Consider the following 70,869-nt stretch of genomic DNA (forward strand, 5'->3'; position numbering starts at 1 on the left):
GCCTCGTGGGAAAGACTCGAGGGAAAACCATAGATCCTTTGATCCACGCGGCGGACTGCGTGACACTGCTTCTACCGCTCTGGAGGAAAGCGCAAGTGCATGCACGCATTCGAGACGAGGACTGACTCCCCTGGGGAGACTCCAGAAGTACCCCAAGATCCATGTCAGCACTGGAGAGGAATCCTCAGGTTCCGGCCCCGACTCCACACAAGGTCTTAGGCCCCGGCATCGACGGGAGAGGAATCCCGAGAGGCCCCCGAGGAACTCGCATGGGGACTGGCCTTTCCTGAGGCCACCAGAGCGGGTCCCTGAGGTCCCCGTCGTAAGTCGAGAGCACCTGCCGCAACTCGAGAAAATCCAGGCGGTTTTGCCCTCCAGGCGAGATGAGGCCCATTTCCGCTGGGGCTTCTCGAGGCTAATCACATCTAACCACTGGAACTTCCAACGGGTCCTTCACACCCTTTCTGCAACTCAAGAAGTTCCCCGACATACCCGTCTCCACTCGAGAGGAAGCACGTGGGTCCCGCACACATCCAGGGGAGCCACGTTTCCGCCTCCTAGCTCGAGATGAGGGATCCTTTCCCTGTTTCGTAGGGAAAGAATTCCCGGCCTTCCCGTCGCATCTCAAGAGCAGGCGCTCTCCACAGGAAAGGCGAGAGGAACTCCAGGGTCGTGCCACCATTCCAAGAGTCCCCCAGATGTGTCAGTCCATTCCAGAGGAACCTGTTTTCCCTGCACTGCCTTGACGTTCAAGCCGAGGATCGACTCCCACCACGTGTGCACGTGGGACAGACCTGTGGGAAAGCCTCGTGGGAAAACCTCGTGGGAAAGACTCGAGGGAAAACCATAGATCCTTTGATCCACGCGGCGGACTGCGTGACACTGCTGCTACCGCTCTGGAGGAAAGCGCAAGTGCATGCCCGCATTCGAGACGAGGACTGACTCTCCTGGGGAGACTCCAGACGTAGCCCAAGATCCATGTCAGCACTGGAGAGGAATCCTCAGGTTCCGGCCCCGACTCCACACAAGGTCTTAGGCCCCGGCATCGACGGGAGAGGAATCCCGAGACGCCCCCGAGGAACTCGCATGGGGACTGGCCTTTCCTGAGGCCACCAGAGCGGGTCCCTGAGGGCCCCGTCGTAAGTCGAGAGCACCTGCCGCAACTCGAGAAAATCCAGGAGGTTTTGCCCTCCAGGCGAGATGAGGCCCATTTCCGCTGAGGCTTCTCGAGGCTAATCACGTCTAACCACTGGAACTTTCAAAGGGTCCTTCACACCCTTGCTGCAACTGAAGAAGTTCCCCGACATACCCGTCTCCACTCGAGAGGAAGAACGTGGGGTCCCGCACACATCCAGGGGAGCCCCGTTTCCGCCTCCTAACTCGATATGAGGGGTCCTTTCCCTGTTTGGTAGGGAAAGAATTCCCGGCGTTCCCGTCGCATCTCAAGAGGAGGCGCTCTCCACAGGAAAGGCGAGAGGAACTCCAGGGTCGTGACACCATTCCAAGAGTCCCCCAGATGTGTCAGTCCATTCCAGAGGAACCTGTTTTCCCTGCACTGCCTTGACGTTCAAGCCGAGGATCGACTCCCACCACGTGTGCACGTGGGACAGCCCTGTGGGAAAGCCTCGTGGGAAAGCCTCGTGGGAAAGACTCGAGGGAAAACCATAGATCCTTTGATCCATTGGGCGGACTGCGTGACACTGCTGCTACCGCTCTGGAGGAAAGCGCAAGTGCATGCCCGTATTCGAGACGAGGACTGACTCCCCTGGGGTGACTCCAGAAGTACCCCAAGATCCATGTCAGCACTGGAGAGGAATACTCAGGTTCCGGCCCCGACTCCACACAAGGTCTTAGGCCCCGGCATCGACGGGAGAGGAATCCCGAGAGGCCCCCGAGGACCTCGCATGGGGACTGGCCTTTCCTGAGGCCACCAGAGCGGGTCCCTGAGGTCCCCGTCGTAAGTCGAGAGCACCTGCCGCAACTCGAGAAAATCCAGGAGGTTTTGCCCTCCAGGCGAGATGAGGCCCATTTCCGCTGAGGCATCTCGAGGCCAATCACATCTAACCACTGGAACTTCCAAAGGGTCCTTCACACCATTGCTGCAACTCAAGAAGTTCCCCGACATACCCGTCTGCACTCGAGAGGAAGCACGAGGTGTCCCGCACACATCCAGGGGAGCCCCGTTTCCGCCTCCTAGCTCGAGATGAGGGATCCTTTCCCTGTTTCGTAGGGAAAGAATTCCCGGCGTTCCCGTCGCATCTCAAGAGGAGGCGCTCTCCACAGGAAAGGCGAGAGGAACTCCAGGGTCGTGACACCATTCCAAGAGTCCCCCAGATGTGTCAGTCCATTCCAGAGGAACCTGTTTTCCCTGCACTGCCTTGACGTTCAAGCCGAGGATCGACTCCCACCACGTGTGCACGTGGGACAGCCCTGTGGGAAAGCCTCGTGGGAAAGCCTCGTGGGAAAGACTCGAGGGAAAACCATAGATCCTTTGATCCACGCGGCGGACTGTGTGACACTGCTGCTACCGCTCTGGAGGAAAGCGCAAGTGCATGCCCGCATTCGAGACGAGGACTGACTCCCCTGGGGAGACTCCAGAAGTACCCCAAGATCCATGTCAGCACTGGAGAGGAATCCTCAGGTTCCGGCCACGACTCCACACAAGGTCTTAGGCCCCGGCATCGACGGGAGAGGAATCCCGAGAGGACCCCGAGGAACTCGCATGGGGACTGGCCTTTCCTGAGGCCACCAGAGAGGGTCCGTGAGGTCCCCGTCGTAAGTCGAGAGCACCTGCCGCAACTCGAGAAAATCCAGGAGGTTTTGCCCTCCAGGCGAGATGAGGCCCATTTCCGCTGAGGCTTCTCGAGGCCAATCACATCTAACCACTGGAACTTCCAAAGGGTCCTTCACACCCTTGCTGCAACTTAACAACTTCCCCGACATACCAGTCTGCACTCGAGAGGAAGCACGTGGTGTCCTGCACACATCCAAAGGAGCCCCGTTTCCGCCTCCTAGCTCGAGATGAGGGATCCTTTCCCTGTTTCTTAGGGAAAGAATTCCTGGCGTTCCCGTCGCATCTCAAGAGGAGGCGCTCTCCACAGGAAAGGCGAGAGGAACTCCAGGGTCGTGCCACCATTCCAAGAGTCCCCCAGATGTGTCAGTCCATTCCAGAGGAACCTGTTTTCCCTGCACTGCCTTGACGTTCAAGCCGAGGATCGACTCCCACCACGTGTGCACGTGGGACAGCCCTGTGGGAAAGCCTCGTGGGAAAGCCTCGTGGAAAAGACTCGAGGGAAAACCATAGGTCCTTTGATCCACGCGGCGGACTGCGTGACACTGCTGCTACCGCTCTGGAGGAAAGCGCAAGTGCATGCCCGCATTCGAGACGAAGACTGACTCCCCTGGGGAGACTCCAGAAGTACCCCAAGATCCATGTCAGCACTGGAGAGGAATCCTCAGGTTCCGACCCCGACTCCACACAAGGACTTATGCCCCGGCATCCACGGGAGAGGAATCCCCAGAGGCCCCCGAGGAACTCGCATGGGGACTGGCCTTTCCTGAGGCCACCAGAGCGGGTCCCTGAGGTCCCCGTCGTAAGTCGAGAGCACCTGCCGCAACTCGAGAAAATCCAGGCGATTTTGCCCTCCAGGCGAGATGAGGCCCATTTCCGCTGAGGCTTCTCGAGGCCAATCACATCTAACCACTGGAACTTCCAAAGGGTCCTTCACACCCTTGCTGCAACTTAAGAACTTCCCCGACATACCCGTTTGCACTCGAGAAGAAGCACGTGGTGTCCCGCACACATCCAGGGGAGCCCCGTTTCCGCCTCCTAGCTCGAGATGAGGGATCCTTTCCCTGTTTCGTAGGGAAAGAATTCCCGGCGTTCCCGTCGCATCTAAAAAGGAGGCGCTCTCCACAGGAAAGGCGAGAGGAACTCCAGGGTCATGCCACCATTCCAAGAGTCCCCCAGATGTGTCAGTCCATTCCAGAGGAACCTGTTTTCCCTGCACTGCCTTGACGTTCAAGCCGAGGATCGACTCCCACCACGTGTGCACGTGGGACAGCCCTGTGGGAAAGCCTCGTGGGAAAGCCTCGTGGGAAAGACTCGAGGGAAAACCATAGATCCTTTGATCCACGCGGCGGACTGCGTTACACTGCTTCTACCGCTCTGGAGGAAAGCGCAAGTGCATGCACGCATTCGAGACGAGGACTGACTCCCCTGGGGAGACTCCAGAAGTACCCCAAGATCCATGTCAGCACTGGAGAGGAATCCTCAGGTTCCGGCCCCGACTCCACACAAGGTCTTAGGCCCCGGCATCGACGGGAGAGGAATCCCGAGAGGCCCCCGAGGAACTCGCATGGGGACTGGCCTTTCCTGAGGCCACCAGAGCGGGTCCCTGAGGTCCCCGTCGTAAGTCGAGAGCACCTGCCGCAACTCGAGAAAATCCAGGCGGTTTTGCCCTCCAGGCGAGATGAGGCCCATTTCCGCTGGGGCTTCTCGAGGCTAATCACATCTAACCCCTGGAACTTCCAACGGGTCCTTCACACCCTTTCTGCAACTCAAGAAGTTCCCCGACACACCCGTCTCCACTCGAGAGGAAGCACGAGGGTCCCGAACACATCCAGGGGAGCCACGTTTCCGCCTCCGAGCTCGAGATGAGGGATCCTTTCCCTGTTTCGTAGGGAAAGAATTCCCGGCCTTCCCGTCGCATCTCAAGAGGAGGCGCTCTCCACAGGAAAGGCGAGAGGAACTCCAGGGTCGTGCCACCATTCCAAGAGTCCCCCAGATGTGTCAGTCCATTCCAGAGGAACCTGTTTTCCCTGCACTGCCTTGACGTTCAAGCCGAGGATCGACTCCCACCACGTGTGCACGTGGGACAGACCTGTGGGAAAGCCTCGTGGGAAAACCTCGTGGGAAAGACTCGAGGGAAAACCATAGATCCTTTGATCCACGCGGCGGACTGCGTGACACTGCTGCTACCGCTCTGGAGGAAAGCGCAAGTGCATGCCCGCATTCGAGACGAGGACTGACTCTCCTGGGGAGACTCCAGACGTAGCCCAAGATCCATGTCAGCACTGGAGAGGAATCCTCAGGTTCCGGCCCCGACTCCACACAAGGTCTTAGGCCCCGGCATCGACGGGAGAGGAATCCCGAGACGCCCCCGAGGAACTCGCATGGGGACTGGCCTTTCCTGAGGCCACCAGAGCGGGTCCCTGAGGGCCCCGTCGTAAGTCGAGAGCACCTGCCGCAACTCGAGAAAATCCAGGAGGTTTTGCCCTCCAGGCGAGATGAGGCCCATTTCCGCTGAGGCTTCTCGAGGCTAATCACGTCTAACCACTGGAACTTTCAAAGGGTCCTTCACACCCTTGCTGCAACTGAAGAAGTTCCCCGACATACCCGTCTCCACTCGAGAGGAAGAACGTGGGGTCCCGCACACATCCAGGGGAGCCCCGTTTCCGCCTCCTAACTCGATATGAGGGATCCTTTCCCTGTTTGGTAGGGAAAGAATTCCCGGCGTTCCCGTCGCATCTCAAGAGGAGGCGCTCTCCACAGGAAAGGCGAGAGGAACTCCAGGGTCGTGACACCATTCCAAGAGTCCCCCAGATGTGTCAGTCCATTCCAGAGGAACCTGTTTTCCCTGCACTGCCTTGACGTTCAAGCCGAGGATCGACTCCCACCACGTGTGCACGTGGGACAGCCCTGTGGGAAAGCCTCGTGGGAAAGCCTCGTGGGAAAGACTCGAGGGAAAACCATAGATCCTTTGATCCATTGGGCGGACTGCGTGACACTGCTGCTACCGCTCTGGAGGAAAGCGCAAGTGCATGCCCGTATTCGAGACGAGGACTGACTCCCCTGGGGTGACTCCAGAAGTACCCCAAGATCCATGTCAGCACTGGAGAGGAATACTCAGGTTCCGGCCCCGACTCCACACAAGGTCTTAGGCCCCGGCATCGACGGGAGAGGAATCCCGAGAGGCCCCCGAAGACCTCGCATGGGGACTGGCCTTTCCTGAGGCCACCAGAGCGGGTCCCTGAGGTCCCCGTCGTAAGTCGAGAGCACCTGCCGCAACTCGAGAAAATCCAGGAGGTTTTGCCCTCCAGGCGAGATGAGGCCCATTTCCGCTGAGGCATCTCGAGGCCAATCACATCTAACCACTGGAACTTCCAAAGGGTCCTTCACACCATTGCTGCAACTCAAGAAGTTCCCCGACATACCCGTCTGCACTCGAGAGGAAGCACGAGGTGTCCCGCACACATCCAGGGGAGCCCCGTTTCCGCCTCCTAGCTCGAGATGAGGGATCCTTTCCCTGTTTCGTAGGGAAAGAATTCCCGGCGTTCCCGTCGCATCTCAAGAGGAGGCGCTCTCCACAGGAAAGGCGAGAGGAACTCCAGGGTCGTGCCACCATTCCAAGAGTCCCCCAGATGTGTCAGTCCATTCCAGAGGAACCTATTTTCCCTGCACTGCCTCGACGTTAAAGCCGAGGATCGAATCCCACCACGTGTGCACGTGGGACAGCCCTGTGGGAAAGCCTCGTGGGAAAGACTCGAGGGAAAACCATAGATCCTTTGATCCACGCGGCGGACTGCGTGACACTGCTGCTACCGCTCTGGAGGAAAGCGCAAGTGCATGCCCGCATTCGAGACGAGGACTGACTCCCCTGGGGAGACTCCAGAAGTACCCCAAGGTCCATGTCAGCACTGGAGAGGAATCCTCAGGTTCCGGCCCCGACTCCACACAAGGTCTTAGGCCCCGGCATCGACGGGAGAGGAATCCCGAGAGGCCCCCGAGGAACTCGCATGGGGACTGGCCTTTCCTGAGGCCACCAGAGCGGGTCCCTGAGGTCCCCGTCGTAAGTCGAGAGCACCTGCCGCAACTCGAGAAAATCCAGGCGGTTTTGCCCTCCAGGCGAGATGAGGCCCATTTCCGCTGAGGCTTCTCGAGGCTAATCACGTCTAACCACTGGAACTTCCAACGGGTCCTTCACACCCTTGCTGCAACTCAAGAAGTTCCCCGACATACCCGTCTCCACTCGAGAGGAAGCACGTGGGTACCGCACACATCCAGGGGAGCCCCGTTTCGCCTCCTAGCTCGAGATGAGGGATCCATTCCCTGTTTCGTAGGGAAAGAATTCCCGGCGTTCCCGTCGCATCTCAAGAGGAGGCGCTCTCCACAGGAAAGGCGAGAGGAACTCAAGGGTCGTGCCACCATTCCAAGAGTCCCCCAGATGTGTCAGTCCATTCCAGAGGAACCTGTTTTCCCTGCACTGCCTTGACGTTCAAGCCGAGGATCGACTCCCACCACGTGTGCACGTGGGACAGCCCTGTGGGAAAGCCTCGTGGGAAAGCCTCGTGGGAAAGACTCGAGGGAAAACCATAGATCCTTTGATCCACGCGGCGGACTGCGTGACACTGCTGCTACCGCTCTGGAGGAAAGCGCAAGTGCATTCCCGCATTCGAGACGAGGACTGACTCTCCTGGGGAGACTCCAGACGTACCCCAAGATCCATGTCAGCACTGGAGAGGAATCCTCAGGTTCCGGCCCCGACTCCACGCAAGGTCTTAGGCCCCGGCATCGACGGGAGAGGAATCCCGAGAGGACCCAGAGGAACTCGCATGGGGACTGGCCTTTCCTGAGGCCACCAGAGCGGGTCCCTGAGGTCCCCGTCGTAAGTCGAGAGCACCTGCCGCAACTCGAGAAAATCCAGGAGGTTTTGCCCTCCAGGCGAGATGAGGCGCATTTCCGCTGAGGCTTCTCGAGGCCAATCACATCTAACCACTGGAACTTCCAAAGGGTCCTTCACACCCTTGCTGCAACTCAAGAAGTTCCCCGACATACCCGTCTGCACTCGAGAGGAAGCACGTGGTGTCCCGCACACATCCAGGGGAGCCCCGTTTCCGCCTCCTAGCTCGAGATGAGGGATCCTTTCCCTGTTTCGTAGGGAAAGAATTCCCGGCGTTCCCGTCGCATCTCAAGAGGAGGCGCTCTCCACAGGGAAGGCGAGAGGAACTCCAGGGTCATGCCACCATTCCAAGAGTCCCCCAGATGTGTCAGTCCATTCCAGAGGAAACTGTTTTCCCTGCACTGCCTTGACGTTCAAGCCGAGGATCGACTCCCACCACGTGTGCACGTGGGACAGCCCTGTGGGAAAGCCTCGTGGGAAAGCCTCGTGGGAAAGACTCGAGGGAAAACCATAGATCCTTTGATCCACGCGGCGGACTGCGTGACACTGCCGCTACCGCTCTGGAGGAAAGCGCAAGTGCATGCCCGCATTCGAGACGAGGACTGACTCCCCTGGGGAGACTCCAGAAGTACCCCAAGATCCATGTCAGCACTGGAGAGGAATCCTCAGGTTCCGGCCCCGACTCCACACAAGGTCTTAGGCCCCGGCATCGACGGGAGAGGAATCCCGAGAGGCCCCCGAGGAACTCGCATGGGGACTGGCCTTTCCTGAGGCCACCAGAGCGGTTCCCTGAGGTCCCCGTCGTAAGTCGAGAGCACCTGCCGCAACTCGAGAAAATCCAGGAGGTTTTGCCCTCCAGGCGAGATGAGGCCCATTTCCGCTGAGGCTTCTCGAGGCCAATCACATCTAACCACTGGAACTTCCAAAGGGTCCTTCACACCCTTGCTGCAACTCAAGAAGTTCCCCGACATACCCGTCTCCACTCGAGAGGAAGCACGTGGGGTCCCGCACACATCCAGGGGAGCCCCGTTTCCGCCTCCTAGCTCGAGATGAGGGATCCTGTCCCTGTTTCGTAGGGAAAGAATTCCCGGCGATCCCGTCGCATCTCAAGAGGAGGCGCTCTCCACAGGAAAGGCGAGAGGAACTCCAGGGTCGTGCCACCATTCCAAGAGTCCCCCAGATGTGTCAGTCCATTCCAGAGGAAACTGTTTTCCCTGCACTGCCTTGACGTTCAAGCCGAGGATCGACTCCCACCACGTGTGCACGTGGGACAGCCCTGTGGGAAAGCCTCGTGGGAAAGCCTCGGGGGAAAGACTCGAGGGAAAACCATAGATCCTTTGATCCACGCGGCGGACTGCGTGACACTGCCGCTACCGCTCTGGAGGAAATCGCAAGTGCATGCCCGCATTCGAGACGAGGACTGACTCCCCTGGGGAGACTCCAGAAGTACCCCAAGATCCATGTCAGCACTGGAGAGGAATCCTCAGGTTCCGGCCCCGACTCCACACAAGGTCTTAGGCCCCGGCATCGACGGGAGAGGAATCCCGAGAGGCCCCCGAGGAACTCGCATGGGGACTGGCCTTTCCTGAGGCTACCAGAGCGGGTCCCCGAGGTCCCCGTCGTAATTCGAGAGCACCTGCCGCAACTCGAGAAAATCCAGGAGGTTTTGCCCTCCAGGCGAGATGAGGCCCATTTCCGCTGAGGCTTCTCGAGGCCAATCACATCTAACCACTGGAACTTCCAAAGGGTCCTTCACACCCTTGCTGCAACTCAAGAAGTTCCCCGACATACCCGTCTCCATTCGAGAGGAAGCACGTGGGGTCCCTCACACAACCAGGGGAGCCCCGTTTCCGCCTCCTAGCTCGAGATGAGGGATCCTTCCCTGTTTCGTAGGGAAAGAATTCCCGGCGTTCCCGTCGCATCTCAAGAGGAGGCGCTCTCCACAGGAAAGGCGAGAGGAACTCCAGGGTCGTGACACCATTCCAAGAGTCCCCCAGATGTGTCAGTCCATTCCAGAGGAACCTGTTTTCCCTGCACTGCCTTGACGTTCAAGCCGAGGATCGACTCCCACCACGTGTGCACGTGGGACAGCCCTGTGGGAAAGCCTCGTGGGAAAGCCTCGTGGGAAAGACTCGAGGGAAAACCATAGATCCTTTGATCCACGCGGCGGACTGCGTGACACTGCTGCTACCGCTCTGGAGGAAAGCGCAAGTGCATGCCCGCATTCGAGACGAGGACTGACTCCCCTGGGGAGACTCCAGAAGTACCCCAAGATCCATGTCAGCACTGGAGAGGAATCCTCAGGTTCCGGCCCCGACTCCACACAAGGTCTTAGGCCCCGGCATCGACGGGAGAGGAATCCCGAGAGGCCCCCGAGGAACTCGCATGGGGACTGGCCTTTCCTGAGGCCAAAAGAGCGGTTCCCTGAGGTCCCCATCGTAAGTCGAGAGCACCTGCCGCAACTCGAGAAAATCCAGGAGGTTTCGCCCTCCAGGCGAAATGAGGCCCATTTCCGCTGAGGCTTCTCGAGGCCAATCACATCTAACCACTGGAACTTCCAAAGGGTCCTTCACACCCTTGCTGCAACTCAAGAAGTTCCCCGACATACCCGTCTCCACTCGAGAGGAAGCACGTGGTGTCCCGCACACATCCAGGGGAGCCCCGTTTCCGCCTCCTAGCTCGAGATGAGGGATCCTTTCCCTGTTTCTTAGGGAAAGAATTCCTGGCGTTCCCGTCGCATCTCAAGAGGAGGCGCTCTCCACAGGAAAGGCGAGAGGAACTCCAGGGTCATGCCACCATTCCAAGAGTCCCCCAGATGTGTCTGTCCATTCCAGAGGAACCTGTTTTCCCTGCACTGCTTTGATGTTCAAGCCGAGGATCTACTCCCACCACGTGTGCACGTGGGACAGCCCTGTGGGAAAGCCTCGTGGGAAAGACTCGAGGGAAAACCATAGATCCTTTGATCCACGCGGCGGACTGCGTGACACTGCTGCTACCGCTCTGGAGGAAAGCGCAAGTGCATGCCCGCATTCGAGACGAGGACTGACTCCCCTGGGGAGGCTCCAGAAGTACCCAAATATCCATGTCAGCACTGGAGAGGAATCCTCAGGTTCCGGCCCCGACTCCACGCACGGTCTTAGGCCCCGGCATCGACGGGAGAGGAATCCCGAGAGGCCCCCGAGGAACTCGCATGGGGACTGGCCTTTCCTGAGGCCACCAGAGTGGGTCCCTGAGGTCCCCGTCGTAAGTCGAGAGCACCTGCCGCAACTCGAGAAAATCCAGGAGGTTTTGCCCTCCAGGCGAGATGAGGCCATATTTCCGCTGAGGCTTCTCGAGGCCAATCATATCTAACCACTGGAACTTCCAAAGGGTCCTTCACACCCTTGCTGCAACTCAAGAAGTTCCCCGACATACCCGTCTGCACTCGAGAGGAAGCACGTGGTGTCCCGCACACATCCAGGGGAGCCCCGTTTCCGCCTCCTAGCTCGAGATGAGGGATCCTTTCCCTGTTTCGTAGGGAAAGAATTCCCGGCGTTCCCGTCGCATCTCAAGAGGAGGCGCTCTCCACAGGGAAGGCGAGAGGAACTCCAGGGTCATGCCACCATTCCAAGAGTCCCCCAGATGTGTCAGTCCATTCCAGAGGAACCTGTTTTCCCTGCACTGCCTTGACGTTCAAGCCGAGGATCGACTCCCACCACGTGTGCACGTGGGACAGCCCTGTGGGAAAGCCTCGTGGGAAAGCCTCGTGGGAAAGACTCGAGGGAAAACCATAGATCCTTTGATCCACGCGGCGGACTGCGTGACACTGCTGCTACCGCTCTGGAGGAAAGCGCAAGTGCATGCCCGCATTCGAGACGAGGACTGACTCCCCTGGGGAGACTCCAGAAGTACCCCAAGATCCATGTCAGCACTGGAGAGGAATCCTCAGGTTCCGGCCCCGACTCCACACAAGGTCTTAGGCCCCGGCATCGACGGGAGAGGAATCCCGAGAGGCCCCCGAGGAACTCGCATGGGGACTGGCCTTTCCTGAGGCCGCCATAGCGGGTCCCTGAGGTCCCCGTCGTAAATCGAGAGCACCTTCCGCAACTCGAGAAAATCCAGGAGGTTTTGCCCTCCAGGCGAGATGAGGCCCATTTCCGCTGAGGCTTCTCGAGGCCAATCACATCTAACCACTGGAACTTCCAAAGGGTCCTTCACACCCTTGCTGCAACTCAAGAAGTTCCCCGACATACCCGTCTGCACTCGAGAGGAAGCACGTGGTGTCCCGCACACATCCAGGGGAGCCCCGTTTCCGCCTCCTAGCTCGAGATGAGGGATCCTTTCCCTGTTTCGTAGGGAAAGAATTCCGGGCGTTCCCGTCGCATCTCAAGAGGAGGCGCTCTCCACAGGGAAGGCGAGAGGAACTCCAGGGTCATGCCACCATTCCAAGAGTCCCCCAGATGTGTCAGTCCATTCCAGAGGAACCTGTTTTCCCTGCACTGCCTTGACGTTCAAGCCGAGGATCGACTCCCACCACGTGTGCACGTGGGACAGCCCTGTGGGAAAGCCTCGTGGGAAAGCCTCGTGGGAAAGACTCGAGGGAAAACCATAGATCCTTTGATCCACGCGGCGGACTGCGTGACACTGCTGCTACCGCTCTGGAGGAAAGCGCAAGTGCATGCCCGCATTCGAGACGAGGACTGACTCCCCTGGGGAGACTCCAGAAGTACCCCAAGATCCATGTCAGCACTGGAGAGGAATCCTCAGGTTCCGGCCCCGACTCCACACAAGGTCTTAGGCCCCGGCATCGACGGGAGAGGAATCCCGAGAGGCCCCCGAGGAACTCGCATGGGGACTGGCCTTTCCTGAGGCCAGCAGAGCGGTTCCCTGAGGTCCCCGTCGTAAGTCGAGAGCACCTGCCGCAACTCGAGAAAATCCAGGAGGTTTTGCCCTCCAGGCGAGATGAGGCCCATTTCCGCTGAGGCTTCTCGAGGCCAATCACATCTAACCACTGGAACTTCCAAAGGGTCCTTCACACCATTGCTGCAACTCAAGAAGTTCCCCGACATACCCGTCTCCACTCGAGAGGAAGCACGTGGGGTCCCGCACACATCCAGGGGAGCCCCGTTTCCGCCTCCTAGCTCGAGATGAGGGATCCTTTCCCTGTTTCGTAGGGAAAGAATTCCCGGGGTTCCCGTCGCATCTCAAGAGGAGGCGCTCTCCACAGGAAAGGCGAGAGGAACTCCAGGGTCGTGCCACCATTCCAAAAGTCCCCCAGATGTGTCAGTCCATTCCAGAAGTAACTGTTTTCCCTGCACTGCCTTGACGTTCAAGCCGAGGATCGACTCCCACCACGTGTGCACGTGGGACAGCCCTGTGGGAAAGCCTCGTGGGAAAGCCTCGTGGGAAAGACTCGAGGGAAAACCATAGATCCTTTGATCCACGCGGCGGACTGCGTGACACTGCTGCTACCGCTCTGGAGGAAAGCGCAAGTGCATTCCCGCATTCGAGACGAGGACTGACTCTCCTGGGGAGACTCCAGACGTACCCCAAGATCCATGTCAGCACTGGAGAGGAATCCTCAGGTTCCGGCCCCGACTCCACACAAGGTCTTAGGCCCCGGCATCGACGGGAGAGGAATCCCGAGACGCCCCCGAGGAACTCGCATGGGGACTGGCCTTTCCTGAGGCCACCAGAGCGGGTCCCTGAGGGCCCCGTCGTAAGTCGAGAGCACCTGCCGCAACTCGAGAAAATCCAGGAGGTTTTGCCCTCCAGGCGAGATGAGGCCCATTTCCGCTGAGGCTTCTCGAGGCTAATCACGTCTAACCCCTGGAACTTTCAAAGGGTCCTTCACACCCTTGCTGCAACTGAAGAAGTTCCCCGACATACCCGTCTCCACTCGAGAGGAAGAACGTGGGGTCCCGCACACATCCAGGGGAGCCCCGTTTCCGCCTCCTAGCTCGAGATGAGGGATCCTTTCCCTGTTTCGTAGGGAAAGAATTCCCGGCGTTCCCGTCGCATCTCAAGAGGAGGCGCTCTCCACAGGAAAGGCGAGAGGAACTCCAGGGTCGTGACACCATTCCAAGAGTCCCCCAGATGTGTCAGTCCATTCCAGAGGAACCTGTTTTCCCTGCACTGTCTTGACGTTCAAGCCGAGGATCGAGTCCCACCACGTGTGCACGTGGGACAGCCCTGTGGGAAAGCCTCGTGGGAAAGCCTCGGGGGAAAGACTCGAGGGAAAACCATAGATCCTTTGATCCACGCGGCGGACTGCGTGACACTGCCGCTACCGCTCTGGAGGAAATCGCAAGTGCATGCCCGCATTCGAGACGAGGACTGACTCCCCTGGGGAGACTCCAGAAGTACCCCAAGATCCATGTCAGCTCTGGAGAGGAATCCTCAGGTTCCGGCCCCGACTCCACACAAGGTCTTAGGCCCCGGCATCGACGGGAGTGGAATCCCGAGAGGCCCCCGAGGAACTCGCATGGGGACCTGCCTTTCCTGAGGCCACCAGAGCGGGTCCCTGAGGTCCCCGTCGTATGTCGAGAGCACCTGCCGCAACTCGAGAAAATCCAGGAGGTTTTGCCCTCCAGGCGAGATGAGGCCCATTTCCGCTGAGGCTTCTCGAGGCCAATCACATCTAACCACTGGAACTTCCAAAGGGTCCTTCACACCATTGCTGCAACTCAAGAAGTTCCCCGACATACCCGTCTCCACTCTAGAGGAAGCACGTGGTGTCCCGCACACATCCAGGGGAGCCCCGTTTCGCCTCCTAGCTCGAGATGAGGGATCCTTTCCCTGTTTCGTAGGGAAAGAATTCCCGGCGTTCCCGTCGCATCTCAAGAGGAGGCGCTCTCCACAGGAAAGGCGAGAGGAACTCCAGGGTCGTGCCACCATTCCAAGAGTCCCCCAGATGTGTCAGTCCATTCCAGAGGAACCTATTTTCCCTGCACTGCCTTGACGTTAAAGCCGAGGATCGAATCCCACCACGTGTGCACGTGGGACAGCCCTGTGGGAAAGCCTCGTGGGAAAGACTCGAGGGAAAACCATAGATCCTTTGATCCACGCGGCGGAATGCGTGACACTGCTGCTACCGCTCTGGAGGAAAGCGCAAGTGCATGCCCGCATTCGAGACGAGGACTGACTCCCCTGGGGAGACTCCAGAAGTACCCCAAGATCCATGTCAGCACTGGAGAGGAATCCTCAGGTTCCGGCCCCGACTCCACACAAGGTCTTAGGCCCCGGCATCGACGAGAGAGGAATCCCGAGAGGCCCCCGAGGAACTCGCATGGGGACTGGCCTTTCCTGAGGCCACCAGAGCGGGTCCCTGAGGTCCCCGTCGTAAGTCGAGAGCACCTGCCGCAACTCGAGAAAATCCAGGAGGTTTTGCCCTCCAGGCGAGATGAGGCCCATTTCCGCTGAGGCTTCTCTAGGCTAATCACGTCTAACCACTGGAACTTCCAAAGGGTCCTTCACACCCTTGCTGCAACTCAAGAAATTCCCCGACATACCCGTCTGTACTCGAGAGGAAGTACGTGGTGTCCCGCACACATCCAGGGGAGACCCGTTTCCGCCTCCTAGCTCGAGATGAGGGATCCTTTCCCTGTTTCGTAGGGAAAGAATTCCCAGCGTTCCCGTCGCATCTCAAGAGGAGGCGCTCTCCACAGGAAAGGCGAGAGGAACTCCAGGGTCATGCCACCATTCCAAGAGTCCCCCAGATGTGTCAGTCCATTCCAGAGGAACCTGTTTTCCCTGCACTGTCTTGACGTTCAAGCCGAGGATCGAGTCCCACCACGTGTGCACGTGGGACAGCCCTGTGGGAAAGCCTCGTGGGAAAGCCTCGGGGGAAAGACTCGAGGGAAAACCATAGATCCTTTGATCCACGCGGCAGACTGCGTGACACTGCCGCTACCGCTCTGGAGGAAATCGCAAGTGAATGCCCGCATTCGAGACGAGGACTGACTCCCCTGGGGAGACTCCAGAAGTACCCCAAGATCCATGTCAGCACTGGAGAGGAATCCTCAGGTTCCGGCCCCGACTCCACACAAGGTCTTAGGCCCCGGCATCGACGGGAGTGGAATCCCGAGAGGCCCCCGAGGAACTCGCATGGGGACTGGCCTTTCCTGAGGCCACCAGAGCGGGTCCCTGAGGTCCCCGTCGTAAGTCGAGAGCACCTGCCGCAACTCGAGAAAATCCAGGAGGTTTTGCCCTCCAGTCGAGATGAGGCCCATTTCCGCTGAGGCTTCTCGAGGCCAATCACATCTAACCACTGGAACTTCCAAAGGGTCCTTCACACCATTGCTGCAACTCAAGAAGTTCCCCGACATACCCGTCTCCACTCTAGAGGAAGCACGTGGTGTCCGCACACATCCAGGGGAGCCCCGTTTCGCCTCCTAGCTCGAGATGAGGGATCCTTTCCCTGTTTCGTAGGGAAAGAATTCCCGGCGTTCCCGTCGCATCTCAAGAGGAGGCGCTCTCCACAGGAAAGGCGAGAGGAACTCCAGGGTCGTGCCACCATTCCAAGAGTCCCCCAGATGTGTCAGTCCATTCCAGAGGAACCTGTTTTCCCTGCACTGCCTTGACGTTCAAGCCGAGGATCGACTCCCACCACGTGTGCACGTGGGACAGCCCTGTGGGAAAGCCTCGTGGGAAAGCCTCGTGGGAAAGACTCGAGGGAAAAACATAGATCCTTTGATCCACGCGGCGGACTGCGTGACACTGCTGCTACCGCTCTGGAGGAAAGCGCAAGTGCATGCCCGCATTCGAGACGAGGACTGACTCCCCTGGGGAGACTCCAGAAGTACCCCAAGATCCATGTCAGCACTGGAGAGGAATCCTCAGGTTCCGGCCCCGACTCCACACAAGGTCTTAGGCCCCGGCATAGACGGGAGAGGAATCCCGAGAGGCCCGCGAGGAACTCGCATGGGGACTGGCCTTTCCTGAGGCCAAAAGAGCGGGTCCCTGAGGTCCCCATCGTAAGTCGAGAGCACCTGCCGCAACTCGAGAAAATCCAGGAGGTTTCGCCCTCCAGGCGAAATGAGGCCCATTTCCGCTGAGGCTTCTCGAGGCCAATCACATCTAACCACTGGAACTTCCAAAGGGTCCTTCACACCCTTGCTGCAACTCAAGAAGTTCCCCGACATACCCGTCTCCACTCGAGAGGAAGCACGTGGTGTCCCGCACACATCCAGGGGAGCCCCGTTTCCGCCTCCTAGCTCGAGATGAGGGATCCTTTCCCTGTTTCTTAGGGAAAGAATTCCTGGCGTTCCCGTCGCATCTCAAGAGGAGGGGCTCTCCACAGGAAAGGCGAGAGGAACTCCAGGGTCATGCCACCATTCCAAGAGTCCCCCAGATGTGTCAGTCCATTCCAGAGGAACCTGTTTTCCCTGCACTGCCTTGACTTTCAAGCCGAGGATCTACTCCCACCACGTGTGCACGTGGGACAGCCCTGTGGGAAAGCCTCGTGGGAAAGTCTCGTGGGAAAGACTCGAGGGAAAACCATAGATCCTTTGATCCACGCAGCGGACTGCATGAAACTGCTGCTACCGCTCTGGAGGAAAGCGCAAGTGCATGCCCGCATTCGAGACGAGGACTGACTCCCCTGGGGAGACTCCAGAAGTACCCCAAGATCCATGTCAGCACTGGAGAGGAATCCTCAGGTTCCGGCCCCGACTCCACACAAGGTCTTAGGCCCCGGCATCGACGGGAGAGGAATCCCGAGAGGCCCCCGAGGAACTCGCATGGGGACTGGCCTTTCCTGAGGCCGCTATAGCGGGTCCCTGAGGTCCCCGTCGTAAGTCGAGAGCACCTTCTGCAACTCGAGAAAATCCAGGAGGTTTTGCCCTCCAGGCGAGATGAGGCCCATTTCCGCTGAGGCTTCTCAAGGCCAATCACATCTAACCACTGGAACTTCCAAAGGGTCCTTCACACCCTTGCTGCAACTCAAGAAGTTCCCCGACATACCCGTCTCCACTCGAGAGGAAGCACGTGGGGTCCCGCACACATCCAGGGGAGCCCCGTTTCCGCCTCCTAGCTCGAGATGAGGGATCCTTTCCCTGTTTCGTAGGGAAAGAATTCCCGGAGTTCCCGTCGCATCTCAAGAGGAGGCGCTCTCCACAGGAAAGGCGAGAGGAACTCCAGGGTCGTGCCACCATTCCAAGAGTCCCCCAGATGTGTCAGTCCATTCCAGAGGAACCTGTTTTCCCTGCACTGCCTTGACGTTCAAGCCGAGGATCGACTCCCACCACGTGTGCACGTGGGACAGCCCTGTGGGAAAGCCTCTTGGGAAAGTCTCGTGGGAAAGACTCGAGGGAAAACCATAGATCCTTTGATCCACGCGGCGGACTGCGTGAAACTGCTGCTACCGCTCTGGAGGAAAGCGCAAGTGCATGCCCGCATTCGAGACGAGGACTGACTCCCCTGGGGAGGCTCCAGAAGTACCCAAAGATCCATGTCAGCACTGGAGAGGAATCCTCAGGTTCCGGCCCCGACTCCACGCAAGGTCTTAGGCCCCGGCATCGACGGGAGAGGAATCCCGAGAGGACCCAGAGGAACTCGCATGGGGACTGGCCTTTCCTGAGGCCACCAGAGCGGGTCCCTGAGGTCCCCGTCGTAAGTCGAGAGCACCTGCCGCAACTCGAGAAAATCCAGGAGGTTTTGCCCTCCAGGCGAGATGAGGCGCATTTCCGCTGAGGCTTCTCGAGGCCAATCACATCTAACCACTGGAACTTCCAAAGGGTCCTTCACACCCTTGCTGCAACTCAAGAAGTTCCCTGACATACCCGTCTGCACTCGAGAGGAAGCACGTGGTGTCCCGCACACATCCAGGGGAGCCCCGTTTCCGCCTCCTAGCTCGAGATGAGGGATCCTTTCCCTGTTTCGTAGGGAAAGAATTCCCGGCGTTCCCGTCGCATCTCAAGAGGAGGCGCTCTCCACAGGGAAGGCGAGAGGAACTCCAGGGTCATGCCACCATTCCAAGAGTCCCCCAGATGTGTCAGTCCATTCCAGAGGAAACTGTTTTCCCTGCACTGCCTTGACGTTCAAGCCGAGGATCGACTCCCACCACGTGTGCACGTGGGACAGCCCTGTGGGAAAGCCTCGTGGGAAAGCCTCGTGGGAAAGACTCGAGGGAAAACCATAGATCCTTTGATCCACGCGGCGGACTGCGTGACACTGCCGCTACCGCTCTGGAGGAAAGCGCAAGTGCATGCCCGCATTCGAGACGAGGACTGACTCCCCTGGGGAGACTCCAGAAGTACCCCAAGATCCATGTCAGCACTGGAGAGGAATCCTCAGGTTCCGGCCCCGACTCCACACAAGGTCTTAGGCCCCGGCATCGACGGGAGAGGAATCCCGAGAGGCCCCCGAGGAACTCGCATGGGGACTGGCCTTTCCTGAGGCCACCAGAGCGGTTCCCTGAGGTCCCCGTCGTAAGTCGAGAGCACCTGCCGCAACTCGAGAAAATCCAGGAGGTTTTGCCCTCCAGGCGAGATGAGGCCCATTTCCGCTGAGGCTTCTCGAGGCCAATCACATCTAACCACTGGAACTTCCAAAGGGTCCTTCACACCCTTGCTGCAACTCAAGAAGTTCCCCGACATACCCGTCTCCACTCGAGAGGAAGCACGTGGGGTCCCGCACACATCCAGGGGAGCCCCGTTTCCGCCTCCTAGCTCGAGATGAGGGATCCTGTCCCTGTTTCGTAGGGAAAGAATTCCCGGCGATCCCGTCGCATCTCAAGAGGAGGCGCTCTCCACAGGAAAGGCGAGAGGAACTCCAGGGTCGTGCCACCATTCCAAGAGTCCCCCAGATGTGTCAGTCCATTCCAGAGGAAACTGTTTTCCCTGCACTGCCTTGACGTTCAAGCCGAGGATCGACTCCCACCACGTGTGCACGTGGGACAGCCCTGTGGGAAAGCCTCGTGGGAAAGCCTCGGGGGAAAGACTCGAGGGAAAACCATAGATCCTTTGATCCACGCGGCGGACTGCGTGACACTGCCGCTACCGCTCTGGAGGAAATCGCAAGTGCATGCCCGCATTCGAGACGAGGACTGACTCCCCTGGGGAGACTCCAGAAGTACCCCAAGATCCATGTCAGCACTGGAGAGGAATCCTCAGGTTCCGGCCCCGACTCCACACAAGGTCTTAGGCCCCGGCATCGACGGGAGAGGAATCCCGAGAGGCCCCCGAGGAACTCGCATGGGGACTGGCCTTTCCTGAGGCTACCAGAGCGGGTCCCCGAGGTCCCCGTCGTAATTCGAGAGCACCTGCCGCAACTCGAGAAAATCCAGGAGGTTTTGCCCTCCAGGCGAGATGAGGCCCATTTCCGCTGAGGCTTCTCGAGGCCAATCACATCTAACCACTGGAACTTCCAAAGGGTCCTTCACACCATTGCTGCAACTCAAGAAGTTCCCCGACATACCCGTCTCCACTCGAGAGGAAGCACGTGGGGTCCCTCACACAACCAGGGGAGCCCCGTTTCCGCCTCCTAGCTCGAGATGAGGGATCCTTCCCTGTTTCGTAGGGAAAGAATTCCCGGCGTTCCCGTCGCATCTCAAGAGGAGGCGCTCTCCACAGGAAAGGCGAGAGGAACTCCAGGGTCGTGACACCATTCCAAGAGTCCCCCAGATGTGTCAGTCCATTCCAGAGGAACCTGTTTTCCCTGCACTGCCTTGACGTTCAAGCCGAGGATCGACTCCCACCACGTGTGCACGTGGGACAGCCCTGTGGGAAAGCCTCGTGGGAAAGCCTCGTGGGAAAGACTCGAGGGAAAACCATAGATCCTTTGATCCACGCGGCGGACTGCGTGACACTGCTGCTACCGCTCTGGAGGAAAGCGCAAGTGCATGCCCGCATTCGAGACGAGGACTGACTCCCCTGGGGAGACTCCAGAAGTACCCCAAGATCCATGTCAGCACTGGAGAGGAATCCTCAGGTTCCGGCCACGACTCCACACAAGGTCTTAGGCCCCGGCATCGACGGGAGAGGAATCCCGAGAGGCCCCCGAGGAACTCGCATGGGGACTGGCCTTTCCTGAGGCCAAAAGAGCGGTTCCCTGAGGTCCCCATCGTAAGTCGAGAGCACCTGCCGCAACTCGAGAAAATCCAGGAGGTTTCGCCCTCCAGGCGAAATGAGGCCCATTTCCGCTGAGGCTTCTCGAGGCCAATCACATCTAACCACTGGAACTTCCAAAGGGTCCTTCACACCCTTGCTGCAACTCAAGAAGTTCCCCGACATACCCGTCTCCACTCGAGAGGAAGCACGTGGTGTCCCGCACACATCCAGGGGAGCCCCGTTTCCGCCTCCTAGCTCGAGATGAGGGATCCTTTCCCTGTTTCTTAGGGAAAGAATTCCTGGCGTTCCCGTCGCATCTCAAGAGGAGGCGCTCTCCACAGGAAAGGCGAGAGGAACTCCAGGGTCATGCCACCATTCCAAGAGTCCCCCAGATGTGTCTGTCCATTCCAGAGGAACCTGTTTTCCCTGCACTGCTTTGATGTTCAAGCCGAGGATCTACTCCCACCACGTGTGCACGTGGGACAGCCCTGTGGGAAAGCCTCGTGGGAAAGTCTCGTGGGAAAGACTCGAGGGAAAACCATAGATCCTTTGATCCACGCAGCGGACTGCATGAAACTGCTGCTACCGCTCTGGAGGAAAGCGCAAGTGCATGCCCGCATTCGAGACGAGGACTGACTCCCCTGGGGAGGCTCCAGAAGTACCCAAATATCCATGTCAGCACTGGAGAGGAATCCTCAGGTTCCGGCCCCGACTCCACGCAAGGTCTTAGGCCCCGGCATCGACGGGAGAGGAATCCCGAGAGGCCCCCGAGGAACTCGCATGGGGACTGACCTTTCCTGAGGCCACCAGAGTGGGTCCCTTAGGTCCCCGTCGTAAGTCGAGAGCACCTGCCGCAACTCGAGAAAATCCAGGAGGTTTTGCCCTCCAGGCGAGATGAGGCCCATTTCCGCTGAGGCTTCTCGAGGCCAATCACATCTAACCACTGGAACTTCCAAAGGGTCCTTCACACCCTTGCTGCAACTCAAGAAGTTCCCCGACATACCCGTCTGCACTCGAGAGGAAGCACGTGGTGTCCCGCACACATCCAGGGGAGCCCCGTTTCCGCCTCCTAGCTCGAGATGAGGGATCCTTTCCCTGTTTCGTAGGGAAAGAATTCCCGGCGTTCCCGTCGCATCTCAAGAGGAGGCGCTCTCCACAGGGAAGGCGAGAGGAACTCCAGGGTCATGCCACCATTCCAAGAGTCCCCCAGATGTGTCAGTCCATTCCAGAGGAACCTGTTTTCCCTGCACTGCCTTGACGTTCAAGCCGAGGATCGACTCCCACCACGTGTGCACGTGGGACAGCCCTGTGGGAAAGCCTCGTGGGAAAGACTCGAGGGAAAACCATAGATCCTTTGATCCACGCGGCGGACTGCGTGACACTGCTGCTACCGCTCTGGAGGAAAGCGCAAGTGCATGCCCGCATTCGAGACGAGGACTGACTCCCCTGGGGAGGCTCCAGAAGTACCCAAATATCCATGTCAGCACTGGAGAGGAATCCTCAGGTTCCGGCCCCGACTCCACGCACGGTCTTAGGCCCCGGCATCGACGGGAGAGGAATCCCGAGAGGCCCCCGAGGAACTCGCATGGGGACTGGCCTTTCCTGAGGCCACCAGAGTGGGTCCCTGAGGTCCCCGTCGTAAGTCGAGAGCACCTGCCGCAACTCGAGAAAATCCAGGAGGTTTTGCCCTCCAGGCGAGATGAGGCCATATTTCCGCTGAGGCTTCTCGAGGCCAATCATATCTAACCACTGGAACTTCCAAAGGGTCCTTCACACCCTTGCTGCAACTCAAGAAGTTCCCCGACATACCCGTCTGCACTCGAGAGGAAGCACGTGGTGTCCCGCACACATCCAGGGGAGCCCCGTTTCCGCCTCCTAGCTCGAGATGAGGGATCCTTTCCCTGTTTCGTAGGGAAAGAATTCCCGGCGTTCCCGTCGCATCTCAAGAGGAGGCGCTCTCCACAGGGAAGGCGAGAGGAACTCCAGGGTCATGCCACCATTCCAAGAGTCCCCCAGATGTGTCAGTCCATTCCAGAGGAACCTGTTTTCCCTGCACTGCCTTGACGTTCAAGCCGAGGATCGACTCCCACCACGTGTGCACGTGGGACAGCCCTGTGGGAAAGCCTCGTGGGAAAGCCTCGTGGGAAAGACTCGAGGGAAAACCATAGATCCTTTGATCCACGCGGCGGACTGCGTGACACTGCTGCTACCGCTCTGGAGGAAAGCGCAAGTGCATGCCCGCATTCGAGACGAGGACTGACTCCCCTGGGGAGACTCCAGAAGTACCCCAAGATCCATGTCAGCACTGGAGAGGAAGCCTCAGGTTCCGGCCCCGACTCCACACAAGGTCTTAGGCCCCGGCATCGACGGGAGAGGAATCCCGAGAGGCCCCCGAGGAACTCGCATGGGGACTGGCCTTTCCTGAGGCCGCCATAGCGGGTCCCTGAGGTCCCCGTCGTAAATCGAGAGCACCTTCCGCAACTCGAGAAAATCCAGGAGGTTTTGCCCTCCAGGCGAGATGAGGCCCATTTCCGCTGAGGCTTCTCGAGGCCAATCACATCTAACCACTGGAACTTCCAAAGGGTCCTTCACACCCTTGCTGCAACTCAAGAAGTTCCCCGACATACCCGTCTGCACTCGAGAGGAAGCACGTGGTGTCCCGCACACATCCAGGGGAGCCCCGTTTCCGCCTCCTAGCTCGAGATGAGGGATCCTTTCCCTGTTTCGTAGGGAAAGAATTCCGGGCGTTCCCGTCGCATCTCAAGAGGAGGCGCTCTCCACAGGGAAGGCGAGAGGAACTCCAGGGTCATGCCACCATTCCAAGAGTCCCCCAGATGTGTCAGTCCATTCCAGAGGAACCTGTTTTCCCTGCACTGCCTTGACGTTCAAGCCGAGGATCGACTCCCACCACGTGTGCACGTGGGACAGCCCTGTGGGAAAGCCTCGTGGGAAAGCCTCGTGGGAAAGACTCGAGGGAAAACCATAGATCCTTTGATCCACGCGGCGGACTGCGTGACACTGCTGCTACCGCTCTGGAGGAAAGCGCAAGTGCATGCCCGCATTCGAGACGAGGACTGACTCCCCTGGGGAGACTCCAGAAGTACCCCAAGATCCATGTCAGCACTGGAGAGGAATCCTCAGGTTCCGGCCCCGACTCCACACAAGGTCTTAGGCCCCGGCATCGACGGGAGAGGAATCCCGAGAGGCCCCCGAGGAACTCGCATGGGGACTGGCCTTTCCTGAGGCCAGCAGAGCGGTTCCCTGAGGTCCCCGTCGTAAGTCGAGAGCACCTGCCGCAACTCGAGAAAATCCAGGAGGTTTTGCCCTCCAGGCGAGATGAGGCCCATTTCCGCTGAGGCTTCTCGAGGCCAATCACATCTAACCACTGGAACTTCCAAAGGGTCCTTCACACCATTGCTGCAACTCAAGAAGTTCCCCGACATACCCGTCTCCACTCGAGAGGAAGCACGTGGGGTCCCGCACACATCCAGGGGAGCCCCGTTTCCGCCTCCTAGCTCGAGATGAGGGATCCTTTCCCTGTTTCGTAGGGAAAGAATTCCCGGGGTTCCCGTCGCATCTCAAGAGGAGGCGCTCTCCACAGGAAAGGCGAGAGGAACTCCAGGGTCGTGCCACCATTCCAAAAGTCCCCCAGATGTGTCAGTCCATTCCAGAGGAAACTGTTTTCCCTGCACTGCCTTGACGTTCAAGCCGAGGATCGACTCCCACCACGTGTGCACGTGGGACAGCCCTGTGGGAAAGCCTCGTGGGAAAGCCTCGTGGGAAAGACTCGAGGGAAAACCATAGATCCTTTGATCCACGCGGCGGACTGCGTGACACTGCCGCTACCGCTCTGGAGGAAATCGCAAGTGCATGCCCGCATTCGAGACGAGGACTGACTCCCCTGGGGAGACTCCAGAAGTACCCCAAGATCCATGTCAGCACTGGAGAGGAATCCTCAGGTTCCGGCCCCGAATCCACACAAGGTCTTAGGCCCCGGCATCGACGGGAGAGGAATCCCGAGAGGCCCCCGAGGAACTCGCATTGGGACTGGCCTTTCCTGAGGCCACCAGAGCGGGTCCCTGAGGTCCCCGTCGTAAGTCGAGAGCACCTGCCGCAACTCGAGAAAATCCAGGAGGTTTTGCCCTCCAGGCGAGATGAGGCCCATTTCCGCTGAGGCTTCTCAAGGCTAATCACGTCTAACCACTGGAACTTCCAAAGGGTCCTTCACACCCTTGCTGCAACTCAAGAAGTTCCCCGACATACCCGTCTCCACTCGAGAGGAAGCACGTGGGGTCCCTCACACATCCAGGGGAGCCCTGTTTCTGCCTCCTAGCTCGAGATGAGGGATCCTTCCCTTTTTCGTAGGGAAAGAATTCCCGGCGTTCCAGTCGCATCTCAAGAGGAGGCGCTCTCCACAGGAAAGGCGAGAGGAACTCCAGGGTCGTGACACCATTCCAAGAGTCCCCCAGATGTGTCAGTCCATTCCAGAGGAACCTGTTTTCCCTGCACTGCCTTGACGTTCAAGCCGAGGAACGACTCCCACCACGTGTGCACGTGGGACAGCCCTGTGGGAAAGCCTCGTGGGAAAGCCTCGTGGGAAAGACTCGAGGGAAAACCATAGATCCTTTGATCCACGCGGCGGACTGCGTGACACTGCTGCTACCGCTCTGGAGGAAAGCGCAAGTGAATGTCCGCATTCGAGACGAGGACTGACTCCCCTGGGGAGACTCCAGAAGTACCCCAAGATCCATGTCAGCACTGGAGAGGAATCCTCAGGTTCCGGCCCCGACTCCACACAAGGTCTTAGGCCCCGGCATAGATGGGAGAGGAATCCCGAGAGGCCCCCGAGGAACTCGCATGGGGACTGGCCTTTCCTGAGGCCACCAGAGCGGGTCCCTGAGGTCCCCGTCGTAAGTCGAGAGCACCTGCTGCAACTCGAGAAAATCCAGGAGGTTTTGCCCTCCAGGCGAGATGAGGCCCATTTCCGCTGAGGCTTCTCGAGGCCAATCACATCTAACCACTGGAACTTCCAAAGGGTCCTTCACACCCTTGCTGCAACTTAAGAACTTCCCCGACATACCCGTCTGCACCCGAGAGGAAGCACGTGGTGTCCCGCACACATCCAGGGGAGCCCCTTTTCCGCCTCCTAGCTCGAGATGAGGGATCCTTTCCCTGTTTCGTAGGGAAAGAATTCCCGGCGTTCCCGTCGCATCTCAAGAGGAGGCGCTCTCCACAGGAAAGGCGAGAGGAACTCCAGGGTCATGCCAGCATTCCAAGAGTCCCCCAGATGTGTCAGTCCATTCCAGAGGAACCTGTTTTCCCTGCACTGCCTTGACGTTCAAGCCGAGGATCGACTCCCACCACGTGTGCACGTGGGACAGCCCTGTGGGAAAGCCTCGTGGGAAAGCCTCGTGGGAAAGCCTCGAGGGAAAACCATAGATCCTTTGATCCACGCGGCGGAATGCGTGACACTGCTGCTACCGCTCTGGAGGAAAGCGCAAGTGCATGCCCGCATTCGAGACGAGGACTGACTCCCCTGGGGAGACTCCAGAAGTACCCCAAGATCCATGTCAGCACTGGAGAGGAATCCTCAGGTTCCGGCCCCGACTCCACACAAGGTCTTAGGCCCCGGCATCGACGGGAGAGGAATCCCGAGAGGCCCCGGAGGAACTCGCATGGGGACTGGCCTTTCCTGAGGCCACCAGAGCGGGTCCCTGAGGTCCCCGTCGTAAGTCGAGAGCACCTGCCGCAACTCGAGAAAATCCAGGCGGTTTTGCCCTCCAGGCGAGATGAGGCCCATTTCCTCTGAGGCTTCTCGAGCCTAATCACGTCTAACCACTGGAACTTCCAAAGGGTCCTTCACACCCTTGCTGCAACTCAAGAAGTTCCCCGACACACCCGTCTCCACTCGAGAGGAAGCACGTGGGTCCCGCACACATCCTAGGGAGCCCCGTTTCCGCCTCCTAGCTCGAGATGAGGGATCCTTTCCCTGTTTCGTAGGGAAAGAATTCCTGGCGTTCCCGTCGCATCTCAAGAGGAGGCGCTCTCCACAGGAAAGGCGAGAGGAACTCCAGGGTCGTGCCACCATTCCAAGAGTCCCCCAGATGTGTCAGTCCATTCCAGAGGAACCTGTTTTCCCTGCACTGCCTTGACGTTCAAGCCGAGGATCGACTCCCACCACGTGTGCACGTGGGACAGCCCTGTGGGAAAGCCTCGTGGGAAAGCCTCTTGGGAAAGACTCGAGGGAAAACCATAGATCCTATGATCCATTGGGCGGACTGCGTGACACTGCTGCTACCGCTCTGGAGGAAAGCGCAAGTGCATGCCCGTATTCGAGACGAGGACTGACTCCCCTGGGGTGACTCCAGAAGTACCCCAAGATCCATGTCAGCACTGGAGAGGAATACTCAGGTTCCGGCCCCGACTCCACACAAGGTCTTAGGCCCCGGCATCGACGGGAGAGGAATCCCGAGAGGCCCCCGAGGAACTCGCATGGGGACTGGCCTTTCCTGAGGCCACCAGAGCGGGTCCCTGAGGTCCCCGTCGTAAGTCGAGAGCACCTGCCGCAACTCGAGAAAATCCAGGAGGTTTTGCCCTCCAGGCGAGATGAGGCCCATTTCCGCTGAGGCATCTCGAGGCCAATCACATCTAACCACTGGAACTTCCAAAGGGTCCTTCACACCATTGCTGCAACTCAAGAAGTTCCCCGACATACCCGTCTTCACTCGAGAGGAAGCACGAGGTGTCCCGCACACATCCAGGGGAGCCCCGTTTCCGCCTCCTAGCTCGAGATGAGGGATCCTTTCCCTGTTTCGTAGGGAAAGAATTCCCGGCGTTCCCGTCGCATCTCAAGAGGAGGCGCTCTCCACAGGAAAGGCGAGAGGAACTCCAGGGTCATGCCACCATTCCAAGAGTCCCCCAGATGTGTCAGTCCATTCCAGAGGAACCTGTTTTCCCTGCACTGCCTTGACGTTCAAGCTGAGGATCGACTCCCACCACGTGTGCACGTGGGACAGCCCTGTGGGAAAGCCTCGTGGGAAAGCCTCGTGGGAAAGACTCGAGGGAAAACCATAGATCCTTTGATCCACGCGGCGGACTGCGTGACACTGCTGCTACCGCTCTGGAGGAAAGCGCAATGCATGCCCGCATTCGAGACGAGGACTGACTCCCCTGGGGAGACTCCAGACGTACCCCAAGATCCATGTCAGCACTGGAGAAGAATCCTCAGGTTCCGGCCCCGACTCCACACAAGGTCTTAGGCCCCGGCATCTACGGGAGAGGAATCCCGAGAGGCCCCCGAGGAACTCGCATGGGGACTGGCCTTTCCTGAGGCCAACAGAGCGGGTCCCTGAGGTCCCCGTCGTAAGTCGAGAGCACCTGCCGCAACTCGAGAAAATCCAGGAGGTTTTGCCCTCCAGGCGAGATGAGGCCCATTTCCGCTGAGGCTTCTCGAGGCCAATCACATCTAACCACTGGAACTTCCAAAGGGTCCTTCACACCATTGCTGCAACTCAAGAAGTTCCGCGACATACCCGTCTCCACTCGAGAGGAAGCACGTGGGGTCCCGCACACATCCAGGGGAGCCCGGTTTCCGCCTCCTAGCTCGAGATGAGGGATCCTTTCCCTGTTTCGTAGGGAAAGAATTCCCGGCGTTCCCGTCGCATCTCAAGAGGAGGCGCTCTCCACAGGAAAGGCGAGAGGAACTCCAGGGTCGTGACACCATTCCAAGAGTCCCCCAGATGTGTCAGTCCATTCCAGAGGAACCTATTTTCCCTGCACTGCCTTGACGTTAAAGCCGAGGATCGAATCCCACCACGTGTGCACGTGGGACAGCCCTGTGGGAAAGCCTCGTGGGAAAGACTCGAGGGAAAACCATAGATCCTTTGATCCACGCGGCGGACTGCGTGACACTGCTGCTACCGCTCTGGAGGAAAGCGCAAGTGCATGCCCGCATTCGAGACGAGGACTGACTCCCCTGGGGAGACTCCAGAAGTACCCCAAGGTCCATGTCAGCACTGGAGAGGAATCCTCAGGTTCCGGCCCCGACTCCACACAAGGTCTTAGGCCCCGGCATCGACGGGAGAGGAATCCCGAGAGGCCCCCGAGGAACTCGCATGGGGACTGGCCTTTCCTGAGGCCACCAGAGCGGGTCCCTGAGGTCCCCGTCGTAAGTCGAGAGCACCTGCCGCAACTCGAGAAAATCCAGGAGGTTTTGCCCTCCAGGCGAGATGAGGCCCATTTCCGCTGAGGCTTCTCTAGGCTAATCACGTCTAACCACTGGAACTTCCAAAGGGTCCTTCACACCCTTGCTGCAACTCAAGAAGTTCCCCGACATACCCGTCTCCACTCGAGAGGAAGCACGTGGGGTCCCGCACACATCCAGGGGAGCCCCGTTTCCGCCTCCTAGCTCGAGATGAGGGATCCTTTCCCTGTTTCGTAGGGAAAGAATTCCCGGCGTTCCCGTCGCATCTCAAGAGGAGGCGCTCTCAACAGGAAAGTTGAGAGGAACTCCAGGGTCGTGCCACCATTCCAAGAGTCCCCCAGATGTGTCAGTCCATTCCAGAGGAACCTGTTTTCCCTGCACTGCCTTGACGTTCAAGCCGAGGATCGACTCGCACCACGTGTGCACGTGGGACAGCCCTGTGGGAAAGCCTCGTGGGAAAGCCTCGTGGGAAAGGCTCGAGGGAAAACCATAGATCCTTTGATCCACGCGGCGGACTGCGTGACACTGCTGCTACCGCTCTGGAGGAAAGCGCAAGTGCATGCCCGTATTCGAGACGAGGACTGACTCCCCTGGGGAGACTCCAGAAGAACCCCAAGATCCATGTCAGCACTGGAGAGGAATCCTCAGGTTCCGGCCCCGACTCCACACAAGGTCTTAGTCCACGGCATCGACAGGAGAGGAATCCCGAGAGGCCCCCGAGGAACTCGCATGGGGACTGGCCTTTCCTGAGGCCACCAGAGCGGGTCCCTGATGTCCCCGTCGTAAGTCGAGAGCACCTGCCGCAACTCGAGAAAATCCAGGAGGTTTTGCCCTCCAGGTGAGATGAGGCCCATTTCCGCTGAGGCTTCTCCAGGCAAATCACATCTAACCACTGGAATTTCCAAAGGGTCCTTCACACCCTTGCTGCAACTCAAGAAGTTCCCGACATACCCGTCTCCACTCGAGAGGAAGCACTTGGGGTCCCGCACACATCCAGGGGAGCATCGTTTCGGCCTCCTAGCTCGAGATGAGGGATCCTTTCCCTGTTTCGTAGGGAAAGAATTCCCGGCGTTCCCGTCGCATCTCAAGAGGAGTCGCTCTCCACAGGAAAGGGGAGAGGAACTCCAGGGTCGTGCCACCATTCCAAGAGTCCCCCAGATGTGTCAGTCCATTCCAGAGGAACCTGTTTTCCCTGCACTGCCTTGACGTTCAAGCCGAGGATCGACTCCCACCACGTGTGCACGTGGGACAGCCGTGTGGGAAAGCCTCGTGGGAAAGCCTCGTGGGAAAGACTCGAGGGAAAACCATAGATCCTTTGATCCACGCGGCGGACTGCGTGACACTGCTGCTACCGCTCTGGAGGAAAGCGCAAGTGCATGCCCGCATTCGAGTCGAGGACTGACTCCCCTGGGGAGACTCCAGAAGTACCCCAAGATCCATGTCAGCACTGGAGAGGAATCCTCAGGTTCCGGCCCCAACTCCACACAATGTCTTAGGCCCCGGCATCGACGGGAGAGGAATCCCGAGAGGCCCCCGAGGAACTCGCATGGGGACTGGCCTTTCCAGAGGCCACCAGAGCGGGTCCCTGAGGTCCCCGTCGTAAGTCGAGAGCACCTGCCGCAACTCGAGAAAATCCAGGAGGTTTTGCCATCCAGGCGAGATGAGGCCCATTTCCGCTGAGGCTTCTCGAGGCTAATCACGTCTAACCACTGGAACTTCCAAAGGGTCCTTCACACCCTTGCTGCAACTCAAGAAGTTCCCCGACATACCCGTCTCCACTCGAGAGGAAGCACGTGGCGTCCCGCACACATCCAGGGGAGCCCCGTTTCCGCCTCCTAGCTCGAGATGAGGGATCCTTTCCATGTTTCGTAGGGAAAGAATTCCCGGCGTTCCCGTCGCATCTCAAGAGGAGGCGCTCTCCACAGGAAAGGCGAGAGGAAATCCAGGGTCGTGCCACCATTCCAAGAGTCCCCCAGATGTGTCAGTCCATTCCAGAGGAACCTGTTTTCCCTGCACTGCCTTGACGTTCAAGCCGATGATCGACTCCCAACACGTGTGCACGTGGGACAGCCCTGTGGGAAAGCCTCGTGGGAAAGCCTCGTGGGAAAGACTCGAGGGAAAACCATAGATCCTTTGATCCACGCGGCGGACTGCGTGAAACTGCTCCTACCGCCCTGGAGGAAAGCGCAAGTGCATGCCCGCATTCGAGACGAGAACTGACTCCCCTGGGGAGACTCCAGAAGTACCCCAAGATCCATGTCAGCACTGGAGAGGAATCCTCAGGTTCCGGCCTCGACTCCACACAAGGTCTTAGGCCCCGGCATCCACGGGAGAGGAATCCCGAGAGGCCCCCGAGGAACTCGCATGGGGACTGGCCTTTCCTGAGGCCACCAGAGCGGGTCCCTGAGGTCCCCGTCGTAAGTCGAGAGCACCTGCCGCAACTCGAGAAAATCCAGGAGGTTTTGCCCTCCAGGCGAGATGAGGCCCATTTCCGCTGAGGCTTCTCGAGGCTAATCACATCTAACCACTGAAACATCCAAAGGGTCATTCTCACCCTTGCTGCAACTCAAGAAGTTCCCCGACATACCCGTCTCCACTCGAGAGGAAGCACGTGGTGTACCGCACACATCCAGGGGAGCCCCGTTTCCGCCTCCTAGCTCGAGATGAGGGATCCTTTCCCTGTTTCGTAGGGAAAGAATTCCCGGCGTTCCCGTCGCATCTCAAGAGGAGGCGCTCTCCACAGGAAAGGCGAGAGGAACTCCAGGGTCGTGCCACCATTCCAAGAGTCCCCCAGATGTGTCAGTCCATTCCAGAGGAACCTGTTTTCCCTGCACTGCCTTGACGTTCAAGCCGAGGATCGACTCCCACCACGTGTGCACGTGGGACAGCCCTGTGGGAACGCCTCGTGGGAAAGCCTCGTGGGAAAGACTCGAGGGAAAACCATAGATCCTTTGATCCAGGCGGCGGACTGCGTGACACTGCTGCTACCGCTCTGGAGGAAAGCGCAAGTGCATGCCCGCATTCGAGACGAGTACTGACTCCCCTGGGGAAACTCCAGAAGTACCCCAAGATCCATGTCAGCACTGGAGAGGAATCCTCAGGTTCCGGCCCCGACTCCACACAAGGTCTTAGGCCCCGGCATCGACGGGAGAGGAATCCCGAGAGGCCCCCAAGAAACTCGCATGGGGACTGGCCTTTCCTGAGGCCACCAGAGCGGGTCCCTGAGGTCCCCGTCGTAAGTCGGGAGCACCTGCCGCAACTCGAGAAAATCCAGGAGGTTTTGCCCTCCAGGCGAGATGAGGCCCATTTCCGCTGAGGCTTCTCGAGGCTAATCACGTCTAACCACTGGAACTTCCAAAGGGACCTTCACACCCTTGCTGCAAGTCAAGAAGTTCCCCGACATACCCGTCTCCACTCGAGAGGAAGCACGTGGGGTCCCGCACACATCCAGGGGAGCCCCGTTTCCGCCTCCTAGCTCGAGATGAGGGATCCTTTCCCTGTTTCCTAGGGAAAGAATTCCCGGCGTTTCCGTCGCATCTCAAGAGAAGGCGCTCTCCACAGGAAAGGCGAGATTAACTCAAGGGTCGTGCCACCATTCCAAGAGTCCCCCAGATGTGTCAGTCCATTCCAGAGGAACCTGTTTTCCCTGCACTGCCTTGACGTTCAAGCCGAGGATCCACTCCCACCACGTGTGCACGTGGGACAGCCCTGTGGGAAAGCCTCGTGGGAAAGCCTCGTGTGAAAGACTCGAGGGAAAACCATAGATCCTTTGATCCACGCGGCGGACTGCGTGACACTGCTGCTACCGCTCTGGAGGAAAGCGCAAGTGCATGCCCGCATTGAGACGAGGACTGACTCCCCTGGGGAGACTCCAGAAGTACCCCAAGATCCATGTCAGCACTGGAGAGGAAGCCTCAGGTTCCGGCCCCGACTCCACACAAGGTCTTAGGCCCCGGCATCGAAGGGAGAGGAATCCCGAGAGGCCCCCGAGGAACTCGCATGGGGACTGGCCTTTCCTGAGGCCACCAGAGCGGGTCCCTGAGGTCCCCGTCGTAAGTCGAGAGCACCTGCCGCAACTCGAGAAAATCCAGGAGGTTTTGCCCTCCAGGCGAGATGAGGCCCATTTCCGCTGAGGCTTCTCGAGGCTAATCACGTCTAACCACTGGAACTTCCAAAGGGTCCTTCACACCCTTGCTGCAACTCAAGATGTTCCCCGACATACCCGTCTCCACTCGAGAGGAAGCACGTGGGGTCCCGCAGACATCCAGGGGAGCCCCGTTTCCGCCTCCTAGCTCGAGATGAGGGATCCTTTCCCTGTTTCGTAGGGAAAGAATTCCCGGCGTTCCCGTCGCATCTCAAGAGGAGGCGCTCTCCACAGGAAAGGCGAGAGGAACTTCAGGGTCGTGCCACCATTCCAAGAGTCCCCCAGATGTGTCAGTCCATTCCAGAGGAACCTGTTTTCCCTGCACTGCCTTGACGTTCAAGCCGATGATCGACTCCCACCACGTGTGCACGTGGGACAGCCCTGTGGGCAAGCCTCGTGGGAAAGCCTCGTGGGAAAGACTCCAGGGAAAACCATAGATCCTTTGATCCACGCGGCGGACTGCGTGACACTGCTCCTACCGCCCTGGAGGAAAGCGCAAGTGCATGCCCGCATTCGAGACGAGCACTGACTCCCCTGGGGAGACTCCAGAAGTACCCCAAGATCCATGTCAGCACTGGAGAGGAAGCCTCAGGTTCCGGCCCCGACTCCACACAAGGTCTTAGGCCCCGGCATCGACGGGAGAGGAATCCCGAGAGGCCCCCGAGGAACTCGCATGGGGCCTGGCCTTTCCTGAGGCCACCAGAGCGGGTCCCTGAGGTCCCGGTCGTAAGTCGAGAGCACCTGCCGCAACTCGAGAAAATCCAGGAGGTTTTGCCCTTCAGGTGAGATGAGGCCCATTTCCGCTGAGGCTTCTCGAGTCTAATCACATCTAACCACTGGAATTTCCAAAGGGTCCTTCACACCCTTGCTGCAACTCAAGAAGTTCCCGACATACCCGTCTCCACTCGAGAGGAAGCACGTGGGGTCCCGCACACATCCAGGGGAGCCCCGTTTCCGCCTCCTAGCTCGAGATGAGGGATCCTTTCCCTGTTTCGTAGGGAAAGAATTCCCGGCGTTCCCGTCGCATCTCAAGAGGAGGCGCTCTCCACAGGAAAGAGGAGAGGAACTCCAGGGTCGTGGCACCATTCCAAGAGACCCCCAGATGTGTCAGTCCATTCCAGAGGAACCTGTTTTCCCTGCACTGCCTTGGCGTTCAAGCCGAGGATCGACTCCCACCACATGTGCACGTGGGACAGCCGTGTGGGAAAGCTTCGTGGGAAAGCCTCGTGGGAAAGACTCGAGGGAAAACCATAGATCCTTTGGTCCGCGCGGCGGACTGCGTGACACTGCTGCTACCGCTTTGGAGGAAAGCGCAAGTGCATGCCCGCATTCGAGACGAGGACTGACTCCCCTGGGGAGACTCCAGAAGTACCCCAAGATCCATGTCAGCACTGGAGAGGAATCCTCAGGTTCCGGCCCCGAATCCACACAAGGTCTTAGGCCCCGGCATCGACGGGAGAGGAATCCCGAGAGGCCCCCGAGGAACTCGCATGGGGCCTGGCCTTTCCTGAGGCCACCAGAGCGGGTCCCTGAGGTCCCGGTCGTAAGTCGAGAGCACCTGCCGCAACTCGAGAAAATCCAGGAGGTTTTGCCCTCCAGGTGAGATGAGGCCCATTTCCGCTGAGGCTTCTCGAGTCTAATCACATCTAACCACTGGAATTTCCAAAGGGTCCTTCACACCCTTGCTGCAACTCAAGAAGTTCCCGACATACCCGTCTCCACTCGAGAGGAAGCACGTGGGGTCCCGCACACATCCAGAGGAGCCCCGTTTCCGCCTCCTAGCTCGAGATGAGGGATCCTTTCCCTGTTTCGTAGGGAAAGAATTCCCGGCGTTCCCGTCGCATCTCAAGAGGAGGCGCTCTCCACAGGAAAGAGGAGAGGAACTCCAGGGTCGTGGCACCATTCCAAGAGACCCCCAGATGTGTCAGTCCATTCCAGAGGAACCTGTTTTCCCTGCACTGCCTTGGCGTTCAAGCCGAGGATCGACTCCCACCACGTGTGCACGTGGGACAGCCCTGTGGGAAAGCCTCGTGGGAAAGCCTCGTGGGAAAGACTCGAGGGAAAACCATAGATCCTTTGATCCACGCGGCGGACTGCGTGAAACTGCTCCTACCGCCCTGGAGGAAAGCGCAAGTGCATGCCCGCATTCGAGACGAGGACTGACTCCCCTGGGGAGACTCCAGAAGTACCCCAAGATCCATGTCAGCACTGGAAAGGAATCCTCAGGTTCCGGCCCCGACTCCACACAAGGTGTTAAGCCCCGGCATCGAAGGAAGAGGAATCCCGAGAGGCCCCCGAGGAACTCGCATGGGGACTGGCCTTTCCTGAGGCCACCAGAGCGGGTCCCTGAGGTCCCCGTCGTAAGTCGAGAGCACCTGCCGCAACTCGAGAAAATCCAGGAGGTTTTGCCCTCCAGGCGAGATGAGGCCCATTTCCGCTGAGGCTTCTCCAGGCTAATCACATCTAACCACTGGAACATCCAAAGGGTCCTTCTCACCCTTGCTGCAACTCAAGAAGTTCCCCGACATACCCGTCTCCACTCGAGAGGAAGCACGAGGGTCCCGCACACATCCAGGGGAGCCCCGTTTCGGCCTCCTAGCTCGAGATGAGGGATCCTTTCCCTGTTTCGTAGGGAAAGAATTCCCGGCGTTCCCGTCGCATCTCAAGAGGAGTCGCTCTCCACAGGAAAGGGGAGAGGAACTCCAGGGTCGTGCCACCATTCCAAGAGTCCCCCAGATGTGTCAGTCCATTCCAGAGGAACCTGTTTTCCCTGCACTGCCTTGACGTTCAAGCCGATGATCGACTCCCAACACGTGTGCACGTGGGACAGCCCTGTGGGAAAGCCTCGTGGGAAAGCCTCGTGGGAAAGACTCGAGGGAAAACCATAGATCCTTTGATCCACGCGGCGGACTGCGTGAAACTGCTCCTACCGCCCTGGAGGAAAGCGCAAGTGCATGCCCGCATTCGAGACGAGAACTGACTCCCCTGGGGAGACTCCAGAAGTACCCCAAGATCCATGTCAGCACTGGAGAGGAATCCTCAGGTTCCGGCCTCGACTCCACACAAGGTCTTAGGCCCCGGCATCCACGGGAGAGGAATCCCGAGAGGCCCCCGAGGAACTCGCATGGGGACTGGCCTTTCCTGAGGCCACCAGAGCGGGTCCCTGAGGTCCCCGTCGTAAGTCGAGAGCACCTGCCGCAACTCGAGAAAATCCAGGAGGTTTTGCCCTCCAGGCGAGATGAGGCCCATTTCCGCTGAGGCTTCTCGAGGCTAATCACATCTAACCACTGAAACATCCAAAGGGTCATTCTCACCCTTGCTGCAACTCAAGAAGTTCCCCGACATACCCGTCTCCACTCGAGAGGAAGCACGTGGTGTACCGCACACATCCAGGGGAGCCCCGTTTCCGCCTCCTAGCTCGAGATGAGGGATCCTTTCCCTGTTTCGTAGGGAAAGAATTCCCGGCGTTCCCGTCGCATCTCAAGAGGAGGCGCTCTCCACAGGAAAGGCGAGAGGAACTCCAGGGTCGTGCCACCATTCCAAGAGTCCCCCAGATGTGTCAGTCCATTCCAGAGGAACCTGTTTTCCCTGCACTGCCTTGACGTTCAAGCCGAGGATCGACTCCCACCACGTGTGCACGTGGGACAGCCCTGTGGGAACGCCTCGTGGGAAAGCCTCGTGGGAAAGACTCGAGGGAAAACCATAGATCCTTTGATCCAGGCGGCGGACTGCGTGACACTGCTGCTACCGCTCTGGAGGAAAGCGCAAGTGCATGCCCGCATTCGAGACGAGTACTGACTCCCCTGGGGAAACTCCAGAAGTACCCCAAGATCCATGTCAGCACTGGAGAGGAATCCTCAGGTTCCGGCCCCGACTCCACACAAGGTCTTAGGCCCCGGCATCGACGGGAGAGGAATCCCGAGAGGCCCCCAAGGAACTCGCATGGGGACTGGCCTTTCCTGAGGCCACCAGAGCGGGTCCCTGAGGTCCCCGTCGTAAGTCGGGAGCACCTGCCGCAACTCGAGAAAATCCAGGAGGTTTTGCCCTCCAGGCGAGATGAGGCCCATTTCCGCTGAGGCTTCTCGAGGCTAATCACGTCTAACCACTGGAACTTCCAAAGGGACCTTCACACCCTTGCTGCAAGTCAAGAAGTTCCCCGACATACCCGTCTCCACTCGAGAGGAAGCACGTGGGGTCCCGCACACATCCAGGGGAGCCCCGTTTCCGCCTCCTAGCTCGAGATGAGGGATCCTTTCCCTGTTTCCTAGGGAAAGAATTCCCGGCGTTTCCGTCGCATCTCAAGAGAAGGCGCTCTCCACAGGAAAGGCGAGATTAACTCAAGGGTCGTGCCACCATTCCAAGAGACCCCCAGATGTGTCAGTCCATTCCAGAGGAACCTGTTTTCCCTGCACTGCCTTGACGTTCAAGCCGAGGATCCACTCCCACCACGTGTGCACGTGGGACAGCCCTGTGGGAAAGCCTCGTGGGAAAGCCTCGTGTGAAAGACTCGAGGGAAAACCATAGATCCTTTGATCCACGCGGCGGACTGCGTGACACTGCTGCTACCGCTCTGGAGGAAAGCGCAAGTGCATGCCCGCATTGAGACGAGGACTGACTCCCCTGGGGAGACTCCAGAAGTACCCCAAGATCCATGTCAGCACTGGAGAGGAAGCCTCAGGTTCCGGCCCCGACTCCACACAAGGTCTTAGGCCCCGGCATCGAAGGGAGAGGAATCCCGAGAGGCCCCCGAGGAACTCGCATGGGGACTGGCCTTTCCTGAGGCCACCAGAGCGGGTCCCTGAGGTCCCCGTCGTAAGTCGAGAGCACCTGCCGCAACTCGAGAAAATCCAGGAGGTTTTGCCCTCCAGGCGAGATGAGGCCCATTTCCGCTGAGGCTTCTCGAGGCTAATCACGTCTAACCACTGGAACTTCCAAAGGGTCCTTCACACCCTTGCTGCAACTCAAGATGTTCCCCGACATACCCGTCTCCACTCGAGAGGAAGCACGTGGGGTCCCGCACACATCCAGGGGAGCCCCGTTTCCGCCTCCTAGCTCGAGATGAGGGATCCTTTCCCTGTTTCGTAGGGAAAGAATTCCCGGCGTTCCCGTCGCATCTCAAGAGGAGGCGCTCTCCACAGGAAAGGCGAGAGGAACTCCAGGGTCGTGCCACCATTCCAAGAGTCCCCCAGATGTGTCAGTCCATTCCAGAGGAACCTGTTTTCCCTGCACTGCCTTGACGTTCAAGCCGATGATCGACTCCCACCACGTGTGCACGTGGGACAGCCCTGTGGGCAAGCCTCGTGGGAAAGCCTCGTGGGAAAGACTCCAGGGAAAACCATAGATCCTTTGATCCACGCGGCGGACTGCGTGACACTGCTCCTACCGCCCTGGAGGAAAGCGCAAGTGCATGCCCGCATTCGAGACGAGGACTGACTCCCCTGGGGAGACTCCAGAAGTACCCCAAGATCCATGTCAGCACTGGAAAGGAATCCTCAGGTTCCGGCCCCGACTCCACACAAGGTGTTAAGCCCCGGCATCGAAGGAAGAGGAATCCCGAGAGGCCCCCGAGGAACTCGCATGGGGACTGGCCTTTCCTGAGGCCACCAGAGCGGGTCCCTGAGGTCCCCGTCGTAAGTCGAGAGCACCTGCCGCAACTCGAGAAAATCCAGGAGGTTTTGCCCTCCAGGCGAGATGAGGCCCATTTCCGCTGAGGCTTCTCCAGGCTAATCACATCTAACCACTGGAACATCCAAAGGGTCCTTCTCACCCTTGCTGCAACTCAAGAAGTTCCCCGACATACCCGTCTCCACTCGAGAGGAAGCACGAGGGTCCCGCACACATCCAGGGGAGCCCCGTTTCGGCCTCCTAGCTCGAGATGAGGGATCCTTTCCCTGTTTCGTAGGGAAAGAATTCCCGGCGTTCCCGTCGCATCTCAAGAGGAGTCGCTCTCCACAGGAAAGGGGAGAGGAACTCCAGGGTCGTGCCACCATTCCAAGAGTCCCCCAGATGTGTCAGTCCATTCCAGAGGAACCTGTTTTCCCTGCACTGCCTTGACGTTCAAGCCGATGATCGACTCCCAACACGTGTGCACGTGGGACAGCCCTGTGGGAAAGCCTCGTGGGAAAGCCTCGTGGGAAAGACTCGAGGGAAAACCATAGATCCTTTGATCCACGCGGCGGACTGCGTGAAACTGCTCCTACCGCCCTGGAGGAAAGCGCAAGTGCATGCCCGCATTCGAGACGAGAACTGACTCCCCTGGGGAGACTCCAGAAGTACCCCAAGATCCATGTCAGCACTGGAGAGGAATCCTCAGGTTCCGGCCTCGACTCCACACAAGGTCTTAGGCCCCGGCATCCACGGGAGAGGAATCCCGAGAGGCCCCCGAGGAACTCGCATGGGGACTGGCCTTTCCTGAGGCCACCAGAGCGGGTCCCTGAGGTCCCCGTCGTAAGTCGAGAGCACCTGCCGCAACTCGAGAAAATCCAGGAGGTTTTGCCCTCCAGGCGAGATGAGGCCCATTTCCGCTGAGGCTTCTCGAGGCTAATCACATCTAACCACTGAAACATCCAAAGGGTCATTCTCACCCTTGCTGCAACTCAAGAAGTTCCCCGACATACCCGTCTCCACTCGAGAGGAAGCACGTGGTGTACCGCACACATCCAGGGGAGCCCCGTTTCCGCCTCCTAGCTCGAGATGAGGGATCCTTTCCCTGTTTCGTAGGGAAAGAATTCCCGGCGTTCCCGTCGCATCTCAAGAGGAGGCGCTCTCCACAGGAAAGGCGAGAGGAACTCCAGGGTCGTGCCACCATTCCAAGAGTCCCCCAGATGTGTCAGTCCATTCCAGAGGAACCTGTTTTCCCTGCACTGCCTTGACGTTCAAGCCGAGGATCGACTCCCACCACGTGTGCACGTGGGACAGCCCTGTGGGAACGCCTCGTGGGAAAGCCTCGTGGGAAAGACTCGAGGGAAAACCATAGATCCTTTGATCCAGGCGGCGGACTGCGTGACACTGCTGCTACCGCTCTGGAGGAAAGCGCAAGTGCATGCCCGCATTCGAGACGAGTACTGACTCCCCTGGGGAAACTCCAGAAGTACCCCAAGATCCATGTCAGCACTGGAGAGGAATCCTCAGGTTCCGGCCCCGACTCCACACAAGGTCTTAGGCCCCGGCATCGACGGGAGAGGAATCCCGAGAGGCCCCCAAGGAACTCGCATGGGGACTGGCCTTTCCTGAGGCCACCAGAGCGGGTCCCTGAGGTCCCCGTCGTAAGTCGGGAGCACCTGCCGCAACTCGAGAAAATCCAGGAGGTTTTGCCCTCCAGGCGAGATGAGGCCCATTTCCGCTGAGGCTTCTCGAGGCTAATCACGTCTAACCACTGGAACTTCCAAAGGGACCTTCACACCCTTGCTGCAAGTCAAGAAGTTCCCCGACATACCCGTCTCCACTCGAGAGGAAGCACGTGGGGTCCCGCACACATCCAGGGGAGCCCCGTTTCCGCCTCCTAGCTCGAGATGAGGGATCCTTTCCCTGTTTCCTAGGGAAAGAATTCCCGGCGTTTCCGTCGCATCTCAAGAGAAGGCGCTCTCCACAGGAAAGGCGAGATTAACTCAAGGGTCGTGCCACCATTCCAAGAGACCCCCAGATGTGTCAGTCCATTCCAGAGGAACCTGTTTTCCCTGCACTGCCTTGACGTTCAAGCCGAGGATCCACTCCCACCACGTGTGCACGTGGGACAGCCCTGTGGGAAAGCCTCGTGGGAAAGCCTCGTGTGAAAGACTCGAGGGAAAACCATAGATCCTTTGATCCACGCGGCGGACTGCGTGACACTGCTGCTACCGCTCTGGAGGAAAGCGCAAGTGCATGCCCGCATTGAGACGAGGACTGACTCCCCTGGGGAGACTCCAGAAGTACCCCAAGATCCATGTCAGCACTGGAGAGGAAGCCTCAGGTTCCGGCCCCGACTCCACACAAGGTCTTAGGCCCCGGCATCGAAGGGAGAGGAATCCCGAGAGGCCCCCGAGGAACTCGCATGGGGACTGGCCTTTCCTGAGGCCACCAGAGCGGGTCCCTGAGGTCCCCGTCGTAAGTCGAGAGCACCTGCCGCAACTCGAGAAAATCCAGGAGGTTTTGCCCTCCAGGCGAGATGAGGCCCATTTCCGCTGAGGCTTCTCGAGGCTAATCACGTCTAACCACTGGAACTTCCAAAGGGTCCTTCACACCCTTGCTGCAACTCAAGATGTTCCCCGACATACCCGTCTCCACTCGAGAGGAAGCACGTGGGGTCCCGCACACATCCAGGGGAGCCCCGTTTCCGCCTCCTAGCTCGAGATGAGGGATCCTTTCCCTGTTTCGTAGGGAAAGAATTCCCGGCGTTCCCGTCGCATCTCAAGAGGAGGCGCTCTCCACAGGAAAGGCGAGAGGAACTCCAGGGTCGTGCCACCATTCCAAGAGTCCCCCAGATGTGTCAGTCCATTCCAGAGGAACCTGTTTTCCCTGCACTGCCTTGACGTTCAAGCCGATGATCGACTCCCACCACGTGTGCACGTGGGACAGCCCTGTGGGCAAGCCTCGTGGGAAAGCCTCGTGGGAAAGACTCCAGGGAAAACCATAGATCCTTTGATCCACGCGGCGGACTGCGTGACACTGCTCCTACCGCCCTGGAGGAAAGCGCAAGTGCATGCCCGCATTCGAGACGAGCACTGACTCCCCTGGGGAGACTCCAGAAGTACCCCAAGATCCATGTCAGCACTGGAGAGGAAGCCTCAGGTTCCGGCCCCGACTCCACACAAGGTCTTAGGCCCCGGCATCGACGGGAGAGGAATCCCGAGAGGCCCCCGAGGAACTCGCATGGGGCCTGGCCTTTCCTGAGGCCACCAGAGCGGGTCCCTGAGGTCCCGGTCGTAAGTCGAGAGCACCTGCCGCAACTCGAGAAAATCCAGGAGGTTTTGCCCTTCAGGTGAGATGAGGCCCATTTCCGCTGAGGCTTCTCGAGTCTAATCACATCTAACCACTGGAATTTCCAAAGGGTCCTTCACACCCTTGCTGCAACTCAAGAAGTTCCCGACATACCCGTCTCCACTCGAGAGGAAGCACGTGGGGTCCCGCACACATCCAGGGGAGCCCCGTTTCCGCCTCCTAGCTCGAGATGAGGGATCCTTTCCCTGTTTCGTAGGGAAAGAATTCCCGGCGTTCCCGTCGCATCTCAAGAGGAGGCGCTCTCCACAGGAAAGAGGAGAGGAACTCCAGGGTCGTGGCACCATTCCAAGAGACCCCCAGATGTGTCAGTCCATTCCAGAGGAACCTGTTTTCCCTGCACTGCCTTGGCGTTCAAGCCGAGGATCGACTCCCACCACATGTGCACGTGGGACAGCCGTGTGGGAAAGCTTCGTGGGAAAGCCTCGTGGGAAAGACTCGAGGGAAAACCATAGATCCTTTGATCCGCGCGGCGGACTGCGTGACACTGCTGCTACCGCTTTGGAGGAAAGCGCAAGTGCATGCCCGCATTCGAGACGAGGACTGACTCCCCTGGGGAGACTCCAGAAGTACCCCAAGATCCATGTCAGCACTGGAGAGGAATCCTCAGGTTCCGGCCCCGAATCCACACAAGGTCTTAGGCCCCGGCATCGACGGGAGAGGAATCCCGAGAGGCCCCCGAGGAACTCGCATGGGGCCTGGCCTTTCCTGAGGCCACCAGAGCGGGTCCCTGAGGTCCCGGTCGTAAGTCGAGAGCACCTGCCGCAACTCGAGAAAATCCAGGAGGTTTTGCCCTCCAGGTGAGATGAGGCCCATTTCCGCTGAGGCTTCTCGAGTCTAATCACATCTAACCACTGGAATTTCCAAAGGGTCCTTCACACCCTTGCTGCAACTCAAGAAGTTCCCGACATACCCGTCTCCAGTCGAGAGGAAGCACGTCGGGTCCCGCACACATCCAGAGGAGCCCCGTTTCCGCCTCCTAGCTCGAGATGAGGGATCCTTTCCCTGTTTCGTAGGGAAAGAATTCCCGGCGTTCCCGTCGCATCTCAAGAGGAGGCGCTCTCCACAGGAAAGAGGAGAGGAACTCCAGGGTCGTGGCACCATTCCAAGAGACCCCCAGATGTGTCAGTCCATTCCAGAGGAACCTGTTTTCCCTGCACTGCCTTGGCGTTCAAGCCGAGGATCGACTCCCACCACGTGTGCACGTGGGACAGCCCTGTGGGAAAGCCTCGTGGGAAAGCCTCGTGGGAAAGACTCGAGGGAAAACCATAGATCCTTTGATCCACGCGGCGGACTGCGTGAAACTGCTCCTACCGCCCTGGAGGAAAGCGCAAGTGCATGCCCGCATTCGAGACGAGGACTGACTCCCCTGGGGAGACTCCAGAAGTACCCCAAGATCCATGTCAGCACTGGAAAGGAATCCTCAGGTTCCGGCCCCGACTCCACACAAGGTGTTAAGCCCCGGCATCGAAGGAAGAGGAATCCCGAGAGGCCCCCGAGGAACTCGCATGGGGACTGGCCTTTACTGAGGCCACCAGAGCGGGTCCCTGAGGTCCCCGTCGTAAGTCGAGAGCACCTGCCGCAACTCGAGAAAATCCAGGAGGTTTTGCCCTCCAGGCGAGATGAGGCCCATTTCCGCTGAGGCTTCTCCAGGCTAATCACATCTAACCACTGGAACATCCAAAGGGTCCTTCTCACCCTTGCTGCAACTCAAGAAGTTCCCCGACATACCCGTCTCCACTCGAGAGGAAGCACGAGGGTCCCGCACACATCCAGGGGAGCCCCGTTTCGGCCTCCTAGCTCGAGATGAGGGATCCTTTCCCTGTTTCGTAGGGAAAGAATTCCCGGCGTTCCCGTCGCATCTCAAGAGGAGTCGCTCTCCACAGGAAAGGGGAGAGGAACTCCAGGGTCGTGCCACCATTCCAAGAGTCCCCCAGATGTGTCAGTCCATTCCAGAGGAACCTGTTTTCCCTGCACTGCCTTGACGTTCAAGCCGAGGATCGACTCCCACCACGTGTGCACGTGGGACAGCCGTGTGGGAAAGCCTCGTGGGAAAGCCTCGTGGGAAAGACTCGAGGGAAAACCATAGATCCTTTGATCCACGCGGCGGACTGCGTGACACTGCTGCTACCGCTCTGGAGGAAAGCGCAAGTGCATGCCCGCATTCGAGTCGAGGACTGACTCCCCTGGGGAGACTCCAGAAGTACCCCAAGATCCATGTCAGCACTGGAGAGGAATCCTCAGGTTCCGGCCCCGACTCCACACAAGGTGTTAGGAACCGGCATCCACGGGAGAGGAATCCCGAGAGGCCCCCGAGGAACTCGCATGGGGACTGGCCTTTCCTGAGGCCACCAGAGCGGGTCCCTGAGGTCCCCGTCGTAAGTCGAGAGCACCTGCCGCAACTCGAGAAAATCCAGGAGGTTTTGCCCTCGAGGCGAGATGAGGCCCATTTCCGCTGAGGCTTCTCGAGGCTAATCACATCTAACCACTGAAACATCCAAAGGGTCATTCTCACCCTTGCTGCAACTCAAGAAGTTCCCCGACATACCCGTCTCCACAAGAGAGGAAGCACGAGGGTCCCGCACACATCCAGGGGAGCCCCGTTTCCGCCTCCTAGCTCGAGATGAGGGATCCTTTCCCTGTTTCGTAGGGAAAGAATTCCCGGCGTTCCCGTCGCATCTCAAGAGGAGGCGCTCTCCACAGGAAAGGCGAGAGGAACTCCAGGGTCGTGCCACCATTCCAAGAGTCCCCCAGATGTGTCAGTCCATTCCAGAGGAACCTGTTTTCCCTGCACTGCCTTGACGTTCAAGCCGAGGATCGACTCCCACCACGTGTGCACGTGGGACAGCCCTGTGGGAACGCCTCGTGGGAAAGCCTCGTGGGAAAGACTCGAGGGAAAACCATAGATCCTTTGATCCACGCGGCGGAGTGCGTGACACTGCTGCTACCGCCCTGGAGGAAAGCGCAAGTGCATGCCCGCATTCGAGACGAGGACTGACTCCCCTGGGGAGACTCCAGAAGTACCCCAAGATCCATGTCAGCACTGGAGAGGAATCCTCAGGTTCCGGTCCCGATTCCACACAAGGTCTTAGGCCCCGGCATCGACGGGAGAGGAATCCCGAGAGGCCCCCGAGGAACTCGCATGGGGACTGGCCTTTCCTGAGGCCACCAGAGCGCGTCCCTGAGGTTTCCGTCGTAAGTCGAGAGCACCTGCCGCAACTCGAGAAAATCCAGGAGGTTTTGCCCTCCAGGCGAGATGAGGCCCATTTCCGCTGAGGCTTCTCGAGGCTAAACACATCTAACCACTGGAACATCCAAAGGGTCCTTCTCACCCTTGCTGCAACTCAAGAAGTTCCCCGACATACCCGTCTCCACTCTAGAGGAAGCACGAGGGTCCCGCACACATCCAGGGGAGCCCCGTTTCCGCCTCCTAGCTCGAGATGAGGGATCCTTTCCCTGTTTCGTAGGGAAAGAATTCCCGGCGTTCCCGTCGCATCTCAAGAGGAGGCGCTCTCCACAGGAAAGGCGAGAGGAACTCCAGGGTCGTGCCACCATTCCAAGAGTCCCCCAGATGTGTCAGTCCATTCCAGAGGAACCTGTTTTCCCTGCACTGCCTTGACGTTCAAGCCGAGGATCGACTCCCAACACGTGTGCACGTGGGACAGCCCTGTGGGAAAGCCTCGTGGGAAAGCTTCGTGGGAAAGACTCGAGGGAAAACCATAGATCCTTTGATCCAGGCGGCGGACTGCGTGACACTGCTGCTACCGCTCTGGAGGAAAGCGCAAGTGCATGCCCGCATTCGAGACGAGTACTGACTCCCCTGGGGAAACTCCAGAAGTACCCCAAGATCCATGTCAGCACTGGAGAGGAATCCTCAGGTTCCGGCCCCGACTCCACACAAGGTCTTAGGCCCCGGCATCGACGGGAGAGGAATCCCGAGAGGCCCCCGAGGAACTCGCATGGGGACTGGCCTTTCCTGAGGCCACCAGAGCGGGTCCCTGAGGTCCCCGTCGTAAGTCGGGAGCACCTGCCGCAACTCGAGAAAATCCAGGAGGTTTTGCCCTCCAGGCGAGATGAGGCCCATTTTCGCTGAGGCTTCTCGAGGCTAATCACGTCTAACCACTGGAACTTCCAAAGGGACCTTCACACCCTTGCTGCAAGTCAAGAAGTTCCCCGACATACCCGTCTCCACTCGAGAGGAAGCACGTGGGGTCCCGCACACATCCAGGGGAGCCCCGTTTCCGCCTCCTAGCTCGAGATGAGGGATCCTTTCCCTGTTTCCTAGGGAAAGAATTCCCGGCGTTTCCGTCGCATCTCAAGAGAAGGCGCTCTCCACAGGAAAGGCGAGATTAACTCCAGGGTCGTGCCACCATTCCAAGAGTCCCCCAGATGTGTCAGTCCATTCCAGAGGAACCTGTTTTCCCTGCACTGCCTTGACGTTCAAGCCGAGGATCCACTCCCACCACGTGTGCACGTGGGACAGCCCTGTGGGAAAGCCTCGTGGGAAAGCCTCGTGTGAAAGACTCGAGGGAAAACCATAGATCCTTTGATCCACGCGGCGGACTGCGTGACACTGCTGCTACCGCTCTGGAGGAAAGCGCAAGTGCATGCCCGCATTGAGACGAGGACTGACTCCCCTGGGGAGACTCCAGAAGTACCCCAAGATCCATGTCAGCACTGGAGAGGAAGCCTCAGGTTCCGGCCCCGACTCCACACAAGGTCTTAGGCCCCGGCATCGACGGGAGAGGAATCCCGAGAGGCCCCCGAGGAACTCGCATGGGGACTGGCCTTTCCTGAGGCCACCAGAGCGGGTCCATGAGGTCCCCGTCGTAAGTCGAGAGCACCTGCCGCAACTCGAGAAAATCCAGGAGGTTTTGCCCTTCAGGTGAGATGAGGCCCATTTCCGCTGAGGCTTCTCGAGTCTAATCACATCTAACCACTGGAACTTCCAAAGGGTCCTTCACACCCTTGCTGCAACTTAAGAACTTCCCCGACATACCCGTTTGCACTCGAGAAGAAGCACGTGGTGTCCCGCACACATCCAGGGGAGCCCCGTTTCCGCCTCCTAGCTCGAGATGAGGGATCCTTTCCCTGTTTCGTAGGGAAAGAATTCCCGGCGTTCCCGTCGCATCTAAAAAGGAGGCGCTCTCCACAGGAAAGGCGAGAGGAACTCCAGGGTCATGCCACCATTCCAAGAGTCCCCCAGATGTGTCAGTCCATTCCAGAGGAACCTGTTTTCCCTGCACTGCCTTGACGTTCAAGCCGAGGATCGACTCCCACCACGTGTGCACGTGGGACAGCCCTGTGGGAAAGCCTCGTGGGAAAGCCTCGTGGGAAAGACTCGAGGGAAAACCATAGATCCTTTGATCCACGCGGCGGACTGCGTTACACTGCTTCTACCGCTCTGGAGGAAAGCGCAAGTGCATGCACGCATTCGAGACGAGGACTGACTCCCCTGGGGAGACTCCAGAAGTACCCCAAGATCCATGTCAGCACTGGAGAGGAATCCTCAGGTTCCGGCCCCGACTCCACACAAGGTCTTAGGCCCCGGCATCGACGGGAGAGGAATCCCGAGAGGCCCCCGAGGAACTCGCATGGGGACTGGCCTTTCCTGAGGCCACCAGAGCGGGTCCCTGAGGTCCCCGTCGTAAGTCGAGAGCACCTGCCGCAACTCGAGAAAATCCAGGCGGTTTTGCCCTCCAGGCGAGATGAGGCCCATTTCCGCTGGGGCTTCTCGAGGCTAATCACATCTAACCCCTGGAACTTCCAACGGGTCCTTCACACCCTTTCTGCAACTCAAGAAGTTCCCCGACACACCCGTCTCCACTCGAGAGGAAGCACGAGGGTCCCGAACACATCCAGGGGAGCCACGTTTCCGCCTCCGAGCTCGAGATGAGGGATCCTTTCCCTGTTTCGTAGGGAAAGAATTCCCGGCCTTCCCGTCGCATCTCAAGAGGAGGCGCTCTCCACAGGAAAGGCGAGAGGAACTCCAGGGTCGTGCCACCATTCCAAGAGTCCCCCAGATGTGTCAGTCCATTCCAGAGGAACCTGTTTTCCCTGCACTGCCTTGACGTTCAAGCCGAGGATCGACTCCCACCACGTGTGCACGTGGGACAGACCTGTGGGAAAGCCTCGTGGGAAAACCTCGTGGGAAAGACTCGAGGGAAAACCATAGATCCTTTGATCCACGCGGCGGACTGCGTGACACTGCTGCTACCGCTCTGGAGGAAAGCGCAAGTGCATGCCCGCATTCGAGACGAGGACTGACTCTCCTGGGGAGACTCCAGACGTAGCCCAAGATCCATGTCAGCACTGGAGAGGAATCCTCAGGTTCCGGCCCCGACTCCACACAAGGTCTTAGGCCCCGGCATCGACGGGAGAGGAATCCCGAGACGCCCCCGAGGAACTCGCATGGGGACTGGCCTTTCCTGAGGCCACCAGAGCGGGTCCCTGAGGGCCCCGTCGTAAGTCGAGAGCACCTGCCGCAACTCGAGAAAATCCAGGAGGTTTTGCCCTCCAGGCGAGATGAGGCCCATTTCCGCTGAGGCTTCTCGAGGCTAATCACGTCTAACCACTGGAACTTTCAAAGGGTCCTTCACACCCTTGCTGCAACTGAAGAAGTTCCCCGACATACCCGTCTCCACTCGAGAGGAAGAACGTGGGGTCCCGCACACATCCAGGGGAGCCCCGTTTCCGCCTCCTAACTCGATATGAGGGATCCTTTCCCTGTTTGGTAGGGAAAGAATTCCCGGCGTTCCCGTCGCATCTCAAGAGGAGGCGCTCTCCACAGGAAAGGCGAGAGGAACTCCAGGGTCGTGACACCATTCCAAGAGTCCCCCAGATGTGTCAGTCCATTCCAGAGGAACCTGTTTTCCCTGCACTGCCTTGACGTTCAAGCCGAGGATCGACTCCCACCACGTGTGCACGTGGGACAGCCCTGTGGGAAAGCCTCGTGGGAAAGCCTCGTGGGAAAGACTCGAGGGAAAACCATAGATCCTTTGATCCATTGGGCGGACTGCGTGACACTGCTGCTACCGCTCTGGAGGAAAGCGCAAGTGCATGCCCGTATTCGAGACGAGGACTGACTCCCCTGGGGTGACTCCAGAAGTACCCCAAGATCCATGTCAGCACTGGAGAGGAATACTCAGGTTCCGGCCCCGACTCCACACAAGGTCTTAGGCCCCGGCATCGACGGGAGAGGAATCCCGAGAGGCCCCCGAAGACCTCGCATGGGGACTGGCCTTTCCTGAGGCCACCAGAGCGGGTCCCTGAGGTCCCCGTCGTAAGTCGAGAGCACCTGCCGCAACTCGAGAAAATCCAGGAGGTTTTGCCCTCCAGGCGAGATGAGGCCCATTTCCGCTGAGGCATCTCGAGGCCAATCACATCTAACCACTGGAACTTCCAAAGGGTCCTTCACACCATTGCTGCAACTCAAGAAGTTCCCCGACATACCCGTCTGCACTCGAGAGGAAGCACGAGGTGTCCCGCACACATCCAGGGGAGCCCCGTTTCCGCCTCCTAGCTCGAGATGAGGGATCCTTTCCCTGTTTCGTAGGGAAAGAATTCCCGGCGTTCCCGTCGCATCTCAAGAGGAGGCGCTCTCCACAGGAAAGGCGAGAGGAACTCCAGGGTCGTGCCACCATTCCAAGAGTCCCCCAGATGTGTCAGTCCATTCCAGAGGAACCTATTTTCCCTGCACTGCCTCGACGTTAAAGCCGAGGATCGAATCCCACCACGTGTGCACGTGGGACAGCCCTGTGGGAAAGCCTCGTGGGAAAGACTCGAGGGAAAACCATAGATCCTTTGATCCACGCGGCGGACTGCGTGACACTGCTGCTACCGCTCTGGAGGAAAGCGCAAGTGCATGCCCGCATTCGAGACGAGGACTGACTCCCCTGGGGAGACTCCAGAAGTACCCCAAGGTCCATGTCAGCACTGGAGAGGAATCCTCAGGTTCCGGCCCCGACTCCACACAAGGTCTTAGGCCCCGGCATCGACGGGAGAGGAATCCCGAGAGGCCCCCGAGGAACTCGCATGGGGACTGGCCTTTCCTGAGGCCACCAGAGCGGGTCCCTGAGGTCCCCGTCGTAAGTCGAGAGCACCTGCCGCAACTCGAGAAAATCCAGGCGGTTTTGCCCTCCAGGCGAGATGAGGCCCATTTCCGCTGAGGCTTCTCGAGGCTAATCACGTCTAACCACTGGAACTTCCAACGGGTCCTTCACACCCTTGCTGCAACTCAAGAAGTTCCCCGACATACCCGTCTCCACTCGAGAGGAAGCACGTGGGTACCGCACACATCCAGGGGAGCCCCGTTTCGCCTCCTAGCTCGAGATGAGGGATCCATTCCCTGTTTCGTAGGGAAAGAATTCCCGGCGTTCCCGTCGCATCTCAAGAGGAGGCGCTCTCCACAGGAAAGGCGAGAGGAACTCAAGGGTCGTGCCACCATTCCAAGAGTCCCCCAGATGTGTCAGTCCATTCCAGAGGAACCTGTTTTCCCTGCACTGCCTTGACGTTCAAGCCGAGGATCGACTCCCACCACGTGTGCACGTGGGACAGCCCTGTGGGAAAGCCTCGTGGGAAAGCCTCGTGGGAAAGACTCGAGGGAAAACCATAGATCCTTTGATCCACGCGGCGGACTGCGTGACACTGCTGCTACCGCTCTGGAGGAAAGCGCAAGTGCATTCCCGCATTCGAGACGAGGACTGACTCTCCTGGGGAGACTCCAGACGTACCCCAAGATCCATGTCAGCACTGGAGAGGAATCCTCAGGTTCCGGCCCCGACTCCACGCAAGGTCTTAGGCCCCGGCATCGACGGGAGAGGAATCCCGAGAGGACCCAGAGGAACTCGCATGGGGACTGGCCTTTCCTGAGGCCACCAGAGCGGGTCCCTGAGGTCCCCGTCGTAAGTCGAGAGCACCTGCCGCAACTCGAGAAAATCCAGGAGGTTTTGCCCTCCAGGCGAGATGAGGCGCATTTCCGCTGAGGCTTCTCGAGGCCAATCACATCTAACCACTGGAACTTCCAAAGGGTCCTTCACACCCTTGCTGCAACTCAAGAAGTTCCCCGACATACCCGTCTGCACTCGAGAGGAAGCACGTGGTGTCCCGCACACATCCAGGGGAGCCCCGTTTCCGCCTCCTAGCTCGAGATGAGGGATCCTTTCCCTGTTTCGTAGGGAAAGAATTCCCGGCGTTCCCGTCGCATCTCAAGAGGAGGCGCTCTCCACAGGGAAGGCGAGAGGAACTCCAGGGTCATGCCACCATTCCAAGAGTCCCCCAGATGTGTCAGTCCATTCCAGAGGAAACTGTTTTCCCTGCACTGCCTTGACGTTCAAGCCGAGGATCGACTCCCACCACGTGTGCACGTGGGACAGCCCTGTGGGAAAGCCTCGTGGGAAAGCCTCGTGGGAAAGACTCGAGGGAAAACCATAGATCCTTTGATCCACGCGGCGGACTGCGTGACACTGCCGCTACCGCTCTGGAGGAAAGCGCAAGTGCATGCCCGCATTCGAGACGAGGACTGACTCCCCTGGGGAGACTCCAGAAGTACCCCAAGATCCATGTCAGCACTGGAGAGGAATCCTCAGGTTCCGGCCCCGACTCCACACAAGGTCTTAGGCCCCGGCATCGACGGGAGAGGAATCCCGAGAGGCCCCCGAGGAACTCGCATGGGGACTGGCCTTTCCTGAGGCCACCAGAGCGGTTCCCTGAGGTCCCCGTCGTAAGTCGAGAGCACCTGCCGCAACTCGAGAAAATCCAGGAGGTTTTGCCCTCCAGGCGAGATGAGGCCCATTTCCGCTGAGGCTTCTCGAGGCCAATCACATCTAACCACTGGAACTTCCAAAGGGTCCTTCACACCCTTGCTGCAACTCAAGAAGTTCCCCGACATACCCGTCTCCACTCGAGAGGAAGCACGTGGGGTCCCGCACACATCCAGGGGAGCCCCGTTTCCGCCTCCTAGCTCGAGATGAGGGATCCTGTCCCTGTTTCGTAGGGAAAGAATTCCCGGCGATCCCGTCGCATCTCAAGAGGAGGCGCTCTCCACAGGAAAGGCGAGAGGAACTCCAGGGTCGTGCCACCATTCCAAGAGTCCCCCAGATGTGTCAGTCCATTCCAGAGGAAACTGTTTTCCCTGCACTGCCTTGACGTTCAAGCCGAGGATCGACTCCCACCACGTGTGCACGTGGGACAGCCCTGTGGGAAAGCCTCGTGGGAAAGCCTCGGGGGAAAGACTCGAGGGAAAACCATAGATCCTTTGATCCACGCGGCGGACTGCGTGACACTGCCGCTACCGCTCTGGAGGAAATCGCAAGTGCATGCCCGCATTCGAGACGAGGACTGACTCCCCTGGGGAGACTCCAGAAGTACCCCAAGATCCATGTCAGCACTGGAGAGGAATCCTCAGGTTCCGGCCCCGACTCCACACAAGGTCTTAGGCCCCGGCATCGACGGGAGAGGAATCCCGAGAGGCCCCCGAGGAACTCGCATGGGGACTGGCCTTTCCTGAGGCTACCAGAGCGGGTCCCCGAGGTCCCCGTCGTAATTCGAGAGCACCTGCCGCAACTCGAGAAAATCCAGGAGGTTTTGCCCTCCAGGCGAGATGAGGCCCATTTCCGCTGAGGCTTCTCGAGGCCAATCACATCTAACCACTGGAACTTCCAAAGGGTCCTTCACACCCTTGCTGCAACTCAAGAAGTTCCCCGACATACCCGTCTCCATTCGAGAGGAAGCACGTGGGGTCCCTCACACAACCAGGGGAGCCCCGTTTCCGCCTCCTAGCTCGAGATGAGGGATCCTTCCCTGTTTCGTAGGGAAAGAATTCCCGGCGTTCCCGTCGCATCTCAAGAGGAGGCGCTCTCCACAGGAAAGGCGAGAGGAACTCCAGGGTCGTGACACCATTCCAAGAGTCCCCCAGATGTGTCAGTCCATTCCAGAGGAACCTGTTTTCCCTGCACTGCCTTGACGTTCAAGCCGAGGATCGACTCCCACCACGTGTGCACGTGGGACAGCCCTGTGGGAAAGCCTCGTGGGAAAGCCTCGTGGGAAAGACTCGAGGGAAAACCATAGATCCTTTGATCCACGCGGCGGACTGCGTGACACTGCTGCTACCGCTCTGGAGGAAAGCGCAAGTGCATGCCCGCATTCGAGACGAGGACTGACTCCCCTGGGGAGACTCCAGAAGTACCCCAAGATCCATGTCAGCACTGGAGAGGAATCCTCAGGTTCCGGCCCCGACTCCACACAAGGTCTTAGGCCCCGGCATCGACGGGAGAGGAATCCCGAGAGGCCCCCGAGGAACTCGCATGGGGACTGGCCTTTCCTGAGGCCAAAAGAGCGGTTCCCTGAGGTCCCCATCGTAAGTCGAGAGCACCTGCCGCAACTCGAGAAAATCCAGGAGGTTTCGCCCTCCAGGCGAAATGAGGCCCATTTCCGCTGAGGCTTCTCGAGGCCAATCACATCTAACCACTGGAACTTCCAAAGGGTCCTTCACACCCTTGCTGCAACTCAAGAAGTTCCCCGACATACCCGTCTCCACTCGAGAGGAAGCACGTGGTGTCCCGCACACATCCAGGGGAGCCCCGTTTCCGCCTCCTAGCTCGAGATGAGGGATCCTTTCCCTGTTTCTTAGGGAAAGAATTCCTGGCGTTCCCGTCGCATCTCAAGAGGAGGCGCTCTCCACAGGAAAGGCGAGAGGAACTCCAGGGTCATGCCACCATTCCAAGAGTCCCCCAGATGTGTCTGTCCATTCCAGAGGAACCTGTTTTCCCTGCACTGCTTTGATGTTCAAGCCGAGGATCTACTCCCACCACGTGTGCACGTGGGACAGCCCTGTGGGAAAGCCTCGTGGGAAAGACTCGAGGGAAAACCATAGATCCTTTGATCCACGCGGCGGACTGCGTGACACTGCTGCTACCGCTCTGGAGGAAAGCGCAAGTGCATGCCCGCATTCGAGACGAGGACTGACTCCCCTGGGGAGGCTCCAGAAGTACCCAAATATCCATGTCAGCACTGGAGAGGAATCCTCAGGTTCCGGCCCCGACTCCACGCACGGTCTTAGGCCCCGGCATCGACGGGAGAGGAATCCCGAGAGGCCCCCGAGGAACTCGCATGGGGACTGGCCTTTCCTGAGGCCACCAGAGTGGGTCCCTGAGGTCCCCGTCGTAAGTCGAGAGCACCTGCCGCAACTCGAGAAAATCCAGGAGGTTTTGCCCTCCAGGCGAGATGAGGCCATATTTCCGCTGAGGCTTCTCGAGGCCAATCATATCTAACCACTGGAACTTCCAAAGGGTCCTTCACACCCTTGCTGCAACTCAAGAAGTTCCCCGACATACCCGTCTGCACTCGAGAGGAAGCACGTGGTGTCCCGCACACATCCAGGGGAGCCCCGTTTCCGCCTCCTAGCTCGAGATGAGGGATCCTTTCCCTGTTTCGTAGGGAAAGAATTCCCGGCGTTCCCGTCGCATCTCAAGAGGAGGCGCTCTCCACAGGGAAGGCGAGAGGAACTCCAGGGTCATGCCACCATTCCAAGAGTCCCCCAGATGTGTCAGTCCATTCCAGAGGAACCTGTTTTCCCTGCACTGCCTTGACGTTCAAGCCGAGGATCGACTCCCACCACGTGTGCACGTGGGACAGCCCTGTGGGAAAGCCTCGTGGGAAAGCCTCGTGGGAAAGACTCGAGGGAAAACCATAGATCCTTTGATCCACGCGGCGGACTGCGTGACACTGCTGCTACCGCTCTGGAGGAAAGCGCAAGTGCATGCCCGCATTCGAGACGAGGACTGACTCCCCTGGGGAGACTCCAGAAGTACCCCAAGATCCATGTCAGCACTGGAGAGGAATCCTCAGGTTCCGGCCCCGACTCCACACAAGGTCTTAGGCCCCGGCATCGACGGGAGAGGAATCCCGAGAGGCCCCCGAGGAACTCGCATGGGGACTGGCCTTTCCTGAGGCCGCCATAGCGGGTCCCTGAGGTCCCCGTCGTAAATCGAGAGCACCTTCCGCAACTCGAGAAAATCCAGGAGGTTTTGCCCTCCAGGCGAGATGAGGCCCATTTCCGCTGAGGCTTCTCGAGGCCAATCACATCTAACCACTGGAACTTCCAAAGGGTCCTTCACACCCTTGCTGCAACTCAAGAAGTTCCCCGACATACCCGTCTGCACTCGAGAGGAAGCACGTGGTGTCCCGCACACATCCAGGGGAGCCCCGTTTCCGCCTCCTAGCTCGAGATGAGGGATCCTTTCCCTGTTTCGTAGGGAAAGAATTCCGGGCGTTCCCGTCGCATCTCAAGAGGAGGCGCTCTCCACAGGGAAGGCGAGAGGAACTCCAGGGTCATGCCACCATTCCAAGAGTCCCCCAGATGTGTCAGTCCATTCCAGAGGAACCTGTTTTCCCTGCACTGCCTTGACGTTCAAGCCGAGGATCGACTCCCACCACGTGTGCACGTGGGACAGCCCTGTGGGAAAGCCTCGTGGGAAAGCCTCGTGGGAAAGACTCGAGGGAAAACCATAGATCCTTTGATCCACGCGGCGGACTGCGTGACACTGCTGCTACCGCTCTGGAGGAAAGCGCAAGTGCATGCCCGCATTCGAGACGAGGACTGACTCCCCTGGGGAGACTCCAGAAGTACCCCAAGATCCATGTCAGCACTGGAGAGGAATCCTCAGGTTCCGGCCCCGACTCCACACAAGGTCTTAGGCCCCGGCATCGACGGGAGAGGAATCCCGAGAGGCCCCCGAGGAACTCGCATGGGGACTGGCCTTTCCTGAGGCCAGCAGAGCGGTTCCCTGAGGTCCCCGTCGTAAGTCGAGAGCACCTGCCGCAACTCGAGAAAATCCAGGAGGTTTTGCCCTCCAGGCGAGATGAGGCCCATTTCCGCTGAGGCTTCTCGAGGCCAATCACATCTAACCACTGGAACTTCCAAAGGGTCCTTCACACCATTGCTGCAACTCAAGAAGTTCCCCGACATACCCGTCTCCACTCGAGAGGAAGCACGTGGGGTCCCGCACACATCCAGGGGAGCCCCGTTTCCGCCTCCTAGCTCGAGATGAGGGATCCTTTCCCTGTTTCGTAGGGAAAGAATTCCCGGGGTTCCCGTCGCATCTCAAGAGGAGGCGCTCTCCACAGGAAAGGCGAGAGGAACTCCAGGGTCGTGCCACCATTCCAAAAGTCCCCCAGATGTGTCAGTCCATTCCAGAAGTAACTGTTTTCCCTGCACTGCCTTGACGTTCAAGCCGAGGATCGACTCCCACCACGTGTGCACGTGGGACAGCCCTGTGGGAAAGCCTCGTGGGAAAGCCTCGTGGGAAAGACTCGAGGGAAAACCATAGATCCTTTGATCCACGCGGCGGACTGCGTGACACTGCTGCTACCGCTCTGGAGGAAAGCGCAAGTGCATTCCCGCATTCGAGACGAGGACTGACTCTCCTGGGGAGACTCCAGACGTACCCCAAGATCCATGTCAGCACTGGAGAGGAATCCTCAGGTTCCGGCCCCGACTCCACACAAGGTCTTAGGCCCCGGCATCGACGGGAGAGGAATCCCGAGACGCCCCCGAGGAACTCGCATGGGGACTGGCCTTTCCTGAGGCCACCAGAGCGGGTCCCTGAGGGCCCCGTCGTAAGTCGAGAGCACCTGCCGCAACTCGAGAAAATCCAGGAGGTTTTGCCCTCCAGGCGAGATGAGGCCCATTTCCGCTGAGGCTTCTCGAGGCTAATCACGTCTAACCCCTGGAACTTTCAAAGGGTCCTTCACACCCTTGCTGCAACTGAAGAAGTTCCCCGACATACCCGTCTCCACTCGAGAGGAAGAACGTGGGGTCCCGCACACATCCAGGGGAGCCCCGTTTCCGCCTCCTAGCTCGAGATGAGGGATCCTTTCCCTGTTTCGTAGGGAAAGAATTCCCGGCGTTCCCGTCGCATCTCAAGAGGAGGCGCTCTCCACAGGAAAGGCGAGAGGAACTCCAGGGTCGTGACACCATTCCAAGAGTCCCCCAGATGTGTCAGTCCATTCCAGAGGAACCTGTTTTCCCTGCACTGTCTTGACGTTCAAGCCGAGGATCGAGTCCCACCACGTGTGCACGTGGGACAGCCCTGTGGGAAAGCCTCGTGGGAAAGCCTCGGGGGAAAGACTCGAGGGAAAACCATAGATCCTTTGATCCACGCGGCGGACTGCGTGACACTGCCGCTACCGCTCTGGAGGAAATCGCAAGTGCATGCCCGCATTCGAGACGAGGACTGACTCCCCTGGGGAGACTCCAGAAGTACCCCAAGATCCATGTCAGCACTGGAGAGGAATCCTCAGGTTCCGGCCCCGACTCCACACAAGGTCTTAGGCCCCGGCATCGACGGGAGTGGAATCCCGAGAGGCCCCCGAGGAACTCGCATGGGGACCTGCCTTTCCTGAGGCCACCAGAGCGGGTCCCTGAGGTCCCCGTCGTATGTCGAGAGCACCTGCCGCAACTCGAGAAAATCCAGGAGGTTTTGCCCTCCAGGCGAGATGAGGCCCATTTCCGCTGAGGCTTCTCGAGGCCAATCACATCTAACCACTGGAACTTCCAAAGGGTCCTTCACACCATTGCTGCAACTCAAGAAGTTCCCCGACATACCCGTCTCCACTCTAGAGGAAGCACGTGGTGTCCCGCACACATCCAGGGGAGCCCCGTTTCGCCTCCTAGCTCGAGATGAGGGATCCTTTCCCTGTTTCGTAGGGAAAGAATTCCCGGCGTTCCCGTCGCATCTCAAGAGGAGGCGCTCTCCACAGGAAAGGCGAGAGGAACTCCAGGGTCGTGCCACCATTCCAAGAGTCCCCCAGATGTGTCAGTCCATTCCAGAGGAACCTATTTTCCCTGCACTGCCTTGACGTTAAAGCCGAGGATCGAATCCCACCACGTGTGCACGTGGGACAGCCCTGTGGGAAAGCCTCGTGGGAAAGACTCGAGGGAAAACCATAGATCCTTTGATCCACGCGGCGGAATGCGTGACACTGCTGCTACCGCTCTGGAGGAAAGCGCAAGTGCATGCCCGCATTCGAGACGAGGACTGACTCCCCTGGGGAGACTCCAGAAGTACCCCAAGATCCATGTCAGCACTGGAGAGGAATCCTCAGGTTCCGGCCCCGACTCCACACAAGGTCTTAGGCCCCGGCATCGACGAGAGAGGAATCCCGAGAGGCCCCCGAGGAACTCGCATGGGGACTGGCCTTTCCTGAGGCCACCAGAGCGGGTCCCTGAGGTCCCCGTCGTAAGTCGAGAGCACCTGCCGCAACTCGAGAAAATCCAGGAGGTTTTGCCCTCCAGGCGAGATGAGGCCCATTTCCGCTGAGGCTTCTCTAGGCTAATCACGTCTAACCACTGGAACTTCCAAAGGGTCCTTCACACCCTTGCTGCAACTCAAGAAATTCCCCGACATACCCGTCTGTACTCGAGAGGAAGTACGTGGTGTCCCGCACACATCCAGGGGAGACCCGTTTCCGCCTCCTAGCTCGAGATGAGGGATCCTTTCCCTGTTTCGTAGGGAAAGAATTCCCAGCGTTCCCGTCGCATCTCAAGAGGAGGCGCTCTCCACAGGAAAGGCGAGAGGAACTCCAGGGTCATGCCACCATTCCAAGAGTCCCCCAGATGTGTCAGTCCATTCCAGAGGAACCTGTTTTCCCTGCACTGTCTTGACGTTCAAGCCGAGGATCGAGTCCCACCACGTGTGCACGTGGGACAGCCCTGTGGGAAAGCCTCGTGGGAAAGCCTCGGGGGAAAGACTCGAGGGAAAACCATAGATCCTTTGATCCACGCGGCAGACTGCGTGACACTGCCGCTACCGCTCTGGAGGAAATCGCAAGTGAATGCCCGCATTCGAGACGAGGACTGACTCCCCTGGGGAGACTCCAGAAGTACCCCAAGATCCATGTCAGCACTGGAGAGGAATCCTCAGGTTCCGGCCCCGACTCCACACAAGGTCTTAGGCCCCGGCATCGACGGGAGTGGAATCCCGAGAGGCCCCCGAGGAACTCGCATGGGGACTGGCCTTTCCTGAGGCCACCAGAGCGGGTCCCTGAGGTCCCCGTCGTAAGTCGAGAGCACCTGCCGCAACTCGAGAAAATCCAGGAGGTTTTGCCCTCCAGTCGAGATGAGGCCCATTTCCGCTGAGGCTTCTCGAGGCCAATCACATCTAACCACTGGAACTTCCAAAGGGTCCTTCACACCATTGCTGCAACTCAAGAAGTTCCCCGACATACCCGTCTCCACTCTAGAGGAAGCACGTGGTGTCCGCACACATCCAGGGGAGCCCCGTTTCGCCTCCTAGCTCGAGATGAGGGATCCTTTCCCTGTTTCGTAGGGAAAGAATTCCCGGCGTTCCCGTCGCATCTCAAGAGGAGGCGCTCTCCACAGGAAAGGCGAGAGGAACTCCAGGGTCGTGCCACCATTCCAAGAGTCCCCCAGATGTGTCAGTCCATTCCAGAGGAACCTGTTTTCCCTGCACTGCCTTGACGTTCAAGCCGAGGATCGACTCCCACCACGTGTGCACGTGGGACAGCCCTGTGGGAAAGCCTCGTGGGAAAGCCTCGTGGGAAAGACTCGAGGGAAAAACATAGATCCTTTGATCCACGCGGCGGACTGCGTGACACTGCTGCTACCGCTCTGGAGGAAAGCGCAAGTGCATGCCCGCATTCGAGACGAGGACTGACTCCCCTGGGGAGACTCCAGAAGTACCCCAAGATCCATGTCAGCACTGGAGAGGAATCCTCAGGTTCCGGCCCCGACTCCACACAAGGTCTTAGGCCCCGGCATAGACGGGAGAGGAATCCCGAGAGGCCCGCGAGGAACTCGCATGGGGACTGGCCTTTCCTGAGGCCAAAAGAGCGGGTCCCTGAGGTCCCCATCGTAAGTCGAGAGCACCTGCCGCAACTCGAGAAAATCCAGGAGGTTTCGCCCTCCAGGCGAAATGAGGCCCATTTCCGCTGAGGCTTCTCGAGGCCAATCACATCTAACCACTGGAACTTCCAAAGGGTCCTTCACACCCTTGCTGCAACTCAAGAAGTTCCCCGACATACCCGTCTCCACTCGAGAGGAAGCACGTGGTGTCCCGCACACATCCAGGGGAGCCCCGTTTCCGCCTCCTAGCTCGAGATGAGGGATCCTTTCCCTGTTTCTTAGGGAAAGAATTCCTGGCGTTCCCGTCGCATCTCAAGAGGAGGGGCTCTCCACAGGAAAGGCGAGAGGAACTCCAGGGTCATGCCACCATTCCAAGAGTCCCCCAGATGTGTCAGTCCATTCCAGAGGAACCTGTTTTCCCTGCACTGCCTTGACTTTCAAGCCGAGGATCTACTCCCACCACGTGTGCACGTGGGACAGCCCTGTGGGAAAGCCTCGTGGGAAAGTCTCGTGGGAAAGACTCGAGGGAAAACCATAGATCCTTTGATCCACGCAGCGGACTGCATGAAACTGCTGCTACCGCTCTGGAGGAAAGCGCAAGTGCATGCCCGCATTCGAGACGAGGACTGACTCCCCTGGGGAGACTCCAGAAGTACCCCAAGATCCATGTCAGCACTGGAGAGGAATCCTCAGGTTCCGGCCCCGACTCCACACAAGGTCTTAGGCCCCGGCATCGACGGGAGAGGAATCCCGAGAGGCCCCCGAGGAACTCGCATGGGGACTGGCCTTTCCTGAGGCCGCTATAGCGGGTCCCTGAGGTCCCCGTCGTAAGTCGAGAGCACCTTCTGCAACTCGAGAAAATCCAGGAGGTTTTGCCCTCCAGGCGAGATGAGGCCCATTTCCGCTGAGGCTTCTCAAGGCCAATCACATCTAACCACTGGAACTTCCAAAGGGTCCTTCACACCCTTGCTGCAACTCAAGAAGTTCCCCGACATACCCGTCTCCACTCGAGAGGAAGCACGTGGGGTCCCGCACACATCCAGGGGAGCCCCGTTTCCGCCTCCTAGCTCGAGATGAGGGATCCTTTCCCTGTTTCGTAGGGAAAGAATTCCCGGAGTTCCCGTCGCATCTCAAGAGGAGGCGCTCTCCACAGGAAAGGCGAGAGGAACTCCAGGGTCGTGCCACCATTCCAAGAGTCCCCCAGATGTGTCAGTCCATTCCAGAGGAACCTGTTTTCCCTGCACTGCCTTGACGTTCAAGCCGAGGATCGACTCCCACCACGTGTGCACGTGGGACAGCCCTGTGGGAAAGCCTCTTGGGAAAGTCTCGTGGGAAAGACTCGAGGGAAAACCATAGATCCTTTGATCCACGCGGCGGACTGCGTGAAACTGCTGCTACCGCTCTGGAGGAAAGCGCAAGTGCATGCCCGCATTCGAGACGAGGACTGACTCCCCTGGGGAGGCTCCAGAAGTACCCAAAGATCCATGTCAGCACTGGAGAGGAATCCTCAGGTTCCGGCCCCGACTCCACGCAAGGTCTTAGGCCCCGGCATCGACGGGAGAGGAATCCCGAGAGGACCCAGAGGAACTCGCATGGGGACTGGCCTTTCCTGAGGCCACCAGAGCGGGTCCCTGAGGTCCCCGTCGTAAGTCGAGAGCACCTGCCGCAACTCGAGAAAATCCAGGAGGTTTTGCCCTCCAGGCGAGATGAGGCGCATTTCCGCTGAGGCTTCTCGAGGCCAATCACATCTAACCACTGGAACTTCCAAAGGGTCCTTCACACCCTTGCTGCAACTCAAGAAGTTCCCTGACATACCCGTCTGCACTCGAGAGGAAGCACGTGGTGTCCCGCACACATCCAGGGGAGCCCCGTTTCCGCCTCCTAGCTCGAGATGAGGGATCCTTTCCCTGTTTCGTAGGGAAAGAATTCCCGGCGTTCCCGTCGCATCTCAAGAGGAGGCGCTCTCCACAGGGAAGGCGAGAGGAACTCCAGGGTCATGCCACCATTCCAAGAGTCCCCCAGATGTGTCAGTCCATTCCAGAGGAAACTGTTTTCCCTGCACTGCCTTGACGTTCAAGCCGAGGATCGACTCCCACCACGTGTGCACGTGGGACAGCCCTGTGGGAAAGCCTCGTGGGAAAGCCTCGTGGGAAAGACTCGAGGGAAAACCATAGATCCTTTGATCCACGCGGCGGACTGCGTGACACTGCCGCTACCGCTCTGGAGGAAAGCGCAAGTGCATGCCCGCATTCGAGACGAGGACTGACTCCCCTGGGGAGACTCCAGAAGTACCCCAAGATCCATGTCAGCACTGGAGAGGAATCCTCAGGTTCCGGCCCCGACTCCACACAAGGTCTTAGGCCCCGGCATCGACGGGAGAGGAATCCCGAGAGGCCCCCGAGGAACTCGCATGGGGACTGGCCTTTCCTGAGGCCACCAGAGCGGTTCCCTGAGGTCCCCGTCGTAAGTCGAGAGCACCTGCCGCAACTCGAGAAAATCCAGGAGGTTTTGCCCTCCAGGCGAGATGAGGCCCATTTCCGCTGAGGCTTCTCGAGGCCAATCACATCTAACCACTGGAACTTCCAAAGGGTCCTTCACACCCTTGCTGCAACTCAAGAAGTTCCCCGACATACCCGTCTCCACTCGAGAGGAAGCACGTGGGGTCCCGCACACATCCAGGGGAGCCCCGTTTCCGCCTCCTAGCTCGAGATGAGGGATCCTGTCCCTGTTTCGTAGGGAAAGAATTCCCGGCGATCCCGTCGCATCTCAAGAGGAGGCGCTCTCCACAGGAAAGGCGAGAGGAACTCCAGGGTCGTGCCACCATTCCAAGAGTCCCCCAGATGTGTCAGTCCATTCCAGAGGAAACTGTTTTCCCTGCACTGCCTTGACGTTCAAGCCGAGGATCGACTCCCACCACGTGTGCACGTGGGACAGCCCTGTGGGAAAGCCTCGTGGGAAAGCCTCGGGGGAAAGACTCGAGGGAAAACCATAGATCCTTTGATCCACGCGGCGGACTGCGTGACACTGCCGCTACCGCTCTGGAGGAAATCGCAAGTGCATGCCCGCATTCGAGACGAGGACTGACTCCCCTGGGGAGACTCCAGAAGTACCCCAAGATCCATGTCAGCACTGGAGAGGAATCCTCAGGTTCCGGCCCCGACTCCACACAAGGTCTTAGGCCCCGGCATCGACGGGAGAGGAATCCCGAGAGGCCCCCGAGGAACTCGCATGGGGACTGGCCTTTCCTGAGGCTACCAGAGCGGGTCCCCGAGGTCCCCGTCGTAATTCGAGAGCACCTGCCGCAACTCGAGAAAATCCAGGAGGTTTTGCCCTCCAGGCGAGATGAGGCCCATTTCCGCTGAGGCTTCTCGAGGCCAATCACATCTAACCACTGGAACTTCCAAAGGGTCCTTCACACCATTGCTGCAACTCAAGAAGTTCCCCGACATACCCGTCTCCACTCGAGAGGAAGCACGTGGGGTCCCTCACACAACCAGGGGAGCCCCGTTTCCGCCTCCTAGCTCGAGATGAGGGATCCTTCCCTGTTTCGTAGGGAAAGAATTCCCGGCGTTCCCGTCGCATCTCAAGAGGAGGCGCTCTCCACAGGAAAGGCGAGAGGAACTCCAGGGTCGTGACACCATTCCAAGAGTCCCCCAGATGTGTCAGTCCATTCCAGAGGAACCTGTTTTCCCTGCACTGCCTTGACGTTCAAGCCGAGGATCGACTCCCACCACGTGTGCACGTGGGACAGCCCTGTGGGAAAGCCTCGTGGGAAAGCCTCGTGGGAAAGACTCGAGGGAAAACCATAGATCCTTTGATCCACGCGGCGGACTGCGTGACACTGCTGCTACCGCTCTGGAGGAAAGCGCAAGTGCATGCCCGCATTCGAGACGAGGACTGACTCCCCTGGGGAGACTCCAGAAGTACCCCAAGATCCATGTCAGCACTGGAGAGGAATCCTCAGGTTCCGGCCACGACTCCACACAAGGTCTTAGGCCCCGGCATCGACGGGAGAGGAATCCCGAGAGGCCCCCGAGGAACTCGCATGGGGACTGGCCTTTCCTGAGGCCAAAAGAGCGGTTCCCTGAGGTCCCCATCGTAAGTCGAGAGCACCTGCCGCAACTCGAGAAAATCCAGGAGGTTTCGCCCTCCAGGCGAAATGAGGCCCATTTCCGCTGAGGCTTCTCGAGGCCAATCACATCTAACCACTGGAACTTCCAAAGGGTCCTTCACACCCTTGCTGCAACTCAAGAAGTTCCCCGACATACCCGTCTCCACTCGAGAGGAAGCACGTGGTGTCCCGCACACATCCAGGGGAGCCCCGTTTCCGCCTCCTAGCTCGAGATGAGGGATCCTTTCCCTGTTTCTTAGGGAAAGAATTCCTGGCGTTCCCGTCGCATCTCAAGAGGAGGCGCTCTCCACAGGAAAGGCGAGAGGAACTCCAGGGTCATGCCACCATTCCAAGAGTCCCCCAGATGTGTCTGTCCATTCCAGAGGAACCTGTTTTCCCTGCACTGCTTTGATGTTCAAGCCGAGGATCTACTCCCACCACGTGTGCACGTGGGACAGCCCTGTGGGAAAGCCTCGTGGGAAAGTCTCGTGGGAAAGACTCGAGGGAAAACCATAGATCCTTTGATCCACGCAGCGGACTGCATGAAACTGCTGCTACCGCTCTGGAGGAAAGCGCAAGTGCATGCCCGCATTCGAGACGAGGACTGACTCCCCTGGGGAGGCTCCAGAAGTACCCAAATATCCATGTCAGCACTGGAGAGGAATCCTCAGGTTCCGGCCCCGACTCCACGCAAGGTCTTAGGCCCCGGCATCGACGGGAGAGGAATCCCGAGAGGCCCCCGAGGAACTCGCATGGGGACTGACCTTTCCTGAGGCCACCAGAGTGGGTCCCTGAGGTCCCCGTCGTAAGTCGAGAGCACCTGCCGCAACTCGAGAAAATCCAGGAGGTTTTGCCCTCCAGGCGAGATGAGGCCCATTTCCGCTGAGGCTTCTCGAGGCCAATCACATCTAACCACTGGAACTTCCAAAGGGTCCTTCACACCCTTGCTGCAACTCAAGAAGTTCCCCGACATACCCGTCTGCACTCGAGAGGAAGCACGTGGTGTCCCGCACACATCCAGGGGAGCCCCGTTTCCGCCTCCTAGCTCGAGATGAGGGATCCTTTCCCTGTTTCGTAGGGAAAGAATTCCCGGCGTTCCCGTCGCATCTCAAGAGGAGGCGCTCTCCACAGGGAAGGCGAGAGGAACTCCAGGGTCATGCCACCATTCCAAGAGTCCCCCAGATGTGTCAGTCCATTCCAGAGGAACCTGTTTTCCCTGCACTGCCTTGACGTTCAAGCCGAGGATCGACTCCCACCACGTGTGCACGTGGGACAGCCCTGTGGGAAAGCCTCGTGGGAAAGACTCGAGGGAAAACCATAGATCCTTTGATCCACGCGGCGGACTGCGTGACACTGCTGCTACCGCTCTGGAGGAAAGCGCAAGTGCATGCCCGCATTCGAGACGAGGACTGACTCCCCTGGGGAGGCTCCAGAAGTACCCAAATATCCATGTCAGCACTGGAGAGGAATCCTCAGGTTCCGGCCCCGACTCCACGCACGGTCTTAGGCCCCGGCATCGACGGGAGAGGAATCCCGAGAGGCCCCCGAGGAACTCGCATGGGGACTGGCCTTTCCTGAGGCCACCAGAGTGGGTCCCTGAGGTCCCCGTCGTAAGTCGAGAGCACCTGCCGCAACTCGAGAAAATCCAGGAGGTTTTGCCCTCCAGGCGAGATGAGGCCATATTTCCGCTGAGGCTTCTCGAGGCCAATCATATCTAACCACTGGAACTTCCAAAGGGTCCTTCACACCCTTGCTGCAACTCAAGAAGTTCCCCGACATACCCGTCTGCACTCGAGAGGAAGCACGTGGTGTCCCGCACACATCCAGGGGAGCCCCGTTTCCGCCTCCTAGCTCGAGATGAGGGATCCTTTCCCTGTTTCGTAGGGAAAGAATTCCCGGCGTTCCCGTCGCATCTCAAGAGGAGGCGCTCTCCACAGGGAAGGCGAGAGGAACTCCAGGGTCATGCCACCATTCCAAGAGTCCCCCAGATGTGTCAGTCCATTCCAGAGGAACCTGTTTTCCCTGCACTGCCTTGACGTTCAAGCCGAGGATCGACTCCCACCACGTGTGCACGTGGGACAGCCCTGTGGGAAAGCCTCGTGGGAAAGCCTCGTGGGAAAGACTCGAGGGAAAACCATAGATCCTTTGATCCACGCGGCGGACTGCGTGACACTGCTGCTACCGCTCTGGAGGAAAGCGCAAGTGCATGCCCGCATTCGAGACGAGGACTGACTCCCCTGGGGAGACTCCAGAAGTACCCCAAGATCCATGTCAGCACTGGAGAGGAAGCCTCAGGTTCCGGCCCCGACTCCACACAAGGTCTTAGGCCCCGGCATCGACGGGAGAGGAATCCCGAGAGGCCCCCGAGGAACTCGCATGGGGACTGGCCTTTCCTGAGGCCGCCATAGCGGGTCCCTGAGGTCCCCGTCGTAAATCGAGAGCACCTTCCGCAACTCGAGAAAATCCAGGAGGTTTTGCCCTCCAGGCGAGATGAGGCCCATTTCCGCTGAGGCTTCTCGAGGCCAATCACATCTAACCACTGGAACTTCCAAAGGGTCCTTCACACCCTTGCTGCAACTCAAGAAGTTCCCCGACATACCCGTCTGCACTCGAGAGGAAGCACGTGGTGTCCCGCACACATCCAGGGGAGCCCCGTTTCCGCCTCCTAGCTCGAGATGAGGGATCCTTTCCCTGTTTCGTAGGGAAAGAATTCCGGGCGTTCCCGTCGCATCTCAAGAGGAGGCGCTCTCCACAGGGAAGGCGAGAGGAACTCCAGGGTCATGCCACCATTCCAAGAGTCCCCCAGATGTGTCAGTCCATTCCAGAGGAACCTGTTTTCCCTGCACTGCCTTGACGTTCAAGCCGAGGATCGACTCCCACCACGTGTGCACGTGGGACAGCCCTGTGGGAAAGCCTCGTGGGAAAGCCTCGTGGGAAAGACTCGAGGGAAAACCATAGATCCTTTGATCCACGCGGCGGACTGCGTGACACTGCTGCTACCGCTCTGGAGGAAAGCGCAAGTGCATGCCCGCATTCGAGACGAGGACTGACTCCCCTGGGGAGACTCCAGAAGTACCCCAAGATCCATGTCAGCACTGGAGAGGAATCCTCAGGTTCCGGCCCCGACTCCACACAAGGTCTTAGGCCCCGGCATCGACGGGAGAGGAATCCCGAGAGGCCCCCGAGGAACTCGCATGGGGACTGGCCTTTCCTGAGGCCAGCAGAGCGGTTCCCTGAGGTCCCCGTCGTAAGTCGAGAGCACCTGCCGCAACTCGAGAAAATCCAGGAGGTTTTGCCCTCCAGGCGAGATGAGGCCCATTTCCGCTGAGGCTTCTCGAGGCCAATCACATCTAACCACTGGAACTTCCAAAGGGTCCTTCACACCATTGCTGCAACTCAAGAAGTTCCCCGACATACCCGTCTCCACTCGAGAGGAAGCACGTGGGGTCCCGCACACATCCAGGGGAGCCCCGTTTCCGCCTCCTAGCTCGAGATGAGGGATCCTTTCCCTGTTTCGTAGGGAAAGAATTCCCGGGGTTCCCGTCGCATCTCAAGAGGAGGCGCTCTCCACAGGAAAGGCGAGAGGAACTCCAGGGTCGTGCCACCATTCCAAAAGTCCCCCAGATGTGTCAGTCCATTCCAGAGGAAACTGTTTTCCCTGCACTGCCTTGACGTTCAAGCCGAGGATCGACTCCCACCACGTGTGCACGTGGGACAGCCCTGTGGGAAAGCCTCGTGGGAAAGCCTCGTGGGAAAGACTCGAGGGAAAACCATAGATCCTTTGATCCACGCGGCGGACTGCGTGACACTGCCGCTACCGCTCTGGAGGAAATCGCAAGTGCATGCCCGCATTCGAGACGAGGACTGACTCCCCTGGGGAGACTCCAGAAGTACCCCAAGATCCATGTCAGCACTGGAGAGGAATCCTCAGGTTCCGGCCCCGAATCCACACAAGGTCTTAGGCCCCGGCATCGACGGGAGAGGAATCCCGAGAGGCCCCCGAGGAACTCGCATTGGGACTGGCCTTTCCTGAGGCCACCAGAGCGGGTCCCTGAGGTCCCCGTCGTAAGTCGAGAGCACCTGCCGCAACTCGAGAAAATCCAGGAGGTTTTGCCCTCCAGGCGAGATGAGGCCCATTTCCGCTGAGGCTTCTCAAGGCTAATCACGTCTAACCACTGGAACTTCCAAAGGGTCCTTCACACCCTTGCTGCAACTCAAGAAGTTCCCCGACATACCCGTCTCCACTCGAGAGGAAGCACGTGGGGTCCCTCACACATCCAGGGGAGCCCTGTTTCTGCCTCCTAGCTCGAGATGAGGGATCCTTCCCTTTTTCGTAGGGAAAGAATTCCCGGCGTTCCAGTCGCATCTCAAGAGGAGGCGCTCTCCACAGGAAAGGCGAGAGGAACTCCAGGGTCGTGACACCATTCCAAGAGTCCCCCAGATGTGTCAGTCCATTCCAGAGGAACCTGTTTTCCCTGCACTGCCTTGACGTTCAAGCCGAGGAACGACTCCCACCACGTGTGCACGTGGGACAGCCCTGTGGGAAAGCCTCGTGGGAAAGCCTCGTGGGAAAGACTCGAGGGAAAACCATAGATCCTTTGATCCACGCGGCGGACTGCGTGACACTGCTGCTACCGCTCTGGAGGAAAGCGCAAGTGAATGTCCGCATTCGAGACGAGGACTGACTCCCCTGGGGAGACTCCAGAAGTACCCCAAGATCCATGTCAGCACTGGAGAGGAATCCTCAGGTTCCGGCCCCGACTCCACACAAGGTCTTAGGCCCCGGCATAGATGGGAGAGGAATCCCGAGAGGCCCCCGAGGAACTCGCATGGGGACTGGCCTTTCCTGAGGCCACCAGAGCGGGTCCCTGAGGTCCCCGTCGTAAGTCGAGAGCACCTGCTGCAACTCGAGAAAATCCAGGAGGTTTTGCCCTCCAGGCGAGATGAGGCCCATTTCCGCTGAGGCTTCTCGAGGCCAATCACATCTAACCACTGGAACTTCCAAAGGGTCCTTCACACCCTTGCTGCAACTTAAGAACTTCCCCGACATACCCGTCTGCACCCGAGAGGAAGCACGTGGTGTCCCGCACACATCCAGGGGAGCCCCTTTTCCGCCTCCTAGCTCGAGATGAGGGATCCTTTCCCTGTTTCGTAGGGAAAGAATTCCCGGCGTTCCCGTCGCATCTCAAGAGGAGGCGCTCTCCACAGGAAAGGCGAGAGGAACTCCAGGGTCATGCCAGCATTCCAAGAGTCCCCCAGATGTGTCAGTCCATTCCAGAGGAACCTGTTTTCCCTGCACTGCCTTGACGTTCAAGCCGAGGATCGACTCCCACCACGTGTGCACGTGGGACAGCCCTGTGGGAAAGCCTCGTGGGAAAGCCTCGTGGGAAAGCCTCGAGGGAAAACCATAGATCCTTTGATCCACGCGGCGGAATGCGTGACACTGCTGCTACCGCTCTGGAGGAAAGCGCAAGTGCATGCCCGCATTCGAGACGAGGACTGACTCCCCTGGGGAGACTCCAGAAGTACCCCAAGATCCATGTCAGCACTGGAGAGGAATCCTCAGGTTCCGGCCCCGACTCCACACAAGGTCTTAGGCCCCGGCATCGACGGGAGAGGAATCCCGAGAGGCCCCGGAGGAACTCGCATGGGGACTGGCCTTTCCTGAGGCCACCAGAGCGGGTCCCTGAGGTCCCCGTCGTAAGTCGAGAGCACCTGCCGCAACTCGAGAAAATCCAGGCGGTTTTGCCCTCCAGGCGAGATGAGGCCCATTTCCTCTGAGGCTTCTCGAGCCTAATCACGTCTAACCACTGGAACTTCCAAAGGGTCCTTCACACCCTTGCTGCAACTCAAGAAGTTCCCCGACACACCCGTCTCCACTCGAGAGGAAGCACGTGGGTCCCGCACACATCCTAGGGAGCCCCGTTTCCGCCTCCTAGCTCGAGATGAGGGATCCTTTCCCTGTTTCGTAGGGAAAGAATTCCTGGCGTTCCCGTCGCATCTCAAGAGGAGGCGCTCTCCACAGGAAAGGCGAGAGGAACTCCAGGGTCGTGCCACCATTCCAAGAGTCCCCCAGATGTGTCAGTCCATTCCAGAGGAACCTGTTTTCCCTGCACTGCCTTGACGTTCAAGCCGAGGATCGACTCCCACCACGTGTGCACGTGGGACAGCCCTGTGGGAAAGCCTCGTGGGAAAGCCTCTTGGGAAAGACTCGAGGGAAAACCATAGATCCTTTGATCCATTGGGCGGACTGCGTGACACTGCTGCTACCGCTCTGGAGGAAAGCGCAAGTGCATGCCCGTATTCGAGACGAGGACTGACTCCCCTGGGGTGACTCCAGAAGTACCCCAAGATCCATGTCAGCACTGGAGAGGAATACTCAGGTTCCGGCCCCGACTCCACACAAGGTCTTAGGCCCCGGCATCGACGGGAGAGGAATCCCGAGAGGCCCCCGAGGAACTCGCATGGGGACTGGCCTTTCCTGAGGCCACCAGAGCGGGTCCCTGAGGTCCCCGTCGTAAGTCGAGAGCACCTGCCGCAACTCGAGAAAATCCAGGAGGTTTTGCCCTCCAGGCGAGATGAGGCCCATTTCCGCTGAGGCATCTCGAGGCCAATCACATCTAACCACTGGAACTTCCAAAGGGTCCTTCACACCATTGCTGCAACTCAAGAAGTTCCCCGACATACCCGTCTTCACTCGAGAGGAAGCACGAGGTGTCCCGCACACATCCAGGGGAGCCCCGTTTCCGCCTCCTAGCTCGAGATGAGGGATCCTTTCCCTGTTTCGTAGGGAAAGAATTCCCGGCGTTCCCGTCGCATCTCAAGAGGAGGCGCTCTCCACAGGAAAGGCGAGAGGAACTCCAGG

This window comes from Ovis canadensis, chromosome 8, assembly GCF_042477335.2.
Source record: "Ovis canadensis isolate MfBH-ARS-UI-01 breed Bighorn chromosome 8, ARS-UI_OviCan_v2, whole genome shotgun sequence".
Classification (NCBI taxonomy): domain Eukaryota; kingdom Metazoa; phylum Chordata; class Mammalia; order Artiodactyla; family Bovidae; genus Ovis; species Ovis canadensis.